Raw genomic sequence first — 72,089 nt, forward strand, 5'->3', positions numbered from 1 at the left:
CTAGCCCTTGGAAACAGATTGGCTAGTGGAGAGTTCCCAAAATCAAAAGGAGCCGAGAGAAAGAAGCCTTCAATCACCAAAGCCTTGTTCATTGGGTATGGAGAAATCTTGATTGCTCTTATCCAAGAAGCGATAAAGGAGGCACAGGATGGAGATGAACGAGCGAATGAAACACCTAACAGATCACCTCCCCATCATGATAGAGAACAATTGAGTGAGAGGATAGTTAGTGAAGAGGAGGGAGGAAAAGAAGCTCAATTCAACAAAAGGAAATCAAAGAAGTCTAAGAAGAAGATGACAAAGGAAAAGCAGGAGAAAGAAAGGAAGAAGAAAGAGAGAGAAGAGCGTGAGAGGTTAGAGGCAAAGTCAAAAAGAGGGGAAGAAGAGAGAAAGAGAAAGGCCCTTGAAAAGGAGGAGGAATTGAAGAGGAAGGAAGAGGAGGACATCGCGCTAGTTGTCCATCGAACAGCAAGGCACGCAAGACGAGTTGGGTGCCTTGAGCCCACAAAGAGATGAAGGCCCAAGCTCGAGTGCACGTGTGCCAGAAATGATGCCACTTGTAGTGATTGAATGCAAGTGCAAAGCCCCCATCGACCCCATTCCACCCCTCATGGTACCTACCCCCACAATAGTAGCGCCTACTTAGGGCACCCAGGCCATGGTAGATGCCAATAATCTTAGAGCTTGTGTGCAGTAATTTGTTAACAAGGAACTAGCTCAAGAAAAGTGTGTGGAAACCCCAACCATAGGGCAAAAGAGACTAGCAGCAAATGCCGAGTCAAGGCAAGACCCTAAGCGGCAAAAGGTGGGAACATGCACAACTCCCATCCCCACAACTATGACACCACCTACTAAATACGACGAGTATGTCGTAGAGCTACTCTCTCAGCTAGAGGAAGCCAAGGAGGAAAAGACAATAGCAATGGCTGAGTTGGAAGCCTAGAAAGAGTCAGTAGTAGCCTTCCAACTGGAAAAAACCCAGCAAGTGGCCATGTACCAAAAGGAAATTAGCGAGCTAAAATAAAAGCTCAGTACCAAAGGAAGAAAAGGAGAAAACCTGGAGAAAACAACTTGAACATGAGAAACAGGAGTTAGTTGGACTACAACGTCAATATAAGTTCTAAATAATGTAGCAGGAGGACCTGGAAGCTCAGTTGAAGAGAGTCCAACTGTGCATGGATAAGCTCATTGCAAGAGAAGAAAAAAGAGAGCATGAAGAGGAAGAGCATCACCGGGAAGCGGAAGACATGGCAGTAAGGGTGATGCTAGAGATAGATGAGCACGAGAGGTTGGAGAGAGAGATCGAGCACTTGGAAAAGGAGAAGGAGGGGATATAACTCAGAAGTGGAAAGATTAGGAATCGGCAATAACATCCTTAACATAGAGGCAGGGGGAGAGCTTTGAGGAGATGATAAAGAGAATAGAAGGGTGGACAACCCGCAATGAAAGGAGCATGAAAACCTTAGCGCGCCGTGATGGGACCTAAAATGGGCCGGCACTAGCTATAGCACTAGCCGGACTTCATGCATACGACAGAACAACCCCACCACACGGCCTCGCAAGCCAGGAGCGTCTAAAACTCACTTTGCACTAAATGCTTATGACAATTTTGCATTTATATCCAATATGTAGTCCAATGTTCACCCTCCCTTCTCCTCAGAGGGAGATCCCATAACATATAGGCATAATGCCTCATAATACATACATAGGGAAGCACCTCTTGGTTGATTGTCGCGGCTCCATTGTGACTCTCCTACACCTCGGGGATTGGCCCCAAGATGCATTGCTCCAACATATAACATTCATAAAAACTCCACTCTTTCATAATTCAGCATTCCAGGAGATTTTGATTTGCCTCACAAAACTTTCCCCCAATGGAAGCGCCCATCTAACCCACGACTTAGGTTTCCTGTCCTCTCAGCGTTGGTCAAAGTTTATCAATCAATTGCAATGCATTCCAAGAGATACCACGTGGCATGCTTGATGCAAGGTGTATGACGATTGTGCACAATCATTTTATGATAAAAAACTAGCCATGTGAGGTGCGAAAAATAGCCTTTTCATGAATTTTAACTAAGTGTTACGTGTGCTACGTTGCTTTAGGGACACCCGAACTTCCGTGCTACTAGTTGCCTATATTTAATTATGGAACGATCCCTAAATGCTATGCACAAAGAGAGGAATCAGAATTTGTATTTTTTCAGCAATTAGATCATCGCACAAACTTCCTCCCCCCGTCACCGTTTAGATGTTGTTGCGTTGCATAGGTGTAAATGGTTATCTTATGTCCTTTTTGTATGAAAAAAACAATGAACACATACTATAACACAAAGGACAAGGCCAAACTAAGGCTTGACCTCATGCTTTAACCTTGCCAAACATTCACGCACATAAATCTTATTTTTCCATATTTTTTTAGCGCGAAAATCTCAATTTTTTCTATTTTTACTATTTTTTCCTATTTATTATTCATGGAAAATAGGTATTTTCTGACTTATTTGTATTGTCTTATTCTTTTGACTGAAACTTAACATTTTCTTTGAGTTTATCCCATTTCCACTCCTTTCTTCCAACTCAAAATCGAAAAAACCACTAATTTCCATTGAAAAATGACATTTTACGGGTTTTAAAGAATTAATAACAGCTCTAAAACATTACGGGTTCTACATTTTTGTAGTTGTAGCCCTCAAACATGATGCAAACAAGATTCAAACAAATATTCATCACATATGAACAACATTTAGACCATGAAACAACAAAAACAAATAAATTTCTTTGTAAAATTGGAGCATACCGCGTGTCTTGCGTGTTGCGGGTTTTTTAATAATTATTATGGGCAGCCCACAAACCGATCAGCAACCATTCTTCAATGCTGAACCTCTTTTCTCAGCCTCCTCTTCATCTTGAAGCAATCCGATCATAGCCCGACAAGTATCCTTCAGCCCCTCTTCTTCTTGATTTCTTGCATGCAAACCACTGCTTAGAGGAGAGAGATGGAGGAGAGAGAAAGACGGGTTTTTTATCTCTTTGCTCAGTGCATCATTCCTTGATCCGTTTATGGCGATGGAGGGTGAAGGATAGAAGCATCTCAGGGCCAAGAGGATTCCTCCTGCCTCAAACCGATCATAAAATGATAAAATTTGGGGAAAAAATGGGTCGTAAAAAACTGACCCCCCCCCCCCCAACAGCGTTTCATTTCGTGAGCTTCTTTCAAGCTCTCAATTAGAGCTTAAGCTTAAAACCAAAATTATCTAGTGCATGACTTTTGCTTTCACACTTCTGGAAAGTGGTTTTTTCGCTTTTGGAGGGGCAAACGACATCAGATTCGAGATCCGTCTAGACATGTGGTTCCGTGGCATCAAAATCTGCAAAACTGAGCCCCGTCACCCTCTTCTCGACATCTAGATCCAGTAGCTACTTCACAACCCTGAACCTTGTGGGGATTAAATGGGGAACCAAACGACCTCGGAATTGAGATCTGAGACTTGCATTGGATTCGCAACGTCATTTTGCATCTAGGTAAACTCCATCTTGGCCATTCGCCATCATTTGATTTTCCATGAAGATTAGCACTAGCGCTTTAGGGACTTGCTACTTAAAATTGTACTAATTGCCACCGCCACCTTTAACAAAGTCTATTTTTTCCCTGATGTTTGTAATTTTTGGCTATTTTTAAGCACTTTTCGATATCAAAAATCATATGTCATTGGCGACCACGGGATAGGGCTTTTCAGCCCCTCGAATCCACGAATAGATCTACACAAAAACAACAAAAAGGAGCATCAAGCTAATACAAAAAATACACAACACAACACATCACAGCTCATAGCCTACCCCCAAACAAAGCCAAGGCATGAAATCCACGAGGAGTAGGCCCAGCATAATCGAATAGAAGGCCCGAAGCTAGTCACTAGCCAACTGCTCCAACACAACCAAGCTAAAAAGAACAATCAAAGAGGTCATCCTAAGTGGTGGTCTGAACTACCTTCCTGACTAAGGACAACTCAACCAGGAGCTCCTACTAGGCGAGGACTCCTATAGCCTGATCAAGAAATATTTTCTTTTAGCACAGTTTTTCTTCTTTTGGGCTTTTATTTTTCCATACTCAAGCATGTAAAAAGGAGGGAGTTGAGCATAGTGACCCACGGAGAACACGACATCGGCCTCAAATCCTGTCTCGGTACCCAAGAACCTACCAAGCCCTCCCAAGGTGACATTGAATCCTTTTCTAATGCTCACTTTTATTTTCGTTCCAACCTTCTTATATTCTTTATTTTTCTACTAGACGCCACCCCTAGGAAGACAAGGCATCGGCCCTAGATCTTGTCTCATCCCTAGGAACCTACCAGGCCTTCGCAAGGCGATAAACAACAACTCAAGGATTTTTCTTTCTTTCCTTTTCTATTGTTATAGGGGTTAAAACCCCTTTTTACACACCTCCGTATATTCATATATTGTCTTTGAAATCTTTAGGGTTTTATCTCTTTCCATCATTATTTTAGTAGGATTCTCTAGCTTCCTCACAACTAACAGGAACTCCTAGAACGGCTACCTAGCAGGTCAACAGAACAGGGTCACTAGAACTTCCATCTAAAATAGGTCTTTCAATGCTTGACAATGCCTTGCAGGAAGCAAGGACTACTCAGACTTCCCCCAAATATACAAAGCCTAAACCTGGGACTTCATGTCTCAAGTGCCGGTCCCCAACAAACAAAAGAAAGTAACCCTCACCCGCACATATATCATTAATTGTTTAGGGAAAAAAACTCGAAAAGGGGACGAAACCACCTGGAATGGCCACAAGAAGCTTCTTCGCGGCAAAGGCTCCCTCCAGTGACTTCGTCAACCTGTATGGTGCAATCACTAAAACAACAAAGTATTAAACGTACCTGCACCAAACAGAGATAGGGCCCTCTTGGCCTAAACGAATAGCACATTTCACTGCAAACTAACTGGCCCTCTTGGCCTAAAGAAATCGAACATTAACTACTTAAATCAACTGGCCCTCGTGGCCTATTGAAACAAACAAACTAGCTCATAGAGATCCCTCCTTGGAAAAAGGCAAATATGCGCAAATGCACTCCATTCCAAGGGGAAAAATAGGGCTCTCAGCCCTCCTTGGAAAAAGGCAAATATGCGCAAATACACTCCATTCCAAGGGGAAAAATAGGGCTCTCAGCCCTAAACTAAATGCATCAAATTATGACTCATACCTCCTGCATATATAGCAAGAGGCGTACACATAACATGTCGTTTGATCAACCTATGGATCCAAGATAACAACGGTAGATGGGTCTCGGCGGCTACTCTTTGCATTACCCATATCAACCATCACCTGCCATATAACGTGTGGTCTGATGACATTCCCCACAAGCGACCAGGTCCTGTCTCATTATCAATAGCAACGTCCGAACTAGGACCACAGTTGAAAAAGAGGTCCTCTTCATAAGCAAAATTAACTAAGGAATCTGTAAATTAATTCCAATAACGTGGAATCAGCTGAAGAGATATGCTCTCAAATTCATCAAGTAGGGTTATAGCAGTTCAATGATACATATGAAGGAGAGGATTTCGGACTGTATATGTCCCATTGAGTTTATTTAAGATCAGTTTTGGGAATCCCCTTTTATTAACAACCGCCACCTTTCTTGGCAATATTCAGTCCCATAATCAAGGCTTTTTACTCCGCCATGTTGTTAGTGAATCCTACCCTGAGGTAAGCAGCTAATTTCATTGTAACTCTACGTCGGGGATCGCGGATAACTACTCCAACACTTCCTTTTCTATTAGGGCCCCTAGACGCTCCATCAAAGTATAATGTATACGTCCATAATGGGTTTACACAGCCAGCCATCAAGAAGTCCCCCTATTCGTAATTAGGATAGTCAAAGTTCAACATATTTAGAGGGTGAACTGACGGCGGCTCCATCGCACCTTCTTCATTAAACTCAACAGGGATGCTTGTCAAGATTTGTAAGCAATGATGGCAAAAAACTTTAATTTCCCACACAAAGGTACCGTCTTCTTGCTCAATCACTTTATATCCCTTGCTTCACCAGATAAGCCTCCCCTAATGATATCTTTGCTCGAGATATGGGTGCTCCAAATAAGGGATTAACAGTCCCATCAACCAATTTAAGCTCTCCTACAGGTCTCCAATCAGCCCTAGCATGAACCTACAATGCATTTTCCTGCATTAGCATACTTTGAAATAATAAGGTTTAATCTTATTAAGATTAACCTTATTCTTAAGTTTCACCCCTTGTAGTTCAACTAATAGAAATGTGGACTTATTTTTACCTATCCGAACTATCTTCTAAGGGCCATCCAATCGAGGTTCCAACATTCCTAGAAATAGCTCCCTACGCGCATCGTAATATAGAACTAACTACCCATTTTTAAAAGTATATGTCTTCGCTTTCAAATCATGCAACCGTTTCATCCGACGTTTAGCTACTTCCTGGTGCAACAAACTCTGCAATTTGAGCTCGTCCAAGTGGGCTATAGTCGTAAACCACTCAAATAGGGCATCTTCATCACCCAAAGAATTATTAATTGTGAATCGAATGGTCGGCAACTCAATTTCTAAGGGCAAGACACACTCCTCTCCATAAACTAATTTGAATGGGGTGTGGCCACTGGCTCGTTTAAACATCATATTATACGCCCAAACCGCCACATATAATTTTGTATCCCAGTCCCGGTTCTTTTCGGAGACTATATTGGATAGGATACCCACAAGCTGCTTATTGGTACTTTCAACTTGTCCATTTGCTTGCGGATTATAGGGGGTCGTCTTGTTATGCTTGATTTGCCAAGCTTCAGTCAGACTTTTAATCACTTTATTTAAAAAGTGAGTTCCACAGTCCGATACTATTTCCTTTGGCGGACCAAATCGGTATTTGATTTGCTCAAGTAGGAAACTGGCAGTCCCTTTTGCATTGTCCTGCCTCGTCGCCCGTGCTTCTAACCACTTTGTAAAGTAATCAGTTGCTACTATAATATACCTCTTAGTAGACGACGGGGTGATAGGACCCACAAAGTCAATGCCCCACTTCTCAAATGGAAGGATAGCCATGATAGGCGTAAGTGGGCATTTCCTATTCTCTCTGTTGTCATGCCTTTGACAAGTATCACATCTCTTAACGTACTCAAAGGAATCTTGGAAGATGGATGGCCACCAATTACTAGCTCATAAATCCTTCTATGTCATTAACCGCCCAGCAAAGTGCCCTCCACAAGGGAAGTCATGACACTCTTCCAAAATAAAGGAAACCTCGTCAGGTATCACACATCGGTGATAGATATCATCAACACCCTGCCGATATAATGTGCCTGTGATCAAGGAAAATTTCAATGCCTGCTGTTTAATTCTCTTCTTCTCTAATTTTGATAAAGTAGCTCCAGTCTCTCCCGTAGAAAGATAGTGGTTATAGTAGCATACCAAGAGAGAATAGATGATGTATCAATCTTGAACAAAGTTTCCATGTCACTTCCTTCAACCACGACCTCTTTTGGCTCTCCAAAATCCACAACACACTCTACAATGCCTTGAAGCTTCAGTGGCTTGCTCTTAATCTCATAATCAAATTCCTACAAAGTGATTAACCACTTTGCTAAATGGTCATGCGGCTGTAACTTATTCAACAACAATCGAATCCCTTCCGCCTTCGTATAAAAAACCACCCTCTCATAAAGAATCTAGTGCCTGAACTTTTTGGTCACAAATACCATCGCAAGGCACAACTTCTCCATATAGATGTAGTTAATTTCCAATATGCCCAACTTTAGACTAGTAAAAGCAATCGGATGATACCACTTTTCCTCCCAAATTTGGGTCAAATAGCAGCTGATACTATACATGGTTGCTGCTAAAAATATATAGAACATTTCGCCCCTTTTTGGTGCTTTTAAAATAGGTGCTTTGGAAAGCTCCTGCTTCGCATCATCAAAAGACACTTTATAAGCATCACTCCATGTAAACTGACAGTTAAAGAACAATAGGTTTGTCAAAGGCAACGTTCTTTCTGCCAAGGCATTGATAAACCTCCGATAATACCCTAATGATGACAAAAAGCTATGCACTTCCTTTGGAGTACGTGGTGGACTCATGTCGATTATGACCTTGATCTTTTCAGGATCAATCGCAATCCCTACGTAACTAACCACATGGCCTAACAAGAGCCCATAAGGGACTCCGAAGACGCACTTCCGTGGGTTAAGAGCTATGCAAAATTGTCTACAATGCTCAAAACACTTGCACAAAATGATCAACTGTCTATCCCTTGCGGTGGCTGCCCCAGATTGTCAATGAATACTTTCAGCTCCTCTGGGGAAATGTCACCAAAGGTCTTGTCGGCTATTCTTTGCCACAAACCATGTGCATTACACAACCCAAATGCCATCACATGGTACGCAAAGGTACCAAAGATTGTAATACACATTGTTTTTAGCTTGTCTTGCTCAGTGATCGCTATTTGGTTATACCCTGGAAAGCAGTCCATAAAAGAATAGATTTCCCTATCTGCTAGTTGATCCAAAATTTGGTCAATAAATGAAAATGGGTAGTAATCTTTAACAGTTTGCTTATTTAGCTATCTAAAGTCTACACAAAGACGGATTTGATTATTATTATTCTTCTTAATCACAACTGGTGAGCACCATTCAATATGTTTAACAGGGAAGATCAAACCCGCTTTCCGCAACTTCTATAATTCCTCATACAACCCGTCCCTTAATTCAAAAGGCATACACCTTACTTTCTGATGTACAGGGTGCGGGTACCTTCCTTTACAAGAATAGTATACACAGCTAGACTAGGAGGAATACACTGAAGTTCGTCATAGCAATCAATTGCAGGAGATTCACGTCTGGTTTGACTTTGCAAAGAGAACTTGCTAGATCAAAGTCATGGTAATTAGCCAAAGTTCTCTTCTCGTGCCAAACCATTCTCTCTTTTGGTATTTCCATCAGCTTTGGTGCTTCTTTTTTAGCCTTTGCCTTTTTTCTTGGCAATCCTTTATCCTCCTCGAGATTGACTTTACTGCCAATAGGTCTTAATGGTCCACCTTCCATATCAGGATTCAGGACTCGCTTTTCCCTAGCATCTTGTTTAGGGCTTTCCTCAACAAGTTTTACAATTCCTTTGTCACCCTCTTTAATCTTTTGACCTCTTGTTACGGCTCGTAGATTAGAAGTTTTAGCATCATTGACATGTACAACCTCAATAAGGCTAACTCCACTGCCATGAGGTAACTCCTCTACAACAGCATTTCCTCTTTGCAGTATTTGCCTTGGTCCATTGTCTTGTTGGAGATTATTCCCTTGTGCGCGATGGTTAACTGGACACGGTTGTTTACTCCCTTGTTGGAGAGAACTGATCTTACTCCAACAAGTAGCAGCTAAATGGCCAGACTTTCTGCAAATATCACATTGGACATTCGGGTAATTCCTAGGGAAATGTTGGCCACCACACCACGTACAGTTGAATCTTGAGGGACCACCCTCTTCAGGGCATCGGCTCCCTATCAAATTCTGTTGCTTCTTAAGGAAATTGACATCCACAGCTATTTTTCAATATTGTTCAGAGATCATATCAGTATAGTGCTTCATCATGTCCTTAACTTCACTAAGGACATTAGAAGCACTCGACTCATAGCCGCAATCGTCAGTCTATTGTCCCATGGGCCTAACCACTTGATTAGGAATTGGTCGCTGACCAACTAGGACAACATTAGGATTCACTATTTGATTTCCACCACTATTTAGTGAGGCCACCTGACTAGCCATAGGCATAGTCATGCTAGGAGGAGCTGGTAACATAGGCAGATTCGACATAATACTCCCTCTGCCACTCATATTTAACATGGGGTCCCCTTGACTCCCATTGGTCAAGGCCAAATTATTACCATTCCAATTTATCCTTGCTGCATAAGCCGCTTGCAAACGCGACTCTACTCCTTCTGCTGCTTGGGTAATGGAAGTGTCAATATCGGCCAAAGAAACACTAGTCAGCTGCACCTGGATATTAAAATCCAATCCATGTAGGAAATATTGCAACTGTGCAGCCGCTGGAATGGAAATATAAGTGTTAATTTTGCGAAGAACTTGCTTTAGTTTCTTGGCATATGCCTAGACATTCTCATTTGGCTCTTGGCGTGTTACATTCAGAACACGCAACCAATATTCTCCACCCTTCTCGAGGGCAAACTCACCCTTCTTGAGGGCAAACTCCCTATGAAAAGTCGTAAAGAATTGGGCACTGCTAGTTATGGTTTTGGCTTCTAGACCGTGATACCACACTGTCGCTCTTCCTTTTAACATCATGTTGAAGAACATCATTAGGTGTCCTTCGTCTTGGATTCGATAGTTGAACATGAGCATTTGAAACTCCTTAATGTAGAGTTCTCCATCTTCTTCTACTAACCCATGGAAAATGGGCAACGGTACTCCTAATGTTAATAAATCCGGTGTACCTGCTGGAATTGCGATAGGTTGTGCCATGGCTACAACCGGATTGACAACAGAAGTTTGTGTAGGAAACACTACACCCCCACTTGTTGTGGGTTGATTAACTGGAAATAGGAAAGTACCAAGACTTCCACTTGCACTCCAAGAGCTACTCCTAACACCTAGGTTACTAGAACCACTACTACTTATGCGTAACAGGCTGCTCCTTTGAGGAGAATAGTGTCTTACAATCTCCAACCGTCGTGCATGTAGCCCTCTCAGAACATTTTGCTTTTTGTATTTCGACTTGACAATCCTTGTCAAAGGACATAAACCAACTATTTGTTCCCTAAAAACCCTAGATTCGAGAACCACCACTTGTTGGCGGCTCTCGGCAGACGCACCACTAATGGGACCTAAAATGGGCTGGCACTAGCTATAGCACTAGTCAGACCTCATGCATACGACAGACAACCCCACCACATAGCCTCGCGGGCCAAGAGCGTCTAAAACTCACTTTGCAATAAATGCTTATGATAATTTTATGTTTGTATCCAATATGCAATCCAACGTTCACCCTCCCTTCTCCTCAAAGGGAGATCCCATAACATATAGGTATAATGCCTCATAATACACAAATAGGGAAGCACCTCTCGGCTGATTGTCGCAGCTCCACTGCGACTCTCCTACACCTCGGGGATTGGCCCCAAGATGCATCACTCCAACATATAACATTCGCACAAACTCCACTCTTTCATAATTTAGCGTTCCAGGAGATTTTGATTTGCCTCACAAAACTTTTCCCCAATGGAAGCGCCCGTCTAACCCACGACTTAGATTTCCTGTCCTCTCAGTGTTGGTCAAAGTTTATCAATCAATTGCAATGCATTCCAAGAGATACGACATGGCATGCTTGAAGCAAGGTGTATGACGATTGTGCACAATCATTTTACGATAAAAAACCAGCCATGTGAGGTGTGGAAAACAGCCCTTTCATGAATTTTAACTAAGTGTTACATGTTGCGCTGCTTTAGGGACAACCATTTAATTATGAAACGATCCCTAAATGCTATGCACAAAGAGGAAAATCAGAATTTGTATCTTTTCAGCAATTAGATCGTCGCACAAACTTCCTCCCCCCCTCATCGTTTAGATGTTGCTGTGTTGCATAGGTGTAAATGGTTGTCTTGTGTCATTTTTGTATGAAAAAATAATGAACACGTACTATAACACAAAGGACGAGGCCAAACTGAGGCTTGACCTCATGCTTTAACCTCGCCAAACATTCATGCACATAAATCTTATTTTTCCATATTTTTTTAGCGCGAAAATCCCAATTTTTGCTATTTTTTCTATTTATTATTCATGGAAAATAAGTATTTTCTGACTTATTTGTGTTGGCTTATTATTTTGATTGAAACTTAACATTTTCTTTGAGTTTATCCCATTTCCGCTCCTTTCTCCCAACTCAAAATCGAAAAAACCACTAATTTCCATTGAAAAATGACATTTTACAAGTTTTAAAGAATTAATAACGGCTCTAAAACATTACGGGTTCTACATTTTTGTAGTTGCAGCCCTCAAACATAATGCAAACAAATATTCATCGCATATGAACAACATTTGGACCATGAAACAACAAAAACAATTAAATTTCTTTGTAAAATTGGAGCATACCGCGTTTCTTACGTGTTGTGGGTTTTTTAATAATTATTCTAGGCAGCCCACAGACCGACTAGCAACCATTCTTCAGTGCTAGACCTCTTTCCTTAGCCTCCTCTTCATCTTGAAGCAATCCTATCATAGCCGTACAAGTATCCTTCAGTCCCTCTTCTTCTTGATTTCTTGCATGCAAACCACCACTTAGAGGAGAGAGAAAGACAGGTTTTTTTATCTCTTTGCTCAATGCATCATTTCTTGATCCATTTATGGCAATAGAGGGCGAAGGATAGAAGCATCTCAGGGCCAAGAGGATTCCTCCTGCCTCAGACCGATCAGAAAATGATTAAAAATGGGAAAAAAAGGGTCGCCAAAAACTGACGCCCCCCCCCCCCCCCCCCCGGCCCCCAACAACGTTTCATTTCGTGAGCTTGTTTTAAGCTCTCAATTAGATCTTAAGCTTAAAACCCAAATTATCTAGTTCATGACTTTTTCTTTCACACTTCCAATAAACAACATCGGATTCGAGATCCGTCTGGACAGGTGGTTCCATGGCATCGAAATCTACAAAGCTAGGCCCTGTCACCCTCTTCTCGACTTCCAAATCCAATAGCCGCTTCACAACCTCGAACCTTGTGGGGATTAAATGGGGAATCAAACGACCTCAAAATTGAGATTTGAGACTTGCGTTGGATTCATGACATCGTTTTGCATCTAGGAAAACTACAGCTTGGCCATTCACCATCATTTGATTTTCCATGAAAATTAGCACTAGCGCTTTAAGGACTTGCTGCTTAAAATCGTACTGATTTCCAACTCCACCTTCGACGAAGTCTATTTTTCCCCTCATATTCGTAATTTTTGGCTCTTTTTAAGCACTTCTCGGCATCAAAAATCATCTGTCACAGCATCTGGCTCAAGTGGAGAAAGACAAAGTACTTGCTAAAAGCAGAGAAGAAGCTGCCCAAGTGGGCTTTTGAAACTCAGCAACGCACCTTCCTGAATACCCTACTGGATGTCACACAAGCAGAGGAAGGAGAATCCATCGAAGCCGTAAAGAAGCAGCTAGGGATTGTTTCAATGGATGGTGATGAGGCATTGATCTCATCACATGTTTTGACTCTTCTTCATTCTAAGAAGAGATAGATTGAGGGGTTTGCTAGTACCTCGCATGCTAGCGATGATGTGATAGATGTTTTGGCAAGCGTCTCCCCCTATGATTGTCAAGATTGTGGGAGAGAAGGAAGGAATCTCACTTGTAGCTTTCTTGCTTGCACAATGGGGGAATACACACATAGGTGGAGGCTGAAAACAGTTTTCCTCTTCTTAGTTGTGTAAGCCAAAAGAACTCAAGTACAGAGAAATAGAAGAACCCTATATATGGGTCTCAAACCAAACTCAACTAACTAAGGTGGCATACTAACTGAGCCATGAACTAGAGTAGATAAGGATAGCTGTCATCTAGCTATTATTCATGGGTGGTGTACCAACCGCATCTGCAGCTAACAAGTTGGTGACATAAATGCACAACAGTCACCCTGGCATATCACGAGTGGAGCTCGATATCTCAACACTCCCCCTCGAGCTCAACCCCAATTCTTGCACACCAAACAGGTCTCTGAACTTGCGCAGCTTCTCTACGCCCAATGCCTTCATTACTATGTCAACTACCTAATCCTCTGTGCTGACATAAACTAGATCAATAAGACCTAGTAAAACCCTCTCCCGCACATAGTGATAATGCACCTCAATGTGCTTTGTTCTAGCATGATAGACTCGGTTATTTTCCAAGTGTATAGTGCTCATGTTGTCACAATAAATGACAACTGGCCCATCTGTAGGCTGATGCATATCATAAAGTAGCTTATGCAACCAAGCTATCTCACATGCAGCCATTGCTCCACCCCTGTACTCAGCCTCTATGCTCGACAAGGCAGCTGTAGGCTGTTTCTTGCTGCTCCAAGTGACTACAGCACTCCCAAAAGAGAACACATATCCACTGGTAGATCGTCTATCAGAAATACTACCAGCTCAATCAGCATCAGTGTATCCATGCAACTGTATCTGAACCCCAGTCTCATAAAATAGTCCATACTGCAATGTGGACTTCACATACCTGAGTATGCGTCCAGCCACATCCAAATGCGGTTTCCTTGGAGCCTACATAAACTGACTTACCAATCCAACAGCATAGCTCAAATCTGGCCTGGTAATAGTCATATAAATCAAACTTCCTACTATGTGTCTGTACATAGTAGGATATTCGAGAAGCTCACCTGTATCTGCGCTCAGCTTCACATTCTGCTCCAAAGGAACTGAAATAGGCTTACAGCCTGTCATCCCATATTTGGACAGCATGTCCAATCCATACTGCCTCTGCAAGAGCCCTATCCCACTTAGTGATCTAATCACCTCAATGCCCAAGAAATAACGCAGCTCTCCCAAATCCTTCATCTCAAACTTTTTCTTCAATAGCATTTTCACATGAAGGATATCTTCATCACTATCACCTGTCATAATCAAATCATCAACATAAATGACAAGTAGCATAATACCTTTCTCTATTTTTCTCACATAAAGTGAGAAATCTGCCTTGGAAATCTAAAAGCCAATAGTGACAAGATATTGTTCTATCTTGTCAGACCATGCTCTAGGTGCTTGCTTCAAGCCATACAAGGCTTTCTTCAACCTGCAAACAAACTTAGGATGAACAGCATGCACATAACCTGGTGGCTGCTCCATATAGACCTCTTCTTGAAAATCACCATGCAAGAAGGCATTCTTTACATCCATCTGATGTAAAGACCATCCCTTTGATGCAGCCATAGCAATGACTACTCTTACGGTTGCCATCCTTGCAACCGGACTGAATGTTTTTTCATAATCAATGCCATGTGTTTGTGCATACCCCTTGACTACTAATCTTGCCTTGTATCTGTTCACAGAACCATATGCATTGTGCTTCACCTTATAAACCCACCTACAACCAATTTCATTCTTATGTTTAGGAAAAGGTACCAATTCCCATGTAGCATTTGCTTCCAAGGCATCCATTTCTTCATCCGCGATTTTCTTCCATTTTTCTTTTCCCATGGCTTGCTCAAAAGAAGTGGGTTCTGGTTCCAGTATCACTTTGACCATATAGCATAGTGAATGGCTGTAAATCCATCATATTTCAGCCTATCCACATGATACCTAGCTCTAGTAGACGTGCGCAAAGTAGGTTCACTCCCAGGTACTCTCAAAACATCCCTGGTCTTCCTTACTCCGGGTGTAATGATAGAAGGAATACCCAACTCATCATCAATGCTCTGTTCTGAGCCACTGGATTCACCATCCACATAAGAGTGACCTGCATTCACATCAAACATGGGCTGATCAACCTTCTCTTTTCCTTTTCGTGATACCTGCATACCACTATCTGCATTACTTTGAGAAGATTCTCCTGATCTCAATCTGCCTGTCCATGGCGAAGAATGTGAACCACTGCTAGAGGACGCTCCAGGTCCACTAATATTTTGTGACTGCTGCTATGAATTCTGTGCAGCATTACCATTTTGTGCATCTACATCATCAATCACATTTACTGGTTTATACCAGCTACTCATCTCATCAAAAACAACATCTCTGCTCACTGTAAACTTACGAGTAGAAGGGTTATAGCATCTTTCTGCTCTGCAAAGAGTAACCAATAAAGATGCACTTCTTAGCTTTTGGATCCAACTTGGATCCCAACTCATCTGGCACATGGACATAGGCAATGCAACCAAAAATTTTCAAATGAGAAATATCTGGTTTCCTACCAGTATACCTCTCCTCTGGAGTCATCCCATGTATTGCTGCAGTGGGAGTCCTTTTCATTATGTAGACTACTGTAGCAGCTGCCTCAGCCCAGTAAAAGTTTTGGCAAGTCTTTTTCGTTGAGCATGGCACGAGATACCTCTCCAATATGCCTATTTTTTCTTTCTACAATTCCATTTTGTTGTGGGGTATGACTGCATGAATATTGTTACTTTATGCCATGCTCTTGCAGGAACCTTGCAAACTCATTTGAGAGGTACTCTCCCCCTCCATCTGACCTTAGGCATTTTATTTCAGGCCTGTTTCTTTTTCAACCATAGCTTTTTGAAATGCCCAAACACTTCACTTTTCTTTTTCATAAAATACATCCAAACTTTTCTGCTATAGTCATCAATAAAAGTGACAAAATAATGACAACCTCCAATAGATGCAATTTTAGTAGTCCACACATCAGAGTGGATTAATTTCAATGGCTTCTTACTCTCTTGAACATGTCTAGGAAATGGTTTCCTTGCCTGTTTTCCAAATTGACAGGCTTCACATACCTTATGCATTTTTACAACCTTGAATTTAGGCAATCCTGCAACAATATTTTGGGCTTGCATTGATTTAAGTCGCTGTACATTAACATGGCCAATGCGTTTATGCCAGATATCAATATCTACAACTACACCAGTCCCATGTGCAAACATTGCTGCACTCAATTCAGGCATGTCTGCATCCAACGTAAACATTCTGCCTTTCTTCTTTCCTTTTGCTATCAAGTGACCTTTATTTTTCATATCCTCAACAAAGCATCCATGAGAATTAAATCTGACGTGCAAGCCCTACTCAACCATTTGACCAACAGAAACCAGGTTCTTGGTGATATTCGGGACATGAAATACATCCGACAGGTATTTCTTTTTCCCATCTTGCATAGACAAAGGAATTTTTCCAATTTGCATAATAGGATGTGCAGTATCATCGCCAGTCTCCACAAATCCTGGTTTTTCCATTTTCCTTGCATCCTGCATCCATTCTGCATGACTTATCATGTGGCTTGATGCACCTGAGTCAACATACCACACATCGTTGCTTTCTTCTGCACTTGTCACAGAATTGGTCATGTGCTGCACCATAAACAAATGCTCATTTCTGTCATCACCGTGTCTACTAGAAGATGCATAATTCCCTTGTTGCAATTTTCCATTCATGATGTCATTCTGCTTTTTATAGCAGTCTTTAGCCATATGACCCATTTTACCACAGTAGTAGCATTCAACATTGCTGTTTGCATTTTTCCCTCTTTGCCATCCACCACGACCTCTTTGGCTCCCCCTGCCTCTAGAGTTACCACGTCCTCCTCCATAGGACTGGTTTTCTTGAGTTTGCTGCATATTCTGATTTCTACCCACGGCCTCCAGATCGACCTCCTCTACCTCTACCTCTACCTCTTCCAGCATTTGAGTAGAAGACAGTTTCTTTTGAAGTTCCTCCTGAAGAAGATGCACCACCATTTCTTTGCTCCTCAGAAACTAGAAGAGCAATCAACTCCTCAAAATCATGAAATCTTTCACGGACGGGAATGGATGTTCGGAATTGTGCATAATCCTTTTCTAGACCATTCAAGGTCACAAAAACTAAATCATCATCTTCCACTAGTGACCCAATGGAAGAAAGTGCATCTACAATCTTCTTCACCTTCATGTGGTAGTCATTGATGCTCATACTTTCTCTTTGCACATTGTGCAATTCTTGCTTGAGCTACATTTTCCTGGCTTGCGTATTTGTGCTATACATTTTTGACAAAGTATCTCATGCCTCCTTTGGCATACTTGCATCCTGAATATGCACAATCATAGAGTCTGAAATACTGATAGATAGCCAGTACATAACTTTTCTGGCTCTCTCATGACATCCTTTAGATGCTTGCATTTGCTGTTGATTGGGAACATCAAGAAGAACTGGTTCTTCTTCATTTCCTGCAACGAATTCCCAATATCCTTTTCCCATAAGGAAATTCATCATTCTAAACTTCCATGCTTGGAAGTTGCTCTTGTCAAGGTTTTCAGTGACAATCTGTGAAAGAGAATCAGACGCCATTACAGAACACTGCAAAAAATTCTGTCACTGCAAAAAAACACAGCTTCAACCTCACAAGGGCAAATCTGTAAAACTGATGAAAGTGGTATTTGACCACACAGTCACTTCCTAGTGACGATTTTGCATCAACAGGCAACAAGGATGATTCTGTAACTCCCAATGTCTCTATGTTCAGGCATATGATGCAATTTCTATGGTAACTTTTCACTGACCTGTAGAACAGTGGTCGCACAACAAAAATAGGGCCTTTTCCTGAGTGCGTGCGAAAAACTTCCGCCTCCAAAACAGGCCCCAAAATGGCCTCGAATCAAAAAAACAGGGCAATTGGGGGCTAAAGCCCACACCCGCAGCATATACTGCCCTCTTGCTACACCGCCAAGGGCGTCTCAATCTGAGACACTTGCAGAGACTTGCTCCCAAACTCGAAAGATGAAAGCAACACTGGTCCTCTTACCAGAACACCACGAACTTGGTTTGCTTTCTTGAGCTCCTTACCACGAACCAGGCTCTGATACCATGTCAAGATTGTGGGAGAGAAGGAAGGAGTCTCACTTGTAGCTTTCTTGCTTGCACAATGGGGGAATACACACACACGTGGAGGCTAAAAACAGTTTTCCTCTTCTTAGTTGTGTAAGCCAAAAGAACTCAAGTACAGAGAAATAGAAGAACCCTATATATGGGTCTCAAACCAAACTCAACTAACTAAGGTGGCATACTAACTGAGCCACGAACTAGAATAGATAAGGATAGCTGTCATCTAGCTATTATTCATGGGCGATGTACCAACCGCATCTGCAGCTAACAAGTCGGTGACATAAATGCACAACGGTCACCCTCGCATATTACGAGTGGAGCTCAATATCTCAACAATGATGACTAGAGGACATCTAGCATATTATGATGTGTGGTTGTCATTCGCAAGGATATTTGGTTAGTTTTTGGATTTTATGGACTTGATAATTGTGTTATTTGATATATGTACTTATTTTGGCTTGCTTTGGAACAAATTTTTTGTGATATTCTCTTATGGTTTTAGACCATTTTTTGTGTGCCTATACTTGTCTTTGCTTGCTCTAGAACTAGTATCATTTTAGAGGCACAATGTGGAAATGTAGAAGATAAAGTATTTCTCTTGTGTATCACTTATGTTTTTTTTTTAGTATTTGGATCTATTTTGAAGGAGTAGATGCAATTATGAATTAGACTTGTTTGCTTCTAGGCTATTTGTTTGACATTGCATTAGTGCAAATGTGAATAACTTTCTACTGCATTTGTCTATAGTGTTTGGCCAGAGTGCGCAGAGGCTATAGTAAGAGATATGGCTCAAGATCCATGTACGACTAGCAAATAAAGGAGATTCCTCAGAGAATATGCATTTTCTTGGATGATGAGACCATAGAAGGCAATGATATTTGTCTAGATTGGTGTTGAAAATACCCATGACATTATACAAGGAAAAAAATAACTTTTGACATATTCTTATAAGCTAACTTCTTTGACTTCCTCTCCTTCTTCTCGCATGCCACTAGATCATTTTCTTAAACTTGTTTCGGTACTTTTGGTAGTCCTTTAGGCTTTTTGTTTATTCTTTGGTGCCATGAAATCGCTCCTTCTTCTCATTGGTCATTTCACCTTGCTCTTTGTTTGGGATATCTCTAAGGGGGAGAGGATGTATGATTGTCATTATCACTATCATGCTAATCAACCATAAATGGATCATCATCATGAACAACAGTACCACCAATGAACTAAAATGAATGAACCTTGTGATCATCCTTGACTGACTCCTTATCATCATCTTGGCTACAAAGAAGTACAGCTATCACCCTCTCTTCACTTCCACAAATACTGATGACGGAGCGGCCACCTTTCAATAATCACCATCGATGCCAAACAATAGGAGTAGGGAGAGTTTCAACAATTGTTGTCCACAAGGAGAGAAAAAGGAGGAGATGAATGGCAATTAGCCAATATGATAGGATATATAAGAAGCCTTTAGTTGAAGGTATCTAGAGAGAGATAGAGAAGCAAGGAAGAGAGAGAGAAATTGAGAGAAGCTAGAGGAGGGATTTAGAACCTCACAAAGGGGACAATGTGCATGCAAGGCTAACTCTTGCCACCACCGTTGCAAGGGGAAGAGAAGCCTCCCTAAAATGAATCTCCATCTTCATCAATCTTTGTGCTAGAAGATTATTGGAGCTACCAAGGCCACCCAAAATCTAATGTAAGGAGCACTCGAAGGGTGGAGATGCTAAGGAAAGGAGCATAAGATGGCACCCAAGAGGAGTGCTTCAAGCTTGGGGCATACAATTGCAAACCCTCCAACTACGCCAATCGACATCCCAAGCCCTCTAGGTTCTTCTAGTCCGTATATAAGCTCCTGTATTGAAATATTGTTATGATAGTTAGATGATGTAAGGAATTACCTAATATATCATAGGACCCAAAAGAAAAAAGCTTATTATATCGTTAAAGGAGCAACTTATCTTGACATAATAACCCACAAGTCAAACATTGGCATATAACTAGGACTAGTTTCCAAAAAAGGTCCCTAAGATTCATCCTTGGTAATGTCCTCTCTCAAAGATAACTCACTCAAGAACACACCTAGAGTATGTAAGAGTTCTTGGGCTAGTCACAAGGAATTAGAAATAAAGGTAAGGACCAAAAGTATATGTCTCATTGTAGACTAAAATGATAGTATACTAGAAGCTTGTAAAGTGCCAATGGATTATGATGTTGTGACTATTGATGTACAAAGGTTGCAACTATGAAGTATCAACTAATTTTCAACATGGTAGACACATTAGAAGTGGCTTATATGAACTCAAAGAAACCCATGGACTCCTAAGGACAAAAAGAGGGTTATAACCTCCATACCCAAAACCTAAGCATGAAAAGGAAACTCTCTAAAACTCAAGCAACTCATGCTTAGACTGACCTAAGTATTAAATTCCTAAAATTTGTTGCATTCTTATGTAGGGAATTATGGTGTGCAACATTTCTTTATGGAATGCATGGTTGGATTGTCATGAATGGCTTCTTGTCAAGTTGCACTCGGAATATGATGATAAACTAGTTATTCATTGTGGAATACTCAAAGGGACTGTTTGATTGTTATTGTCTTGAAGAGACATTATACTTGTCATGGAAAAAGATCACTTTCCTTAGTTCTAAAGATAGTCGATTTGCCTTACCTTTTATTGAATCTTGGAAATTTCCCAAGGGGGTAAGTTGATGAACCCTAAGTCTCTACCGGATTCCCCCACCAGGAATCAAGTTCCATCCTAGAAGTTATGACCAACTTCAATGATGAGAGGTCTCTCTACAGTGGTCAACTCTACTCTTAGGGAATGTGGGAACCAATGGAGCTCTAGTTCTAATTCCCATTACGTGCTTGAAAGTGGACTCAAATAGAGTAGAAATCCTACAAGCTCAAGAAGTTATTTTTAGATACAGGTCCTAGTGTAAGGGAGAAATCGCTGATGTGGCATTGCATCTTGGAGAAGGTGCGGAAATAATATATTTCTTGTAGTTGCTTTTTCAAAGACCGTTTGACATTGTCTTTATGTTTGTGCCTAAATTGCGTGAATGAACCTCATGTTAATGGGCCAATTAAGGAAGTTATTTTTAAATGTCAAATTAAATGTGCTAGGTAATTAGATAATCAAGCACTTTCATCATAAAAGAGAAGGGGGAGGGCAGATCCTCGACGAGTCCATCCTATGGTCAAGTGATGTTGGTGAGCCGAGAGTTTCCTTCAAATGCATAAGACTCAAGATGTTATAAGAAAAAGCTTGACGATAATAGTCCTAGGAAATACTATACAGTATGACCTTGTGTTGTTTCAGGGGGCTAGGGTAAGACTTTAGGCTTATGGGTAGAGGGGTTAACATGCTAGCTCCCCCTCGTTTCTCAATCTCTTTAAACCAAGTGCAACACAAGTCTGCTTCAATTTGGGCTGATTTGCATAAGCGATTGCAGGTAACTGATACTAGATAAATTGTTAGGTGACTTTGATATTATTTAGGAATCGTATTTTTAGGTTAATCCTCATGGGAATGGGGTGGAGCTTCTCCTACAAGGTAGACTCTAGCGATCCTAGGTAACAAAGTCTATGATAGTCCAAGGGAGTCAATCTTAAATGGTGTTGGCTAGGTCTAGGCTACCAAAATCCATCAAAGGAGCATTTGATAGGCTTGTTACACATGGCAAAGTGGTTATAAAAGTGAAATGTACCACCACTATGCTAAAAAGTGAGAAGGTATGAAGTGGAAAAGTGGGAGAGTATCCTGATGTAAAAAATCAGCTCAAAATATTCAATGCAATAAAAGATCAACAAAATCTACCACCACTATGTTAAAAAATGAGAAGGTATGAAGTGGAAAAGTGGGAGAGTATCTTGATGTAAAAAATCAGCTCAAAATATTTGACGCAATAAAAGATTGAATCAAGAAAGATCAAGAATAATTTTGAGACAAAGAAGCAGAGTTGGACCTAGATGGTCAAGCCGTGATAAGCGCATAGCATGATGCTCAACCTCACAAGCCCATGAGTTTTTGGGAGATCTATTTCCAACCCTATAAATGAAGAATAGTTTTCCATAATGTCCTCAAAAGGATAAAGTTGGATCAACTCGAAGCAAAGATTAATACATTTGAAAATGTGGGTCCTAGTATGATTGCATCAATAGCTTCCATACATGTATCACAGCCAATTAGAATTCTATTTAAATAGATTCCTCTCATATGGGGAGCCTTCAAGTCTTGGATAGAAGGTACTTTAGAACAAGCAAATATTACATTCCAACGGCTTATTCCTAGCACCTACATTCTAAATAGTACACCTAATAAAATACTAGGAGCCTTGGAAGTGAATGTCTATTGGAAAGGAGCTAAGAGGCATGCTACACTTCTAGTGCTCGCCTTAGGTGCCATGATGAAAAGAGGGATCGTAGACTTTGGGGTTATCGTGAGCATCATGAAATCGTTGGTACTCCAAACATGGGATGGTCCACTAATCAAGATCATACACTTCCACTTGGTTGTTGCAAAAAGAGGGAGACTTTGCAATAAGTATGCAAGGAGTTTAAGAAGTGCTTTCAACCACAAAGATTATAGCTGTGCAAGTTTGAGAGAGAGAGAGAGAGAGAGAGAGTTGGATTGAACTTTGGAATGGGCAAAGTAGGCAATGATGCTTTTATCTTCAATTCATGGTCATATTGGTCACATTAGAGGCTTATTGTTGTGTAGATGGCTTCTAGATTTCTAGGGTTGTCATTCATGATGTGGTTGCTCCATCGTAGAGATTATTCACATGACTTCAATCACTGCTTGTGCATGATGGTGCAAGATACTCTTATGTTAAAGGGCTTCAACAAGTTTTCTCTTTCTTGTTGTGACATTTTGATTCTTTTGGGTTTTGTTTTTCTTAATGGTGAATATGACTTTCGCATACCGGCCAAATGGCCTCTTGTGCATTTGATTGCTCTCTAATTCCAACGACCTTCAAGGAGAGAGAGTGAGAGAGTGAGAGAGAGGTGAATTTAGAAATCGGTAAGATTGAAAGAGGTATTGTTGTTGGTTCCAAACCTTCATGAAGGGTGGCTTGCGGCGAGGGGGGTGGGGCGGCATCACCTTATTTACCCCTTTACCCTAATGCACATAGTATCAACTGGGACATAGATGTACCGATTCATAGTAGGGTTAAAGGAGGCATTGCTTTTGGTTCAGAAGCTAATACACATGGTAAAGAGTGGTACTTCTGTGCACCTGATTCATACTGTAAACCTTGCCCTCTTCATCCTGAACTTGTTGATTCCAAAGCCCTCAAAAGGCCATTAGTGTTTGCTTCAGCTACTTACGCTTCATTAGTACATGGAGCCATGATTTCAAATCCTTATATCCTTAGTGTTTTTGCACATGTGGGTGGGCAATGTATTCATGACATGACAAATTCTTAAATCAGATATAACACAAATATCTATCTTCAATGAGTATTTTAGTATTATATTGTTAAATTGCATAAAGCAGTGTTGTTCCAACCTCAAAGTTAAGTTTCATGTCTTCCATCAATAGCATACATTTCATACATAGAACGGAGCACCATTGCAATTGGCAAGGACTAGAGATCCTAACCTACATTTGCACCAATGTGCATATTTGGTGAGAGAGCTTATTACATCTGGGTTCATGCGTCAGTTGTTTTGTTACGTGGGTAAGCGAGCTTATTACATGTGGGTTGATCCATCTGGGCATTTTTTGATTGCTTTGTTATGCTTTATATATGTAAATTGATTTTCGTTTGATTGGCCTGTCCTGAGCCAGTTTTTCGGCTTTAGGCAATGGTGCAGATAATAGGTAGAACTGCATCCCAGCATTCCAGATGTATTAGCAACTTACCCCTATGCAAATGGCACACTCATAACACCAGATGACCTTTGCTGTTTGTGAGATATTTGACGGCAGAGAATATCAATACCATGGTATAGTTTGCAACAGGTGCAGGCCTATTTATTGCGAACTGCTCTTTTGTACAGATAGCAATGATGTGCTTTATTGGTATGAGAAACAAAGAATAATTGAACTACCAGAGGATCTCTGTTCTAGGGACTGCAAAGCTTATGCATAACTTAGCTGAGAGATCCTGTAAACAATTGAGAAACTGGTCAGCTTCACCTAGCTTCTTCTAGGGGCTGGTCCTTTTCACATATACAGTCAGGGAAAGGATTGGCATAGAAGCTCTCTTCTAGCTTTGGGCTCTTGCCTCGATGTCGAACATGTGGAGAACCTGTCCTGTTAGCATGCAACCTTTTAACTGCAATTTGGAAATCCTTCCAAGAGATGTTATTAGACTTATAGTCATCAACCAGTCGAACCAGATTTTCTCTGAAATGGCAGATCAGATGTTAGCGCTCTCTCTCTCTCTCTCTCTCTCTCTCTCTCTCTCTCTCTCCCCATGTGAGTCTCCACACCCCCCCCCCCCAATCCTTGCATTCTGCATGCAGCCTTTGATTATTTATTATCAGTTCAACTAGGACATTGGGTGATCAGTTTTATTCATCTAGCAGTTGGAGTAGTTTATCATCTTGGGTGTCTTTAGTCAATCCGTGCCAATAAATATCATTATTAGTGCAGACATCCTCCACACTCTGCAAACACATCACAGGCATTTAGCACCTAATATTAGCATCCATGGGGGAAACAAATTCTACCTTTTAGGAGACACTAAGAGTCAATTAAGATCTTCCAAACAACTATTTTCAGCAGACTGTCCTGACTTGTATCCTTGGCATACTTCTTTTCATGGCAATTCCATCTTCGCTAGCAGTTCTGGTTTCGGGAACCCTCTTTGAAACTAATCGACATTCTCAGGCATAAGGTAGATCATCTGTGCACTCTTAATGACTGCAAGAGTCACTTATGGTATGTAATCGACCCCAAAATCCTAGGCATACAATCGAACTAGTCTTCCACCACATTCTGTGAATCCTTGTGATAGTCAAAACTGTTTCCTGCCAACAACCTTAACAAACTCTTAAGAAACCTTGGTCCTTCGCTTAACAATCACTTCAAAGTTGATACTTCGAAAATCAAGTACATTCTCAACTTAGCACCAAATAAACAATGTTATTGGAGTATACAATTCCAGTTCATATATTGAGTAGTTTCGTTGAGCCCTGTTCAACTTACTGGTCCATCACCTTGCTCAGTGAGATGACCCCCATAGCAACACAACCAGCATGCAGAGGGTTCATCAAGAGTTGTATCTATGGCTGTTCTTCTTTCTTACTTCAAGCTGATTACTTGTCCACAGGATATGTTGAAGCATACCTTTCCTTCAGAAAACCTTAGCTCCTTCAGGTATATTTAAAGAGCAGAGGATATATTTAAGACAGCTACGGCAGTCCATCCAACTTCAGGTTGACAAGTGAGGGGCTCCCCCCTCTGTTTGTAATGGAGATGGTTATACGTGGTGCTGGTCCACTGGCTGTGCTAAGTCCACCCATCTTGGGCTGCCTTGGACCCATCTCAGCCACCCTTGTGAACACAAACCATCTTACCACAAGTCCTTGGCTTAGTCTTAGCTTAGACTCAAGGATACATTTTAGGCAACACGCTGGACTAGTACAAGGGCTTACAACACTTGCTGTCATAGAGGAGACAATGCAGCCAGATGTAGTTCCACAAGTCAAGAACGAATTTATGGTTTTTTGATACACTGGTCACCCCAGCCCTCCCCCCTAACCTGATCTTCAGAGTGTGTATGTGGAAGAGGATGGAGAAGCATTGGTTTAATGATTACCAACATGACATACAGCAAACCATCAACACCACATAAGATCATGGGAGACAAGTACCCTTTGTTTGGCACTATGCTCTTCATAGTGGGTCACAGCAGAGGAGACACATGATGTTGGTTTTCGTAGTGTTACATGCAGAAGCTTGGCAGGCAATCCAGATCTCCCCAGTGAACCTAATTAGTTTTCTTCCATGCACCCTTTTAGAACAAATCAACTGAACAAAAGAGTGTAGGGTTTAGAAGGTAGTCAAAGTTCAAACACCACATGGGGTCCCAATAGCCACTCCAATACCAACTTACCCCCAACCCCACTGAACGAGTATTTGGAGAACTGGGCATGATGGCTAGAGCAGCCTGTCAACTGCAGTGTAACGAACCGCCTGAACACACAATCTTGATGTCAAGGAGCACTGAACACAATTTGAATTTGACTTTTGAGACTGAAATGAACAGACGAGTTGATAATGCAATCACACACAATGCAATGAAGGCTGGGCTGCTGCAAAATGCAGCAGTAGATAGCACTATGGGTGAGCTCTGGCAGAGAACCTGCATGGAATTAATATCACAACTGAAACAGTGCAGTACAGTACACTCAGGCTGTGAAAAGGCTAAAGCCATAGGAAGCTCTACAAAGAGATGATGGATAGCAACCTTCCCTGACTGTTCACAAAACAATATAGATATGCACACACAATAGGAAGCAAACTGACACAAAATATGACATGAACCAGCAAACTGCTAAATGCTGATCAAAACACAGCCAGATCAGCAGCTTGGCTGATCAAAATTTCTGTAAACTGATCAGCAATCAGGACAAGGCTGTGGCAATGCGAAGTACAGCACTCCAGGCTTCATATCTGGGTACAAACTGCAGCAATCAGCAACCACATAAACACAATGATGACAGCCACACACACTGCACTTGAGCACACTTGAGGCTGACACATGCACAATCAACACTCATTTCTAGCTTGACACAGGACACCATCTGTTTATAGGCTCACTTGTGTGACCTTTGTATACCTTTCTATAACTTTTCCACCAAAGCAGAGGACCATCCGGGGACCATTTTGATAAAGCCACGTAGACATGTTGAAAGCTGTCTCTATCCCCTACTACCAAACAATACACTCTAACTATCTAAGGACCTAGGCTATTATTTCCTAACATGATTGGACATTAGAGATGTGTTTAAAGATCCCTCTTATCATAACCCCATGCCAGATCTTTGAGGATAGTAAGAGAGCCAAGCTTAGTCACAAGATATAATTTTTCTAAGGAACTTGAAAACTCCATTTTGTACTAGTTGTCATTCATCATTACATTCCACGCCCAAATATCACCCAGAAATTTATTTCATCTAAGTTTGTTGGCTGATTTTCCCACAACCTTTGTCAAGTTATGTTTGCGTACTTCTCAAAGTTTTCCATTCCACATTTTGTTTAGTGCAGAAGTAGTGCAGAAGTTTGTGTTTAATGGTTTCCTAGACCTGTTTTTTCTAGTCTTAGGCTGTAGCTGTTCTAACAAGGTGCAATCGCTGTTTGTTGTGGTTGCCCTATGTATTAGCGAAGAGGTCTTCTACGCATAGGATAGTACTTTTTGGTTATTTTGTTTACGTATGATGAGATGTACCAGGGGTCATTTCTGCTCATCAATTTGGTGTCATAGGTCATGGCTTTTAGCAAACATTGACATCTCTTTTCATGCTGTTTTGTACCTGTCTTTGGGACTACCTCTCTGCACAGAGAGATTTTGACAGCAGAGCCCTCTTTCTCTCTCTCTCATAATAGGTTATTGTATTAATTGCAAAAAAAATACAAGATTACATGATCACAAGATGCAAGATGGTTCTAGGCCATCATGCGCAAACTTGCTTTACAGAAGAGCAGATCACTAAGAGAGTACAAAAGTCACAGCAAAGAAGCAGCAGAGACTGCCATATGCCAAGGGACCAAGTCCTCCCAGGAAGGAGATCAGTGTGCTGAATAAGGCCAAGCTGCCAATGTAGAAGGCCCCCTCTCTCTCTCTCTCTCTCTCTCTCTCTCTCTCTCTCTCTCTCTATGTAATAGGTAATTGTATTAATTACGAAAAAAAGGACGAGATTACAAGATTACAAGATGGAGGATGACTCTAGGCCATCATTATAGAAAAAGATACAAAGTCACGGCAATTGAATAGAGGAGATTGTCATATGCCAAGGAATCAAATCCTTTCGAGGGAGAAGATCAGCATACTAAATAACATCTAACTACCAATGCAGGAGACCGTTGATTCTGGCAATATGTCCTTGAACACCTGCATTTGAGTCAAATACGAAAGCATTTTAGGTAACCCAATTATGCCAACAACCCCAAAGTCTGAGAAAATGAAACATAAGATTCATACATTGTTGCAGCGGGGTGGGTATTTTGGCTGCGCAAAAACCCAGTCAAAGGGGCATGGACCAACCATAGTTCTCCAAATATATGACAAGAAAGTCCAAATTTTCCTAGCTAAAGGAAGGGAGATAAATCGATGACATCAGGACTCCACAGTGGTCATGCAAAAGAAGCAGTTGCCATTGAACACTGAGGCGAGAGGCAGTGCACCAATGATTACTCGCCAAAGAAAGACCTTGCATTTAAAGGGTGTCTTATTTGGCCAACCCTCCATCACAATCTTCCACCAAACCTTAGATTTATGCATACCTTAAGTTACATTGGCTTTATCAACCAGCCAATGATAATCCTTAATCATGAGATGATAAACTTGGTTAGCTGAAGCCTTTTGAAGGTCAAGACAACCAAGATCCCAGTCCTAACAGGAATGATCAAGAATGGGTACAAAAAAGGGTTGTAGAGGTTGCAACATCCTGTCTAGCTGACCCCACAACTCACGATATCCATGAGGAATTTGATAAAGACTCCTAGCTATTTGGAAGGACATAAACCCCCCACGGGCCACAGCTGACAAGATTGGCATCAACAATAGAAGTCAAACCCAGATGCACCATACGATTAAATTTGGGATGATCCTCCTGTTTCCCATCTCGGGAGAGCATGCACACACACACTCTCTCTCTCTCTCTCCCGTAATCAAGTGGCTACCCTAGTGGTAAGCCACCTGTTTTAGAATGGTCTGACAAGATCAAAGAGTATATGTCAATATTGGCTTTTATGTTTCTCATGCTATTCACTCACTTTATGTGAGAAAGGGAGATGCAGGTTTGGTCATCATAGTCATCTATATGGATGACTTGATTATTACAGGTAACAATGACAGTGAGATTGCTAAAGTTAAGGACTTTTTGAAAAAAAAAATTGAGATGAAGGATTTGGGTGAGCTAAGGTACTTTCTTGGTATTGAGGTGATCAGACGTGACGATGGTATATGGTTATCCCAAAGGCAATATGACTTGGATATGTTATCTAAGTATGGTATAACAACGTGTAAGCCTCTTTCAGTGCCATTGGAGCAAAATATGAAGTTAAATGCTAATATTGAGGATAAGATAGAAGACACTACTATGGTCAGGAGGATAGTAGGAAATTTGATTTACATTACTATCACAAGGCTAAACTTGAGCTATGTTGTTGGCCTTGTTAGTTAGTCTTTGCACATACCTAGAAAGCCTCGCTTGAACGCAGTTAGATTCATATTGAGGTATGTAAAATCCACTTTGCATTATGGACTTTTTTATGAGACAGGTAAGGATATACTAGTGTTTGGATACACAGATGCAAATTGAGCTGGTAGCATGTCTGATAGAAGATCTACCAGCAAATTCATGTTTTCCCTTGGTAGTGTAGCAACCAACATCCCCTTTGGGGAGAGATAACCCCCCACATGGTTAGCAAGCCCTTCTCTTCTCAAAGAAAGAGCCTTCCCAGACTCTTAGGTGTCATAAGAATAGTTATACCACGAATAGGACCAGACCTCTTACCGTAAGAGGTTAAAATTTTCACAGATGTCAGGATCATTTGAAACTAGCTATAAGGAAATGTCCACAAACTTGGATAATCCTACTTTAGCAACGACGTCCGAATCCAACACTGAGGAATAATCATGCAATACCAAAGGCACATACTGGATCAGGGGAGGGGTTCGAGGCACCATTTAGATGGTTTACACACACACACACCACACACATAGACAGTCACAATGAATACCGAGGAGGGGTGTATATGCAAGCATAATCTGAATGCACTATCAGTAATGAAGAGAATGCAACCACAATGTAATCCATCAAGAAAATCCAACGAGATGAAAAAGTTAGCTAATATTAATGAATTTGGATATGAATGTTGGATTAATATTTTTACCATTTAAAAAAATCAGCAATCTAGATTGAAAGTTAAGCACACGTCCAATAGATTTTTTAGAATTTTTCAGAATTTTTTTAAAAGCCATTTTCAGATTGGAAACATAAATTTTCAAAAAATTTACACATTAAATAAGGGTTTCTTAGACAATTAATTTTGATCATTTCAGCACATGCAAGTTAAAAATAAAAATAAAAGAAAGATGAGTATGATTTTTTGGAATTTTCTTGATTTTAAAAACTATTTTTCAAGTATTTTTGGATAATTTTGCATGAAATTAAAGGTTTTTAAATTATTTTCTAATTTTCTGTTGTCATTTTCAGTTGAGAAAAATTCTGAAATTTTTCAAAACGTATCAAATTGTTTTAGTAATTATGGTTTTTTAATGGGTTTTTGTAAGTTTTCATTTGTTTTTTAAAATGTTTGTCAATTTTCAAAGATTTAAAAATTCAGAAAAATGTACCCAAGTTGCGTGTGAACATCAGCTAGCGCGTCACTCCACGAAAAAAACCACACACACGTCCTCGCGTGTGAACAACCACAATCACGAACATGCATCACGAAATCTATCAAAGCCCGCACACGAACAAGGCCTAAGAAGGCACACACGCGCACGACACAGAGGAAAAGAGAGATCACATGCGGAAGAGGTAAAGGAACATGGGGGCCAACAAATGCAGGGGTAAGGTGAGGGAAAAGGGATGGTAGGGATTAGGAGTAGAGTGGTTTTGTGTTTTGTGTTTTTCTTCTTTTTTTGTTTTTCTTTTTTTATTCTCTTTTTTTTGTATATATACATATAGGAGGGGGGTGGAGGACTTTGTGGTGGGTTCATCCAGCCTTCATTGGGTTCTTAACATCATCAAATTGATGATATGCACGCAAATATATCAACACCCCTCAAAAGAGAGGCTGTGGGATTGCTGATCAAAAGAAGTGCTAGTGAATGTGGCTGTTGGAACCAATAAAATGAGGCAGGCCCTACAGCTTGCAGCCAAGTTGCAACAGTCAACAACACCAAGCCTCAAGAACACCACACCAGGTTACTATGGACATCAATTCAATGAGAGGATATAAATGCAGATCGGGAGGACAGGTAATTCATGACCACAAGGATCAATGAAAGTAAATCCAACATAATTTGGAAATCGGTGTCAAATTTTGTTTAGGATTCTTGCAATATTTGGTCAACAGGCCAACAGTTGAAGAAAAATCAATCCATTTTTCAGCACAAACGACTATAAGCATGATCACTCAGAAAGCTTAGTCACCAGATCCACAAACCTGTCAGGAATAATTGTTTTGCGATAGCCTTCAAAATACCGGTGACCCTGTACTGCCTTTGCCATATTTCCATCATAAGTATACACAAATACGTCACTTTCTACTGCCATAATGTAGTCCAGTCCAGCTAGCCTATTCTGATAACCTCTCAAAGAAGAGAGCTCTTTTTCAGATGCCAAAGTTTCATGTGAATAGGCATTTGGGAAAAAAAATTTGAGGGAGGCCAAACTGTCATTCCCAAAGAGGCTTCCAGCTACAATATAGATATTGGTAGATGATGGATAGCCCATAGCTCTCAAAAATAAGCCAGTCTCATGAGGTGTCAAAGGGCAGCCACCTGAAAGGCGCTTCTCTTCTCCATCAATCTCCTTCTCCTTCCAATGCTTAACTTGATATCGCATATCCTGCAGCTCTGAAGCTTCTTCAGCTGTAAGGCCATGTGAGCAACCAGTGAAAGCCAGCATGTCTTTCTCATACCTGAATAAACACACTGTTAAGAATCCAGCTCAAGCGATCTCACCTACAACCATAGAATTCGGGAAATCACCATACCTCAAGTGAAGGGCAACATAAGGAGCCTCACTCCGAAGTCGATTGACAAGAGTTCTGCCTAGCTCCTCAACAGGTTTTGCAAATCTCAATGCTTTATAATTTGCTGTACAGCGAAGGCGCTGGATTGAAAGAGGCAAGTCATTGTTGGCTAGGCGGGAGTCTACATGTGTAAAATACAAGACCTTCTTTCGTTTAAGAAGTTGAACCATCTCCCCCTTATAGTATGTAGACTGTGTCACGACAAACAGGAGTGTAAGTTGTTAAAATATTACATGCTAAGGAGGATCACTAATGAGCAAATAGATAATTATAATGAGGCATAAGCAATGACAAAGAAGAACAACTGATATTATCCAAGCATAATGCAACTACAACTGAATGAGAATGATAGATAAAATGAGTGTGGGGATGAGTGCCTTTTATAGGCTTACAGTAGGTGGTATTGGTAGGTTGAAAAATGTGGAAAGTGACCATGGTATTCACCAATTGTGGTTTTAATAAACCATGCATGCATGATCTAGTCTAAGTCTTTATTTGCAATGTGTTTCTTTGCCTTGTTGTTCCTTACAAAGAGGCCATAGAGAATGTGATTGCACATTTCTCAACACCTCCTCAATCATTACCAAGAAAGACACTTGAGTATACAGAGGCTATCATGAGTAGAACCTTGCTAAGTGTAGACATGGAAAGAACCAACCATACAAAGCTAGAGGCTATCACAAGGCCTCACTAGGTGTGTAGAGGTTGTAGTGTGCAAAGGTTACATGAGGAGTACAGGAGCTTATGGTAAGAACATTAGGCAAGTCCACATTTAAAACTTTAAAAAGTCTATCAGAAAATGAGCTACAAAAGAGGGACTAGTGAGTCCTATCCTTTTGTTCTTGGGTATCTTCTTCTTCTTCTTTTCCATTTTTGTCTTCATCTTCTTTGATTGTGGCAAGATATGCTCTTTGAGACCTTTTCTTAGCATGGCAAAATTTCTCAATATACTCAGTTTTCTTACAAAAGTCACGAACTATGCTCTTCTTCCCTTTCACATAGAGTTGTTGGTCTCCTCTTGGGATGCTTGTTTCTCCCTTGCTCTTGACCTTCTTTTTCTCTTCCAGGAGAAAGGCTTTGATATCCACAAGCTTCGGCTTTGGCATGTTGATTAATGTGGTAGACACATTATCAAACTCAAGTGGAAGACTCTTGAGAAGCACTCCAATGAAAATGTCTTCATCCATCTTCAAGTTGATTCCTGCAAGTTGTATCAACAAGCTTTCCATATAATTCAAATGAGTTGCAAGTGAGGTACTACTTTTCATGTCAAGCCTAAAAAATTCAATCAGTAAGCCATATTTGGAGGATTTTGAGTGAGCTCCAAATAGGTTTTCTAATAAATCTCATGTTGCTTGAGAGGTTTCACAATCATCAACATGATGAATATAGCTATCATCAAGTTCGAGCTTGATAATAGCTTGTATTGAGAAACCCTTCACCCACAGTTTGTGGTTTTGCATTTAGGGTTTACAGCCCCAAAAAGAGGCGCCATCCTAGACTAACTGTGCCTATTTATAGGCCACTCTCTCATTTATTCCTCACGGCTGATTTATTCAGTCCACCACCTCTTCTCTCCAACCTCTCCACTACCCTCACAACCCTTCAGGAGGACATTGCGGTTCGTGATTCGTGGTTCGTGGCTGTCTTTATCATCTTCCTTATGCTACGGCATCCTTATTCCCTTGTATCACATTCACTCCATGATTCAGAACATCATTCCATTCATCAGAGTTTCTTATCTCTTCTCTTCTCTTCTCCATGTTTGCCGAGTTCACTCCGTGTTCCTCTCCGCAAACCCTCCCTTTCTCGCTGGTATGTCATCTTTTGACATGGTATCAGAGCTGGATCTACTCAAACAGTGGCAAAGATCCTTCACTCCAATGAAGGCAAAGATTGGTGGCGAGTTCGGCATCCACTTCTCTTTTTCTTCTGCTGCATCAAAACCTCGTTTTTGCAAGTTTCAAGTGTTTTCAGCTTACTGCCCACACCCCTTTCGCGGAGGACATCATAGTCTCAGCTATCCCTTGTTGCTGTTATCTACAGTCTGGCACCTATTTCCAGCCTTCCACCCGCAGTTTGCAGCTATTTACAGCAAAACGATTGTTGCTGATCACTCTCCATTCAGAAAACAATCTCGTTTTTGCAGATTTCACGTATTTCAACTTGCTACCCATACCCCAAACACAGAGGACATCGCGGTCCAAGCTGGCCATTGCTGTCTACAACAATTTGGCACTTGTTTCCAGCCTATCACACACTGTTCGGAGCTGATTTCAGCATATTGACTGCTACTGCTGTTTTATCTTGCGTTTTTAGTCTTTCTCTATCCTGTAGGCTGTCCTGCCTGCGTTTTTAGTCTTTCTCTCTCCTCACCTGCATTTTTCTATTGGTTGCAACCTCTTGCTGCTGGTTGCATCCTCCTCCCACTGGCAGCTCACTTCCAGCCCTTCCATTGCCCTCCCACCCCTTGAGGCGAACATTGTGGTTCATACTTCACACTGTCCTCACATCCCTTAAGGCGGACATTGCAGTTCGTGGTTTATGGTGGTTGACCTCTTCCTTCTTCAGCAAGGCACATTGGTATCCATGGCTTCTTTACCAATAGATGACCAGACTATTGGGTACTCCTACTGTGGCATCACCAGATACACCACCAATGCTTGCCGACTTCAACCTTTGCTCCCCATCCCCCGGAGTATATGCGTCTTCCACCAGGCACTCCTTGTGCTACCTCTCCTTTCTGGGCCACAGAGATTGTTCTACATCAACTATCAGAGTACTATGCTCAAGGCAATAAGATGCATCCGTTGCGCACTAAGTTCTTTCGAGCACATAGAGGATCGATTGGCGCTACGACCTCCTGGAGATCGTCGCAATGCCAGCTGCAGTCTTCTCCCACTTATTTTTAGATACAGTGGCTTCCACGACCTACGGATCTGTAGTCCGCTCCATCGAGAGACAGTGATTGTTTGATACCGTCTCCTCATCAATTCACTCCTTCGAGAGACAGTGACTGCTTGACTCCTTCCTCTTCTTCGGCTACCCAGTTCGCTCCATTGAGAGACAGCGACTGTTGCCCACCTCTTGCTCCTTCTGAGCTCTACCCTTCCCCACCCTTGACTACTCAGGTTCAAGAGGCTACCTTTGGGAGCTCTTCGGCACGACCAGCAGTATTTCCTTTGTCATCAGACATTTTGGAGTCTGTGATCCATGAGTTTTTGGATTCCCTATCTACTTCAGAGGGGGATTCAGAGGGGGATGTTATTTCTTTGTCCTCGGAGAAGACATCTACTTCTTCTTCGACTTCAGCGAGTGCCCCTCCATCTCCCATCTCAGAGGGGGAACCTACTCCACATGAAGTTCTTCACCCATCCTCTACTTTCTTGGGGTGGCTGTCTTCGACCAGTCATCTCTTCTACTGATACCCAGGATCTTTAAGTACCACCTAGATTGGGACCTCGGAGGTTCAGTCGCGACTTGGTGAGGCCTTTGTATTCCTTCCAGCATGGATGCATGGAGTTAGTGGCTTCCCTCCGAAGGTTGAGTTTCGGGTTCTAGTTCACTCTGTCTACTATTATTTATTGCAGGTTCCCTTTCTGGTGGAAATCTTGGATCTTGGTGATCCTCTACCTCCTATGCATTACATGTTTTCATCGTCTTTGTACTAGGGCGCTTGGGCAAGTGAATAATCTCCCCATAAGGGACACTGTCCAAGTGGCATCTACTGCATGAGCATTCTTCAACATGTAGCATTGCATATCCACCTCACTCTTCTCTTGTTCCCCTTTTTGGGCTTGAGAGGGGGTATTGAGAAACCCTTCACCCTTTACCCGTAGTTTGCGGTTTTGCATTTAGGATTTGCAGCCCCAAAAATGGGCACCCTGGACTAACTGTGCCTATTTATAGGCCACTCTCTCATTCATTCCTCACGGCTGATTCATTCAGTCCGTCACCTCTTCTCTCTAGCCTCTCCACTACCCTCACACCCCTTCAGAAGGACATTGCGGTTAGTGATTCGTGGCTGTCTTCATCATCTTCCTTGTGCTATGGCAGTCTTATTCCCTTGTATCACATTCACTCCATGATTCAGAGCATCATTCCATTCATTAGAGTTTTTTCTCTCTTCTCTTCTCTTCTCCATGTTTGCCGAGTTTACTCCACGTTCCTCCCTGCAAACCCTACTGTCTCACTGGTACGTCATCTTTTGACAGGTTGAGCCTTATCATCATTTTTATCCCATATGGCTGAAAGTGCAGCTTCCTTTGGTTTCTTCTCTTAACCACTTGTGATTGACCACAAGCCTTTCTTCATCAGGATCAGTTTGATCCTAATGTACCATGTATGGAATCCGACACCGTTGAATCGAACTGTTAGTGAGTCCTTGCCCCTGTTGAGGTTGCAAGATCAGCAGCAAATCAGCTCCAAAAACTTTAGATTTCAGCAGCGGAAGAGTTGAGCACAAGTGCCAAGAAGCACTAGGTGATTAGTATCAAAAGATACTAGGTGACTAGTATGCCCTTTGAACTTGAAATCTTTAAAGAGATTTGAGGTCTTCAAGATCTTACAGGTCCGAGTCTTCCCCTCCTTGATTTGATGCTAGAGTAGCACAAAATACTCAGATTTGATCAGAGGCAAAGCTGATTGTGTCAGATGACACAGTGACAAGAGTCACTAGATCAGTGTCAAGAGACACTATGCTTGACTATGCTTCAATCTTGCAAAAAAAATCACCAAGATCTCCCCTCCTCAATAATTTGTTGTGAGAATGTATGCCAAATCTAATGATATTTGAGTGGTACCATTGTGGCTTGAGTGGTAGAGGAGAAAAATGAAGTGAAATAGAAGCTTGAAGTTGAAAGAGCTATGGCTTCTCTATTAGGGTTACAGCAGGCGACTGATTTTTTGCTGATTGCAGCATGTACAGGTGATTATATTGCAAGAGATTTGATGGGGAGGTAGATTAGATAGTAGGCTTCAAAAACCCCATGGAAATCGTCAGCAATGTTGCACACATGGACTGCACAGGCTGTACAAATGGACTGCAGGTGCAAACAGGTAGCGACTGGGAAACCACACAATGCTGGAGAGGAGAGCCACCAATGTCAGCCTGATTTGAGAGATTCAAGCCCTCCAATGAAGGTGGGTGGCTATGGAAGTAGGTGAGAGATTCATGGAAATGTGGAGGGAGCCAGAAATTCAAACTGGATTGACCCAATCAGTGGCCTAATGACTCATTAACTTGAAACTCGCTTTGATATCATGTTAAAATATTGAAGATACATACTAAGAAGGAACACCAATGAGCAAATAGATAATCATAATGAGGCATAAGCAATGACAAAGAAGAACAATTGATATTATCCAAGCATAATGCAAGTACAACTGAATGAGAATGATAGATAAAATGAGTGTGGGGATGAGTGCCTTTTATAGGCTTACAGTAGGTGGAAAAAGGTGGAAAGTAACCATGGTATTCACCAACTGTGGTTTTAATAAACCATGCATTCATGACCTAGTCTAAGTTTTTATTTGCAATGTGTTTCTTTGCCTTGTTGTTCCTTACAAAGAGGCTATAGTGGATGTGATTGCACATTTCTCAACATAAGTCAAAGAGCAAGGGCTACATAATAAGCACTTAATTACATATGCAAGAATGCTACAAGAACTACCTGAGACCAAGAAATCGGTGCCTTTTTAAAAGGATGAACCTTTCTCAAGGATGCCGGCAAAGACTCCACAATGTGCACGTCATCTTTCAAAGTACGAATGAAGTGCTGCACATCAAATATATCCTTGAATTCACTGCAGTCAGATATTATAGACTGTGTTGGAATTGAAAGACAGCGAAATTCTAGTAGACATTTATGAACTGGCAGCAGCAAAGTTTGATAACTTGAGAGAACGCAGAAACTTGAGGGAACCAATTGATACTTTAAATGTGCAAACCTTGTATCAGCCCAAAAAGATGTATGATCCAAGAATGGCACTACAAGAGTGGCATTCATTATCTTTGCTACAGCAACCATGTCACAGATCTGTCCACACAAAGAAAGTGCAAAAGTAGGTTCGTCTAACTGTGATCTTCTCTGACTGAAGATAGCCAACTCTTTATGATTCATATATTCAAGAAAAGTACTTACTCCTGTGCGCATCTGATTTAAGCCACCATTGGCATTTACCATAATGTAGCCATTTGTTTTGTTTCCTCGTGCTGAAAATCAGCAGTTTATGAATAAATTAATAAAAGGTTTCTTTCTAAGCACCACACCTAATGCAACAGATTTCAGTTCCTAATACCATGAGCGTAACTTGAAACAAGAGCCACACAAAAATCACTCACCTCTCTGATTCTGTGGAGAGTCTATGCATGGTTCAAAATTCTCACTATCAGGTTTTCGCCAAAGCCAATCCTTCAGCTCCAAAGCCTATCAATATTTGACAGATGATCAATTCAAGGGAGATTGCTATTGACTGTATCTCACAGAAGGCTAGTGAAAAGGCCTTCAATATCAAACTGACTCACCTGTAATGCAGTGGACAGAGAGGATGGTCTATCATAGGAATCCTCCGAAACTACATAATTTATTTGATAACGACTGCCACTTTTCATAGGGGCATCTTCGAGTATTACCTGCAGGGCAATGCAGGGTTTTCATCCAGCTCATTGGCTGGCGGCAACATGCAAATAGTTGAAACTCAAGCAAGCAAAAATGAGTGGTAGAGAGTTTCTATTAACACACAAGCTTTGCTGGTTTCTTTAATTACCTTCAGCAAAGCAATGGAATTTTCATAATCCTGTGTAAGACCAACAGCACTCTCTCTTATGCATACAGTTAGTCTGATGTACCAAACAGCCATGCAAACCGGGTTGACCACATAATTCCAGACAATTAGATGCTTCCCATGTATTGCCTGAACTTGCCAATACCCCATTCAACTTTCTGAATATTATGGAGTCCATGACAAGCATGCTGAAGTTGTTCCAACTTTCAAGAGCCAGGCAACCATGGCTGCCAGTGATACCAATGTGTCACAATCACAATTGAGGTGACCAATGTAAAATTCACAAATGTGGTGCATGAACAGTGGTACCTTGATTAGAGATGTTTCTTTGGGCTTGAAGCACACCGATGCCAAGGTGGCGATCTTGCCAATGAGCAAGGTTATAATTAACACGGCCATGAGGAGCAATGCCAAATGCCTGAATCCTAGCTTGAACGGGGATTTGCCACATGCGAGCTGAGGGTCGCAAGCAATGCCAGCGTCCTGTTCCAAGAAGTGGGGCTTCACCTCCGAGCCATCCACCATGATATGGGCTTTTCCAAACAATGCAAGCTGCTCCAACTCATTCTTCCTGGAGAATGATAGCGCACGCCTGCCCCCTGGGCTTTTGAGGCTGGATGCCCTGGGGCTCAGGATCACCTGGGTGAAATCTCGGCCATCCATGATCATGGACACCACCCTCTTTCTCCCCGTCACCCAATGATTGCCCATGTAGGTGTGCCTCTCTTCTCCAAAAGGGCAACGAGACAGGGGAGCTTGAACCCAGCTTGGGAGGAGGGGGCAGGCCCCAACGAAGAAGGGAGGCCTTGCGAAGACCTGGGATGGATCGTGGGAAGAACAAGAGAGAGAGAGGGAGGGAGAAGGGAGTTAAATGCAACACAGGTGCGGACTACTCAACCGGTGGGTCATATGATTGAGAGAGATGATTGGTAATGCAAGTAATTAAGGTCAAATGCTAACCCAACATACGTGTTTGTGGGACAGGAGAGACAGAGACAGGAAGAAAAGGAGACACACGCGCACATGAAAATTGGTCACATGCAAAAGGAACCAGGTAAATTTGCATCTACAGGGGGGGGCGGGGGGGGGGTGCCGCGGCCGAGAATCTGACCTGTCTCTCCTGCTGCTGCTGCTGATGCTCCTTCTTCTTCTACTGGTAAGAGAATTACTGCAGTCCCCATATTCTCTCAACATCGAAATTCTGCAATACCTACTGCATCACCATTTCTCCCAGCGGCTCTCATCATAAAATTTGAAGCTCCTCTAGACACACCCAAAAACAATTTAGCAAGGGAAGCATCATAATTTAAAAGCTCCTCTAAACACACCCAATTTTCCGCCTTGAAATAGGAAAACATGCTAATTGACTTTTGCTTCTTTCTCCTTTTGGCGTGTCACCCTGTCAACAGTGTGCAAAGCTGTAGCTGGAATTTGTGAGAATTCCAGCCACATTTTGGCCTGCTATTTCTTAATCAGTGAGAGGCTCTCTAATTTGTCTGAAAATCGAGCTGCAACATTGGGTTATCATCATAATCAGTGAGACGCTCTCTAATTTGTCTGAAAATCGAGCTGCAACATTGGGTTATCATCATAATCATCAACGCATTTCTTAATCATTGGAAAGCCCCTAAATCTGTCTGAAAATCAAGCTACAAATTGGCAATGGTTTGGAGAATCGACCCCTTCTTGTATTTGTCTGATTTTGATCGAACTTTCCTTGGACAAAATATCCATTTCAAAGAAAAGGAAACAATAAATTTCCTTGGACAAAACTTCAGACAGACAAATTGAGAAAAGGAAATAAGAAATTTTCTTGGACAAAAACTGAGACAAAAGAGAGGGACCCAATTTTCCCAAAGAATTTATAAAATGAAAAACACAGTCAACGGGCCCGGCGCCATCGCCATTGCCTGATTTTCAAAAACGCGCCCCACTACAAGGGGTTTGACCGAAGGGCTTTTTTTTAAATAAATAAATTTAATTAAATTTTAAAAATGTTTGGAAATTTTCCCTGCCATCCACGGATAGGGTTAATACAAGGCTTAATGAGCGTGAAATGCTCTTAGCATGCCCCTTAATTTGACACCATACCTGCCATTTTGATTGTAACAATCTGGCACATCTTCCTTTCTTACTGCTGTATTTAGTAGTTGCGTTAGTTTAATCGTTACTTTTGAAATTAAGAAATATAGGGAAAAACACATTTTACAGCATTAAGGAAATGCTACAATCTTGCACGTTGCCTTGAGCACCCCAAAAGGATGCGCCTTGTAAGCCTTCCTTTCTTTTTACAATGCAAATTTTTGGTGCCCTTTGATAATGTTTATCGATGGGTGTTACGATAATGTTTATCGATGGGTATAACACCCATCTTGTTCACCCCAAAGTAGAACACCCCTAAGGGTAAAAGGCTTCTTAACCTATTCATTTATTGATGCCTTTGGACAGTATTTATTGATGGGTATAATACCCATCTTTTTCACATGCAAGTAGAAGTCCCCTAAGGATAAGTCCTAAGGCTTCTTAACCTATGTCTGCGTTGGTAATTCTATTGTGCATCTAAGGATCTTCCTCGATGATTTCAAAATAGAACATTCCCTCCACATTCTTTCCCCATATCTTATGTGCTCGAGAATCATGTGCCTTCAAACTCTTTTTGTATACTTTGGTTCATTCATGATAGAAAGAGTATTTTTAAAGCATCTTTGGGTTTGCTTGGATGCCTAGCTTTCGTGGTAGCAACACCAAACCCCTTTTCTAGCATTTCATTGACTTTAATTTATCTATGCCATCAATTTTAACTATCAAAGTGTCACCAACCACCCACTTGCATTGAGACTCAACACCAAACAATTCTCTATTACTTGGTGCTTTCCATGATCATTCTCTATAAACTTATAAAGTCTTAATTAAAACATGTCTCTTTGTGAATGTTTGCAAAGCTAGCCATAATGACATCTTGTTTGAAGGTTTGTCTTTATTTGCATATATAGTAACATGCAATATCTTCTAAGAATTTTGCTTTGCGCCTAGATTCTCCCAATGCTTCACGCTAGTGTCAATAAAACAACTAGGATACTTCGTGTCCTAATGCATATTTCATGTACGTGTATACCATTGCCTCCATAAGAGAGAGAGAGAGAGGAGAGCCCGATCCAATGCTATATAAGACAAACTTGAGTTAGATATTAATAACTCATGTTTTGATATTAAAAATAAAGGATTTAATAGAATATGTTAATGATTAACAAAATATATATGTTATATATTTAATAATTCACTCTCTATCTCAAAATAGTGCTATAATACACGCACACACGTCTAGTGTCATAAAGCCTTTAATAGTACCCCTACCTCTATCTCTCAACAAAGCTTATCAAACAAGCTTTAATGGCACCTCTCTCTCTCTCTCTCTCTCTCTCTCTCTCTCTCTCTCTCTCTCTCTCTCTTTTATATGACCTTGGTCTTCTCTTAATTGATTTAATACCGAATATTCTTTAGTCTTATATGACCCCTGTGACCATTGGACATGTAGAGAGAGAGAGAGAGAGTGTGTGTGTGTGTGTGTGTGTGTGTAAAGGGAGCAATGCTTGGAGAAGATTAAGAGAGGGAAATAGAGAGGAAGAGAGCCATGCTAGGGGTGCCACATGGAACCCCCTAGAAGCTTTTGGGTAAGGGCAGAAATGCAACATGTGGTTTATTGAGATGGCAAGCTCAACATGCACGAACATTGACAATGGATCACCTGGTTAGATAGGTCTCCACCTCTACACTTAGCATGTCAGTGTTCATTACGATACTCACATGTCCATTGACTTATTACTTATTATATTTAGTTTGTTGCACCTACCTACAAACTGGCATAGTTATAGCACCATTCAATTTAGTATAGTCAGTTATACACTATTTGACTTAGTAGGCCACTTTCATTTATGATGTATATTGTATTGTGTGTGAAAGAAGAAGAAGAAACTAGCAAAAAAATGTGTTGGTCTCCATCTCTCTTCTTGTGCTCTTGAGTGAGCTTCCTTTTGTGTGTATGGTGTGTATTTGATGCAGCAGCTTAAGCAAGGCCTCCCCACCACACAGTTCTTGACATGGTATTAGAGCGTGCCACTAAGAGAGGCTATTTTTGAAGGTTGAAGTAAAGGAGAAGGAAGGATTTGAGCAAGCAAGTGTTGGGGATAAAGGCGCCTCTGCCTAGCCGCCCATCTATTACTACACTGACAGTCACTGCCACTGCACACTGTAGGTGGCGGGCGCCCGTCAATGTCACTTTATTCTTTATTCTTTTAGTGACAGTTTGAATAAAGGAAGGCCCGGTCACACATTGTGACTGTTGGAGTTCCCATTTCTAGTCTCTCCCTTTCTTGCTCTTGCTCTCCCGCCATAGCTCTCGAGTCCAACCTTCGATCTGTCGCTCCCTTTCAACTGGTATCAGAGCTTTGCTTTCCGACTCTTAAGCTTGGTTCGTGGCATTCTCAGCATCCCATCGACTCCCTACTTGCATTGGGTCTCCTTCCCGGCAGCCATATCCGACACCTTCAAGCTCCCATCACTCCCCAGCTTCCCAAGCACCTTCCCGGCATTGTGGGGCACCTTCAGGGCATTACATCAGAGGTATTTGATCATTTTCTTCAGGGTTTACTTCAGTTCTCAGGTCTCACAGGCTGTAAACAAGTTGTCGGCAGTCATAGCTCACACTTCTTGGAGCTTCCTTCACCTGGATCTTGCTTCCAGACTATCAAGGCTTGTTGAGGCTTGGTGTAGGCCTTCTTTAGCCCTCATTTGTGCCCCCTTTGGGCCCCATTGTTGACACATGGGACAGCAGACTCCCCCAGCCAGTCATGTTTTTTTTGCGCCTGTTTCAAAATCTGGCCCAAAAATCACTCTTTTTGTCATATCTCGGGCATTCGGAACCCGATTCATGCAAGGTAAGAGTCTAAGTTGGGGTTTTGGCACACTCCAGACGCGATGCTGTTGTCAAATTTGCCAAATTATGAATCTTCTGCAATAGATTTTAAGTCTCAAACAGCATGTATTTGTATGTCTATGCTTGTTTGGGCATGACTAGATAACCGGTTTGGTGCCTATTGCATCCCAATTGATTGGGGCATTGAAGTTACATGTAATGCTATGATTTTGGCTTGATTTTGGGGCTAGAAATACACAGTTTATAATAGTAAATTCATGTTGAATAGTCTTGGGCTGAAGCTATCTTTCATGCTTTGACACATGCCTATTGGTTCCGGATGTATGTCTTGGGTTATGCTATGATGTATTGATCATCGAGGGACGACTTTGTGCTTATCATTGAATCCGGATGCTTTTGGAAGCTTGAGCTTATTTCAGCCCGCACTTATTGACATTAGTATATGCTTTGACAGTGATGCTTCTTGGTGTTGAGAATCTGTCAATCACACCTTGTGTATGCCCCTTTGTATGGAACAGCTAGGTTAGGAAGATGCAGTTTATTCTAGGAAGAGAGACAGAATCCCATATGCACAGTGGATGAAATGTGCTACCAAGCAATCCTATATAATGATGTACTTGACTATCACTTTCATATGAAGATAATGCAATAGTACTTGTCTCTTTCTGTCAAGTCACTGTGTCATTGTCAGTCCTACACAAGATTGTGTTTATGAGTTCAAGTCTCAATCTTGAAACCTAATTCACTTGTGTAACAGTTGTCTTCTTTGTCAATGTCAACATGAGTAGTATCTTTATCTTCCATCCTCCATAGCTTCCGTCTTTGCCATGCTCTAGATCTCGCATTTCTAACACTTGGGTTTATGCATACCCGTTGCCTACGGCTTGATGCTCATGTCACACTTGATTACCCTATGCATACGTTGAGCTTTGAGTGCTCATTGAAGCTACACCTTGGATGCATTTTGGATTATCTAGAGTAGTCTTGGATGTTACTTGGCTTGTCAAAGTTTGGATTGGGATGTATTTGATGTCTTACATGCTTACGGATGCTACATACGGATGCTCTATCGCCTACATATTCGAGATGTACTATTGATGTATTGTCTTGGACTTATGTCATTGGCAGTGTGTCTTGCCTTGGCTTGAGCTCTTGAGCTCGTACATATGGCTTTTGTGCCAAGGGGAGCATTCTTGAATGCTTATTAGATATTGAGCAGGTGGTACTTTTATGCATTGAGCCGTTACATACTATTGAGTAGTTACAGGCACTTGAGACTTTGGGACTTCTTACCTTTTGGGATGATACATCATATGTCTTGGTTCACTGTATGCTTACGAGCTAAGTCTCAGTTTTGGATCCGTATCTTTGTGAACTGACACCTACTTGTGTCAAGTTTTGGTAGTGGCAGGAACACTTTGCCCCGTTGACTGGGGGTGTGCCTACTCACTGGCAGATGTTTGTATGACATACTTGGGTGTTGGTTTCATGCTTATCGACCGTCATATGCTTATGCTATGCCCGCATGATGTCGGCTTTGGTCTTGGCAGTATCTGATTGCCTTGGGATCTGATTTTTGCACTGTTAGATCTCTTTTACTGAAATCTAAAATTTATTACAACAAGTATATATGTTGGACTGACATGGATTTTTCATGTTGAAACACTGTCAAATGATGTACTTTCACTACTACTTGGTAGGCAGCAGCTTTGGTTCCACTTTCTTCGCCATTTTTCCTTGATTTTGGTGATTTTTTGGTCATTTTCTATAGTAAACAGCAAGCAGTTTTGAACTGTCTACAGTCTTCCAGCCTGCATTATGGCGAGTGTGTCCACTGATCATGCTATTTTCAACATCATAAGCTTGATGGTATGAATTACTCTTATTGGAAGAGCCAGATTTGGTAGGTGTTGGTGCAGAAATCGCATATCAAACCTTTGAGGTTAAGCGGGCATCCACCTACAACTATGCTAGATGAGGAATGGCTTGAGCTTGATGCGTTATGCAAGTCCACTATTGTATTGTCTCTCACATAACAGGTTTACTACAATGTCTCTGAGAAAGAACAGAGTGCATGGCAGTTGTGGGAAAAGATCAAAATTCTCTATGACAAGAAAAGTCCAGCGAGTCAGATGTATTGGCTAAAGCAGTTTATGGATCTGCGCATGAAGGAGAATGTGACTACGTCTACTCGCTTGAGCCAATTCCATGCTATATTGAAGAACTTGACTTTGTAGGACATCACTTTTGCAAAGGATGTCACTCCTCTTTTCTTGCTTGGTACTCTTAATGAGTCATGGGATGTATTCCGCACTGCATTATGTGCCTCTACTACTACCTTGAAATTATCTGATGTTGAGAGTGCTCTTCTGTAGGAAGAGGTTAACTGTAAGAATTTGGATGCCTCTTGTGTGTTTCATGCTATGACAGTTAGAGGCAGGAAGGATGGATATGGAAAGCATGGCAATGGTAGTGGCCGTGGACAAGATTCTCAGAAATCTCGGTTGAAGTCTCGTGGGAAGTCATGTAGCATATCCTGTGGCAGGAATGCAGATGTTACTTGTCACCATTGTGGGAAAAAGGGCCATATTAGGCCACAATGCCATGAATTGCGCAATGAAAGGCGCAAAGATAAGGGGAAAGACAAAGTGCAGGATAAGTCTTCTGATTGCAACATAGTACCTGCAAAGTCCAGTGTTAAAATTGAAGAGATCAATGTTATGCAGCCTGAGAATTTTGATGATGATGATTATATCCTAGCAGCTTTTTCTAGTGCTTCGCAGATGACAGAGATACACTCTATGTATGCACAGTGTTGGCTCTTGGACTTAGGTATGTCCTTTCATGTGACACCTTGCCGAGAGTGGTTTCATTCATATCGTACTGTTTTGGGTTTTTGTGCGCTTGAGTGATGATAGCTCTCTTGATATTGTGGGCATTGGTGATGTTAGGCTGCAATTTCCTTCTGGCATAGCAGTTTTGCTATGTAGGATGTACGCCATGTACCTACTTTGACACGCAGTCTCATGTCAGCTGGACAGCTTGATGACATAGGATATCATGTATGTTTTGGAGACTCTGCATGGAAGATCACTTGTGGCAGAGTTGTGATTCCGAGAGGTGCCAAGGCTAGAAGTCTCTATCCCTTGATTGTATCAGGTTCTTCCCTTGATCATGTTTTGTCTGTGGGTTCTATCCCACATGTATCTCTTTGGCATGCCCGTTTGGGCCATATGTCTTTGAAGAGAATGAAAATGCTTTCTGGTTTGGAGTACTTACCACCCCTTGATTATGCATGTTTTGATTCATGTGAGCATTGTCTTTATGGCAGGCAGACTAGGTCTACGCATAAGAAGTCTGGTAGGCCACGCATGAGTGAGCCCTTGGCATTCGGATATCTGTGGGCCCATGCATTGTCAGTCTATGGGTGGTGCAAAGTATTTTGTTACGTTCATAGATGATTTTTCATGGAAAGTTTGGGCTTATCCCATTAAGCTAAAATTCGATATCTTGGCTGTGTTTCAGAGATGGCTTGCATTGGTTGAGAACCAGTCTGGGTATAGGCTAAAATACCTAAGGACAGATAATGGGGGTGAGTATGTCTCATGTGCTTTTGAGGAGTTATGTGATAAGAGGGGTATTAAGCATCAATTGATCGCCCCCTACACCCCCCCCCCCCCCCCCAGAATGGTTTGGCTGAGTGGATGAATAGAACCATCCAGGAGCGTGTATGCAGTATGCTTACTCATGTAGGCCTACCACAAAGCTTTTGGGATGAGGCAGTTAGTACAGCTGTGCATGTCATAAACTGATCACCCTCTAGTGGTTTGGATTTCCAGGTTGTAGAGGAGGTATGGACTGGAAAACCTCCCTCTTATGTGCATCTCCGTGTCTTTGGATGTGAGGCATTTTGCCATGTGCCCAGGGACAAGAGAAGTAAGCTGGATCCCAAGAGTCTCAAATGCATTTTCCTTGGTTATGGGGATGCAGGCGAGATGGGTTACCATCTCTGGGATCCGCAGGCGCGGAAAGTCATCCGCAGTCATGATGTAGTTTTCCATAAAGACAAAATGCATAGGCTGCCTGAGAGAAATGTTGAGATCCGCAGGGTCATATTTCAGGAGGAGCCGAGAGCTCCCGCACAGCCAGTTGGATAGCCTACAGCTATAGTAGATGCTCATGGTCAAGGCATTGGACAGGCAACTGAGCAGGCAACAGAGCCTGCTGTGAGACGGTCTACTAGAGACAGATGTCCACCTGATAGATTTCAACCCTCGATGCATTATGTCTTGGTTACAGATGCAGGAGAGCCTTTCACCTATGATGAGGCTATGTGCAGGGGTGACAGTCACTCCTGGGAGAGGGCTATACAGTCTGAGATAGACTCCCTGCATAAGAATGACACTTGGGATTTGGTTTGCTTGTCTACGGACAAGAAGGCTTTGCCATGCAAGTGGGTGTATAAGCTAAAAAGTACCCCTGGACACCCCAAGCCAGCATACAAGGCTAGATTGGTAGCAAAGGGTTTTAAGCAAGAGCATGGTGGACTTTGATGAGGTCTTTTCTCCTGTGGTTAAGATGACCACCCTGCGCTTAGTCTTGGCTTTGGTTGCTCAGCTTGACTTGGATTTATACCAGATGGATGTCAAGACGGCTTTCTTACATGGGGACTTGCATGATGAGATTTATATGGAGTAGTCTAAGGGCTTTGCAGAACTTGACAGGGAGCACCTAGTGTGCAAATTGAAGAAAAGTCTTTATGGCTTGAAATAGGCACCTAGGGAGTGGTATCATAAGTTTGATGCCTTTATGTAGTCACAGGGTTACAGTCGGAGTGCTATGGATCCGTGTGACTCAGCTAGATACTCTTAAGGCTCAGCTCAAGAAGAGCTTTGAGATGAAAGATCTGGGACAGGCCACTCACATACTTGGTATGCGCATTAGATGTGACAGGCATCAGGGACTCCTCTACTTGTCATAAAGGGAGTACATTCATAAAGTCCTTGAGTGCTTCCTCATGTAGGACGTAAAACCTATTAGCTGTCCATTTCCTTCTTATGTGAAGTTATCACAGGCTGATTGTCCACAGACAGATGAGAAAAAGGTCGAGATGGCCAAGATTCCCTATGCATCCGCATTGGGCAGTCTTATCTATGTCATGATAGCCACTCGTCCAGATATTGCCTTTGTAGTTTTAGTGTTGTGGCACGCTATATGGCTACACCTGGCAAGAAACATTGGGATGCTGTGAAGGGTATCATGAGGTACTTGAAGGGCACTGCAGATATGTGCATATGCTATGGCAGCCAGGATGCAGGAGTCATGGGGTACACTGACTCTGATTATGCAGGACATGCAGATAGTAGGAAGTCCACTTCTAGCTATGTATTCACCTATGTTGGAGGTGCTGTTTCTTGGATGTCCAAGGTGGAGAAATGCACGAACCTTTCTACTACAGAGGCCGAGTATGTTGCAACCACTAAGGCTTGCAAGGAGGCCATTTGGTTGGGTCGTTTGGTTGCTAACCTTGGTATTGATGCTATCCCTACAGTGCATTCGGATTCTATGAGTGCTATTCAGTTAGCCAAGAATCCGGTCTTCCATGTGAAGACGAAACACATTGAGGTAAGGTATCACTTCATATGTGGGGTCGTTGAGGACAAGTCTGTTGATCTTGTCAAGATCTCAACTGACCAGAATCTTGCAGATCTACTCATGAAAAGACTCTCTACAGAGCGCTTTGCCTTCCTCAAGAGGTTGATGAGCGTGGGATGAGATGACGTCTTTCCTCATCCTGTTGTACATGCATACATGTTGTACTGTCTTTTTTCTTTTTCTTTTCACTCCTCACTGGGGCAGATTCGCCTTTAAGTGGGAGGTTGTTAGGGGTAAAGGCGCTTCTGCCTAGCCGCCCATGTATTACTACATTGACAGTCACTGCCATTGCACACTGTAGGTGGAGGGCGCCCGTCACCATCACTTTATTCTTTATTCTTTTAGTGACAGTTTGAATAAAGGAAGGCCTGGTCACACATTGTGACTGTTGGAGTTCCCATTCCCTTTCTTGCTCTTGCTCTCCCACCATAGCTCTCGAGTCCAACCTTCAATCCGTCGCTCCCTTTCAGCCAAGCAATGGGTAAGAAACACTCCCATTCTTCCACTCTCTCTTTGATAGAGCCTATGGAGGCGTCAGAAGCAGGGCATTACAAAAACTCAAATTGCTATGAGATTTGATATGTGAGCAAAGCACCATATATTTTGTAGATAAGCCCTTTAGGGTCTATTGCTGCTTTTTTGGCCATCTGAGGCCATTTCGAGCCCTATTTTAGACCCATAATATTATGGACAATAGTTTCAGGGTATATTACGATTTCGTTGTGTCGATCGAAAGTGAGTGCACATGTTACAGATTTCGAATATGTAAGTTCTAAGGTGTTGTCAATAAGCAAACACAAGTTTTATCTACTAACAAGTTGTAGATTACACGTACTATTGAGTAGTCAGTGAAAAAAGTTGCTTGGTGCATTGATGTGCACTTGTTGTGAAAGGTTGTAAAAGACTTGTTATTTTGTATCAATTTTGTGATAATGGTGAAGAACAGTGAAAACCCCATCATTGAGAGGCTAAACAAAAGCGATTATCCCTCATGGAAGTTCCATGTGATGAATTTTCTTATTGAAAATGACCTCTATGATTTTGTTTCAAGTGAAGAAAAGGAACCAACGTTGAGTGACTATGCAATTGAAAATAAATTAAAGGCATGGAAAAAATGGAGTATAAAAGAAAAAAAGGTGATGTGCTCGTTGACAACACTATGTTGGGACATATCAGAAATGCAAAAAATTTACATGTAGTTTGGACAATCTTTGAGAATATGTTTTTAGTAAATACAAAAAAGGCACGGAAGATTCAACTCAACCAAGAGTTGAATACTTTAAAGAAAAAAAGATGCCTATAAATGAGTATGTTTTGAAAGTGAAAAGCGTAGATGTCTTAGCAACTATTGATGCAATGCTTTGATGATGATGATTTGCTATCATCTACTTTGAGTGGTCTTAATAATGAAAAGGCTTAGAAATTATTATTAATTGTATATGTAAGGAAGCCATTTTGAGATTTCAATAAGTTGGTCTCTCTCATGATCATTGAAGAGATCAACATGCAAGGTGAGTCATATGAAAGAATTGGTGAACAAGTCAAAGCATTTTACTCAAGTTTAGGAAGGACATATGATAGATTCTCTTCAAGAAAGAGGCTGTGGTATAGGACGTGTTGGTGATAACCAACAAAATAGGTTAAATCAACACTTCGGTGAAATGCTAGTTTTAGGAGGCCATGGAAACTTTAAAGTTAGGGGGAAGCTCTAAAGGAAGAGGTAAATGGAAGAACAGAGGTTTTGGTAATTTTGGTATTGTTTTTCATTATTGTGGCAAAACAAGTCATATTGCAACCCATTGTTATGCTAAGAAGGTGTTGGGGGTAAAGGCGCCTCTGCCTAGCCGCCCGTGTATTACTACACTGATAGTCGCCACCACTGCACACTACAGGTGGTGGGCACCCGCCATCATCACTTTATTCTTTATTCTTTTAGTGAAAGTTTGAATAAAGGAAGGCCCAGTCACACATTGTGACTGTTGGAGTTCCCATTTCTAGTCTCTCCCTTTCTTGCTCTTGCTCTCCCGCCATAGCTCTCGAGTCTAACCTTCGATCCGTCGCTCCCTTTCAACTAGTATCAGAGCTTTGCTTTCCGACTCTTAAGCTTGGTTCGTGGCATTCTCAGCATCCCATTGACTCCCTACTTGCATTGGGTCTCATTCCCGATAGCCATAGCTCATTCTCTTGAGCTCCCGTCACTCCCCGGCTTCCTGAACTTCTTCCCATCCTATTGAAGCACCATCAGGGCATTGACATTGAGGTATTGCTTCATTATTTCAGAGTTTTACTTCAGTTCTCAAGTCTCACAAGCTGTAAACAAGTTGTGGGCAGCCATAGCTCACACCTCTTGGAGCTTCCTTCACCTGGATCTTGCTTCCAGCCTATCAAGGCTTGTTGAGGCTTGGTGTAGGCCTTCTTTGGCCCTCATTTGTGCCCCCTTTGGGCCCCATTTTTGACACGTGGGACAACATACCCCCCCAGCTAGCTTACGTTTTTTTTGCATCTGTTTCAAAGTTTGGCCCAAAAATCACTCTTTTTGTCATATCTCGGGCATTCGGAACCCGATTCATGCAAGGTAAGAGTCTAAGTTGGGATTTTGGCATGCTCCGGATGCGATGGTGATGTCGCATTTTCCAAATTCTGATGATAGAATCTTTTGCAATAGATTTCAGGTCTCAGACAGTATGTATCTGTATGCCTATGCTTGTTTGGGCATGACTAGATAACTGGTTTGATGCCTATTGCATCCCGATTGATTGGGGCATTGAAGCTACATATAATGCTATGATTTTAGCCTGATTTTGGGGGTAGAAATATAGAGTTTATAACATAAATGCATGTTGAATAGTCTTGGGCTGAAGCTATCTTTCATGCTTTGACACATGCCTATTGGTTTTGGATGTATGTCTTGGGTTATGCTATGATGTATTGATCATTGAGGGACGACTTTGAGCTTATCATTGAATCCGGATGCTTTTGGAAGCTTGAGCTTATTTCAGCCCGCACTTATTGACATTGGTATATGCTTTGACAGTGATGCTTCTTGGGTTTATGCATACCCGTTGCCTACGGCTTGATGCTCATGTCACACTTGATTACCCTATGCATACGTTGAGCTTGAGTGCTCATTGAAGCTCCACCTTGGATGCATTTTGGATTATCTGGAGTAGTCTTGGATGTTACTTGGCTTGTCAAAGTTTGGATTGGGATGTATTTGATGTCTTACATGCTTACGGATGCTACATACGGACGCTCTATTGCCTACATGTTCGAGATGTACTATTGATGTATTGTCTTGGACTTATGTCATTGGCAGTGTGTCTTGCCTTGGCTTGAGCTCTTGAGCTCGTACATATGGCTTTTGTGCCAAGGGGAGCATTCTTGAATGCTTATTAGATATTGAGCAGGTGGTACTTTTATGCATTGAGCCATTACATGCTATTGAGTAGTTACAGACACTTGAGATTTTGGGACTTCTTACCTTTTGGGATGATATATCATATGTCTTGGTTCACTGTATGCTTACGAGCTAAATCTCAGTTTTGGATCTATATCTTTGTGAACTGACACCTACTTGTGTCAAGTTTTGGTAGTGGCACGAACACTTTGCCCCGTTGACTGGGGGGTGTGCCTACTCACTGGCAGATATTTGTATGACATACTTGGGTGTTGGATTCATGCTTATCAACCGTCATATGCTTATGATATGCCGGTATGATGCTGGCTTTGGTCTTGGTAGTATCTGATTGCCTTGGGATCCGATTTTGGCACTGTTAGCTCTCTTTTACTTAAATCTGAAATTTATTACATCAAGCATATATGTATGGACTGACATGGATTTTTCATGCTAAAACACTGTGAAATGATGTACTTTCACTAGTACTTGGTGGGCAGTAGCTTTGATTCCAGTTTCTTTGCCATTTTTCCTTGATTTTGGTGATTTTTTGGTCATTTTCTACAGTAAACAGTTTTGAACTGTCTACAGTCTTCCATCCAACATTATGGCGAGTTCGTCCACTGATCATGCTATTTTCAACATCACTAAGCTTGATGGTACGAATTACTCTTATTGGAAGAGCCAGATTTGGCAGGTGTTGGTGCAGAAATCACAAATCAAACCTTTGAGGTTAAGCGGGCATCCGCCTGCAACTATGCCAGATTGGAATGGCTTGAGCTTGATGAGTTATGCAAGTCCACCATTGTATTGTCTCTCACAGAATAGGTTCACTACAATGTATTTGAGGAAGAACAGAGTGCATGGTAGTTGTGGGATAAAATCAAGAATCTCTATGACAAGAAAAGTCCAATGAGTCAAATGTATTGGGGATGAAGCAGCTTATCGATCTGTGCATGAAGAAGAATGTGACTATGTCTGCTCATTTGAGCCAGTTCCATGCTATACTCAAGAACTTGACTTCGCAGGGCATCACTTTTGCAGAGGATGTCACTCCTCTTTTCTTGCTTGGTACTCTTAATGAGTCATGGGATGTATTCCGCACTGCATTATGTGCCTCTACTGCTACCTTGAAATTATCTGATGTTGAGAGTGCTCTTCTGCAGGAAGAGGCTAACCGTTAGAATTTGGATGCCTCTCATGTGTCTCATGCTATGATAGTTAGATGCAGGAAGGATGGATATGGAAAGCATGGCAATGGTAGTGGCCGTGGACGAGATTCTCAGAAATCTTGGTCCAAGTCTCGTGGGAAGTCACGTAGCAAATCCTGTGGCAGGAATGCAGATGTTACTTGTCACCATTGTGGGAAAAAGGGCCATATTAGGCCACAATGCCATGAATTGCGTAATGAAAGGCACAAAGATAAGGGGAAAGACAAAGTGCAGGATAAGTCTTCTGATCGCAGCATAGTACCTGCACAATGCCATGAATTGCGCAATGAAAGGCACAAAGATAAGGGAAAAGACAAAGTGCAGGATAAGTCTTCTGATCGCAGGTCAGTACCTACAAAGTCCAGTGTTAAAATTGAAGAGATCAATGTTATGCAGCCTGAGAATGTTGATGATGATGATTATATCCTAGCAGTTTCTTCTAGTGCTTCACAGATGACAGAGATACACTCTATGTATGCACAGCTTTGGCTCTTGAACTCAGGTGCGTCCTTTCATGTGACACCTTGCCGAGAGTGGTTTCATTCATATTGTACTGTTTCGGGTTCTGTGCGCTTGGGTGATGACAGCTCTCTTGATATTGTGGGCATTCGTGATGTTAGAATACAGTTTCCTTTTGGCAGCAGTTTTATTGTGCAAGATGTACATCATGTACTTGCTTTGATACGTAGTCTCATGTCAGCTAGACAGCTTGATGACACAGGTTATCATGTATCTTTTGGAGACTCTGCATGGAAGATCACTTGTGGCAGACTTTTGATTGCGAGAGGTGCCAAGGCTGGTAGTCTCTACCCCTTGATTGTATCAGCTTCTTCCCTTGATCATGTTTTGTCTGTGGGTTCTATCCCACATATATCTCTTTGGCATGCCCGTTTGGGCCATATGTCTTTGAAGGGAATGAAAATGCTTTCTGTTTTGTAGTACTTACCACCCCTTGATTATGCATGTTTTGATTCATGTGAGCATTGTCTTTATGGCAAGTAGACTAAGTCTACGCGTAAGAAGTCTGGTAGGCCACGCATGAGTGAGCCTTTGGCATTGGCACATTCGGATGTCTGTGGGCCCATGCCTTGTCAGTCTATGGGTGGTGCAAAGTATTTTGTTACGTTCATAGATGATTTTTCATGGAAAGTTTGGGCTTATCCCATTAAGCTGAATCTAATGTCTTGGCTGTGTTTCAAAGATGGCTTGCATTGGTTGAGAACCAGTCTGGGTATAGGCTAAAATGCCTAAGGACAGATAATGGGGGTGAGTATGTCTCACGTGCTTTTGAGCAGTTATGTGATGAGAGGGGTATTAAGCGTCAATTGACCGCCCCCTACACCCCCCCAGAATGGTTTGGCCAAGCGGATTTATAGAACCATCCAAGAGCGTGTATGCAGTATGCTTAGTCATGCAGGCCTACCATAGAGCTTTTGGGCTGAGGTAGTTAGTACAGTTGTGCATGTCATAAACTGATCACCCTCTAGTGGTTTGGATTTCTAGGTTGCAGAAGAGGTATGACTGGAAAACCTCCCTCTTATGCGCATCTTTGTGTCTTTGGATGTGAGGCATTTTTCCATGTGCCTAGGGACAAGAGAAGAAAGCTGAATCCCAAGAGTGTCAAATGCATTTTCCTTGGTTATGGGGATGCAAGCAAGATGGGTTACCGTCTCTGGGATCCGCAAGCGCGAAAAGTCATCCGCAATCATGATGTAGTTTTCCATGAATACAAAATGCATAGGCAGCCTGAGAGGGTTGTTGAGATCCGCAGGGTCATATTTCAGCAGGACCGGAGAGCTTCCACACAACCAGTTTGACAACCTACAGCTACAATAGATGCTCATGATGTGAAAGATGCGGGATCTAGAGCATGGCAGAGGCGGAAGCTATGGAGGATGGAAGATGAAGATACTACTCATGTTGACATTGACAAAGAAGACAACTGTTACACAAGTGAATTAGGTTTCAAGATTGAGACTTGAACTCATAAACACAATCTTGTGTAGGACTGACAATGACACAGACACTTGATAGAAAGAGACAAGTACTATTGCATTATTATCATATGAAAGTGATAGTCAAGTACATCATTATATAGGATTGCTTGGTAGCACACTACATCCACTATGCCCATGGGATCTATCTCTCTTCCTAGAATGAACTGCATCTTCCTAGCCTAGCTGTTCCATACAAAGGGGCATACATAGGGTGTGATTGGCAGATTCTCAACACATGGTCAAGGCGTTGGATAGGTAGTTGGGTAGGTAGCAGAGCCTGCCGTGCAATGGTCTACTAGAGACAGGCGTCCACCTAATAGATTTCAGCCCTCGATGCATTATGTCTTGGTTACAGATGCAGGAGAGCCTTTCACCTATGATGAGGCTATGCGCAGGGGTGACAGTCACTCCTGGGAGAGGGCTATGCAGTTTGAGATAGACTCCCTGCATAAGAATGACACTTGGGATTTGGTTTGCTTGCCTACACGCAAGAAGGCTTTGCCATGCAAGTGGGTGTACAAGCTAAAAAGTACCCCTAGACACCCCACGCCGGCATACAAGGCTAGATTGGTAGCAAAGGGTTTTAAGTAGGAGCATGGTGTGGACTTTTATGAGGTCTTTTCTCCTGTGGTTAAGATGACCACCCTGCGCTTAGTCTTGGCTTTGGTTGCTCAGCTTGACTTGGATTTATACCAGATGGATGTCAAGACGACTTTCTTACATGGGGACTTGCATGATGAGATTTATATGGAGTAGCCTAAGGGCTTTGCGGAACCTGGCAGGGAGCACCTAGTGTGAAAATTGAAGAAAAGTCTTTATGGCTTGAAACAAGCACCTACGGAGTGGTATCATAAGTTTGATGTCTTTATGCAGATCACAGGGCTACAACTAGAGTGCTATGGATCTGTGCCTTTACACAAAGAAAGCTCGTGATGGTTCTTTATTGATTTTGGTACTCTATGTGGATGATATATTGATAGCAGGGAAAGCTCATGATGAGCTAGATGCTCTTAAGGCTCAGCTCAAGAAGAGCTTTGAGATGAAAGATCTGGGACAGGCGGCTGACATACTTGGTATGCGCATTAGACGCGATAGGCATCAGGGACTCCTCTACTTGTCATAGAGGGAGTACATTCATAAAGTCCTTGAGCGCTTCCCCGTGCAGGACGTAAAGCCTATTAGTTGTCCATTGCCTTCTTATGTGAAGGTATTGTCAAGATTGTGGGAGACAAGGAAGGAGTCTCACTTGTAGCTTTCTTGCTTGCACAATGGGGGAATACACACACAGGTGGAGGCTGAAAAACAGTTTTTCTCTTCTTAGTTGTGTAAGTCAAAAAGAACTCTAGTACAAAGAAATAGAAGAACCCTATATATGGGTCTCAAACCAAACTCAACTAACTAAGGTGGCATACTAACTGAGCCACGAACTAGAGTAGATAAGGATAGTTGTCATCTATTATTCATGGGCGGTGTACCAATCGCATCTGCAGTTAACAAGTCGGTGACATAAATGCACAACAGTCACCCTGGCATATCATGAGTGGAGCTCGATATCTCAACACTTCCCCTTGAGCTCAATCCCAATCCTTGCACATCAAGCTGGTCTCTGAACTTGCGCAGCTTCTTTGTGCCCAATGCCTTCGTAAATATATCAGCTACTTGATCCTCTGTGCTAACATAAACTAGATCAATAAGACCTAGTAAAACCCTCTCCCACACATAGTGATAATGCACCTGAATGTGCTTTATTCTAGCATGAGAGACTGGGTTATTTTCCAAGTGTATACTACTCATATTGTCATAATAAATGACAACTGGCCCATCTATAGGCTGATGTATATCATAAAGTAGCTTATGCAACCAAGCTACCTCACATGCAGCCATTGCTGCACCCCTGTACTCAACCTCTGTCCTCGACAAGGCAACTGTAGGCTATTTCTTGCTGCTCCAAGTGACTGCAGCACTCCCAAAAGAGAACACATATCCACTGGTAGATCCTCTATCAGAAATACTACCAGCCCAATCAGCATCAGTGTATCCATGCAACTATATCTGAACCCCAGTCTCATAAAATAGTCTATACTGCAATGTGGACTTTACATACATGAGTATGCGTCTAGCCGCATCCAAATGTGGTTTCCTTGGAGCCTGCATAAACTGACTTACCAATCCAACAACATAGCTCAAATCTGGCTTGGTAATAGTCATATAAATCAAACTTTCTACTATGAGTCTGTACATAGTAGGGTCTTCCAGAAGCTCACCTGCATCTGCACTCAGCTTCACATTCTGCTCCAAATGGACTGAAATAGGCTTACAGCTTGTCATCCCATATTTGGACAGCACGTCCAATCCATACTGCCTCTGCAAGAGCCATATCCCACTTGGTGATCTAATCACCTCAATGCCCAAGAAATAACACAGCTCTCCCAAATCCTTCATCTCAAACTTTTGCTTCAATAGTATTTTCACATGAAGGATATCTTCATCACTATCACCTGTGATAATCAAATCATCAACATACATGACAAGCAGCATAATGCCTTTCTCTGTTTTTTTCACATAAAGTGAGAAATTTTCCTTGGAAATCTGAAAGCCAATAGTGACAAGATACTGTCCTATCTTGTCAGACCATGCTCTAGGTGCTTGCTTCAAGCCATACAAGGCTTTCTTCAACCTACAAACAAACTCAGGATGAAGAGCGTGCACATAACCTAGAGGCTGCTCAATATAGACCTCTTCTTACAAATCACCATGCAAGAAGGCATTCTTTACATCCATCTGATGTAGAGACTATCCCTTTGATGCAGCCATAGCAATGACTGCTCTTACGGTTGCCATCCTTGCAACCGGACTGAATGTTTCTTCATAATCAATGCCATATGTTTGTGCATATCCCTTGACTACTAATCTTGCCTTGTATCTATTCATAGAACCATCCGCATTGTGTTTCACCTTATAAACCCACTTACAACCAATTGCATTCTTATCTTTAGGCAAAGGTATCAATTCCCATGTAGCATTTGCTTCCAAGGCATCCATTTCTTCATCCATGGCTTTCTCCCATTTTTCTTTTCCCATGGCTTGCTCAAAAGAAGCGGGGTTCTGGTTCCTGTATCACTTTGACTATATATGCATAGTGAATGGCTGTAAATCCATCATATTTCAGCCTATCCACAGGATACCTAGCTCTGATAGACCTACAAAAAGTAGGTTCACTCCCAGGTGCTCTCAAAACATCCCTGGTCTTCCTTACTCCAGGTGTAATAATAGAAGGAATACCCAACTCATCATCAATCCTCTGTTCTGAGCCACTGGATTCACCATCCACATAAGAGTGGCCTGCATTCACATCAAATATGGGCTGATCTACCTTCTCTTTTCCTTTTCGTGATACCTACATACCACTATCTGCATTGCTTTGAGAATATTCTCCTGATCTCAATCTGCTTGTCCATGGCGAAGAATGTGAACCACTGCTAGAGGACGCTCCAGGTTCACTGATATCTTGTGACTCCTGTTGTGAATTCTGTGCAGCATTACCATTTTGTGCATCTACATTATCAATAACATTTACTAGTTTATACCAGCTACTCATCTCATAAAGAACAACATCTCTGCTCACTGTAAACTTACGAGTAGAAGGGCTATAGCATCTATACCCTTTTTGCTGTAGAGAATAACCAATAAAGATGCACTTCTCAGCTTTTGGATCCAACTTGGATCTCAACTCATCTGGCACATGAACATAGGCAATGCAACCAAAAATCTTCAAATGAGAAATATCTGGTTTCCTACCAGTATACCTCTCCTCTGGAGTCATGCCATGTATTGCTGCAGTGGGAGTCCTGTTCATTATGTAGACTGTTGTAGCAACTGCCTCAGCCGAGTAAAAATATGGTAGGTCTTTTTCGTTAAGCATGGCACAAGATACCTCTCCAATATGCCTATTTTTTATTTCTGCAATTCCATTTTGCTGTGGGGTATGACTATATGAATATTGTTGCTTTATGCCATGCTCCTGCAATAACCTTGCAAACTCATTTGAGAGGTACTCTCCCCCTCCATCTGACCTTAGGCATTTTATTTGCATGCATGTTTTCTTTTTCAACCATAGCTTTAAGAGTTTTGAAATGCCCAAACACTTCACTTTTTTCTTTTTCATAAAATACACCCAAACTTTTCTGCTATAATGACAAAATAATGACAGCCTCTAAGAGATGCAGCTTTAGTAGTCCACACATCAGAGTGGATTAATTCCAATGGCTTCTTACTCTCTTGAACATGTCTAGGAAATGGTTTCCTTGCTTGTTTTCCAAATTGACAGGCTTCATATACCTTATGCATTCCTGCAACCTTGAATTTAGGCAATCCTACAACAATATTTTGGGCTTGCATTGATTTAAGTCATTGTACATTAACATGACCAATGCGTTTATGCCAGATATCAATATCTGCAAATACATCGGTCCCATGTGTAAACATTGCTACACTCAATTCAGGCATGTCTGCATCCAACGTAAACATTCTGCCCTTCTTCTTTCCTTTTGCTATCAAGCGACCTTTATTTTTCATATCCTCAACAAAGCATCCATGATAATTAAATCTGACCTACAAGCCCTGCTCAACCATTTGACCAATCGAAACCAGGTTCTTGGTGATATTCGGGACATGAAATACATCCGACAAGTATTTCTTTTTCCCATCCTACATAGACAAAGGAATTTTTCCAATCTGCACAATAGGATGTGCAGTATCATCACCAGTCTCCACAAATCCTAGTTTTTCCATTTTTCTTGCATCCTGCATCCATTCTGCATGACCTGTCATGTGGTTTGATGCACCTGAGTCAACATACCAGACATCGTTTCTTTCTTTTGCACTTGTCACAGAATTGGTCATGTGTTGCACCATAAACAAATGCTCATTTCTGTCATCACCCTGTCTACTAGAAGATGCATAATTCCTTTATTGCAATTTTCCATTCATAATGTCATTCTGCTTTTTATAGCAGTCTTTAGCCATATGACCCATTTTACCATAATAGTAGCATTCAACATTGTTGTTTGCATTTTTGCCTCTTTGCCATCCACCACGATCTCTTTGGCTCCCCCTGCCTCTAGATTTACCACATCCTCCTCCATAGGATTGGTTTTCTTGATTTTGCTGCATATTCTGATTTCTACCACGGCCTCCAGATCGACCTCCTCTACCTTTGCCTCTACCTCTTCCAGCATTTGAGTAGAAGACAGCTTCTTTTGAAGTTCCTCTTGAAGAAGATGCACCACCATTTCTCTGCTCCTCAGAAATTAGAAGAGCAATCAACTCCTCAAAATCATGAAATCTTTCATGGATGGAAATTGATGTTCGAAACTATGCATAATCCTTTCCTAGACCATTCAAGGTCACAGAAACTAAATCATCATCTTCCACTGGTGACCCAATGGAAGCAAGTGCATCTGCAATCTTCTTTACCTTCATGTGGTAGTCATTTATGCTCATACTTTCTCTTTGCACATTGTGTAACTCTTGCTTGAGCTGCATTTTCCTGGCTTACGTATTTGTGCTATACATTTTTGACAAAGTATCCCATGCCTCCTTTGGCGTACTTGCATCCTGAATATGCACAATCATAGAGTGCTGATAGATAGCCAGTACATCAAAGAGTAGAATGGCTAGAAAAAAAGCTAGGTGATAAACTACAAAAGTGGAAGGCCATACCGATGTCTTTTGGAGGCAAGATGGTCATAATTAAGGTGTTTTTGGCCTCCATGTTTGTTTTCTTATCAATGATTCTAGGCTTCAGTGCAAACTTTTGGAAAAGAATGGATAAGTGGCTAAGCATAATTTTGTGGGATAAGAATGAGGCTTGTTAACCTCATCTCATGAGAAAAAGCAAAAAAAGTGGAAAAGTGCAAGTCGCGAGCCGAAAGAGGTGTCCCAAAAGGAAATCAGACACAAAGGAAGAAGCAAGAAGGGAAATGACTGAAAGCACAAGGGTGGCCTCAAAAGCTAAGTCAAAGGCAAAATCACATTTTTAAATGCAAGGCACCCCTAAAACTTTTGTAAAAGAGCACTTGGCTCCCTCCAGCACAAATTGTAAATGTAGATGGGCATGGGCGAAGGCACAATGCAAATAGGAAGGGGATAGGAAAAGAGGACCTAGGCTAAGATGGCCCGCTTGTCATGTAAAAAGGGATGGGTGCCCAAAGGAAATTAGGGTTAGGGTTTTGTATAAAAGGTAAAAAGTGAATGAGAAAGCTCATTCTTTGGTGTGTGGAAAAAGTGATCTCTTCTTATTCTCTTATTCTATTCTTCTTGCTTTCTTGTGTGTGCTTGAGAGAGGGAGTGTGAGAGTGTGAGGGAGTGAGTGGTGAGGGTGAGGGATCGAGGAGAAGAAGCTCTCCATTGTCTCCTCTTTTCTTATTCTCTCTTCTCTTCTCTTGTCTTGCACGCGGCTATGGAGGATGGAGCTTGAAGGTGGAGGCTTGAGGTTGCTTGATCTCGCATCTAGAATCCTGGAGCTACCAAGTTCCTTGAGGGAGGAGGCCACTCGTTCAGGCATCAAGGTAAGCTCACTACACCCTTACAGATCGAAGGCGTGCCGGCTAGGTGAGAAATAGCCATTTGTGCTTGCTTGAAATGCTTAAAAGAATAAGTGGTTTGTGGGTCTTGGCGGTTGAGCATGAGCTCCCACTACATTTTGGTTCCGTTGGGTCGGGACCAACGGATTCAAGCTTGAGCACTTGCATGCCTCAAATCGAGTGACGAAGTAAGGGTTTCATCCCCAAACCTGAGCTTGAGATAGGTAGAAGATTTGGGCTTTTTAATCTTCAAAACAAGTAAGCATTTCATTTTTTGATGAATAGACAAGTAGGAGTATTCATTTCAGTATTTGTGTTGCATTTAGAGTAGGATAGGATTAAGAAATTGAAGCAAAAGCTTTAGGGTTTCTATTGTAAAAGAGACCAAAACAAGACAAAAAGGGAAAAAAAATAGGCTTGCAATCCGTTGACAAGGCATGAGCATTAACATGGTAGCACTTGGGCATTAGAACAAGGGCTTAAGACCCAAGGAAGGGGGTTGGAAGGCTCATTTTTAGTCCTATAGAAGAGAGAGAGAGAGCTTAAGAGTGAGAGTGAGACTTCAAGCTTCTGGCGAATCAATCGGCTTTCCCAGGAGTTTTTCACTTGGATCAGGTATGTAAAAACCTTCATGTGTATCTACCCTTGGATTTTGGAGATCCTTGCTTCCGAGTGTGGCCAAAATCGTTGCCGCAAATGGATTTTTTGTTGCCATTGTTTGCATGCCTGTGGAATCGAGCACGGTCTACAAGGGTCTGATTCCAAAAATCGAACACTTGGATGTTTGATTCTTAGAATTTAGATGATCGGACTGAAAAAAATTGGAAACTCTCAAATTATTCGAACGGCCACTCTAGGTCAAGCCCCAGAATCGGCCCTCGGCCATTTGGCCTAGTCACATTTGGACACCACTTGGACATTTGGCCCAACCGATTCAGATGATTGGCCATTCGGCCCACCTTGCCATGTGGCATTCGGATGGCCCTACATTTGACCCTTGAACACTCAGCCTCAAATTCGGCCCTGATATCATTCAGCCCTAGGCCACTCACATGGGCTGAATCTGACACTCAGACCTTGCAATTTGGACCAACTCAGCCAAATCTAGAATCTATCAAATTTGACATTTGTAGACCCTGACTGACCTGGACCATATCCGTACAAACCTGTGAGAGCGATATAGACAAACGAAACACCTTTTTGGCACAAGAAACAAGAGAACCAGCAAATTGCAGACCTAGAAGCAACGCCAGCCAATACTAGATATCCAGCCCGCTAAGAGCACCAAATTGAACCATAGACCTTGAGCTAGACCTTGATTGAGTGGAAAGATGCAACACAGACCCTAGAGACCTGCGAGAGTGGTCAACAATTGAGCTTAAAGACTTATTAGGCCGAGAACATAGACGAGAGTGCTGAAGCTACATTCACCATTTTGCATTCAAACCCACATTGTTTTTCGACACTTGAAATGCACTTGAAGAAAAGCTGAAAGCCTGACTTCCACAGTGCACAGAAAAGAGCACACACACACACACACACACACACACACACACACACACACACACACACACACACACACACACACACACACACACACACACACACACACACACACACACACACACACACACACACACACACACACACACACACACACACACACGGTTAATTGAGGACTGTTTGTAAATAACAAGGAACTCACTTAGACGTGAGAAACTGAACAAACCCACCAATAGGAGAAGAACTTGGAACTTAGATAGGTAACTAAGAACCCCAAGTGGTAGGACCAATAGGAGAAGAACCTGGAACTTAGACATGTAAAATAACTAAGAACCCCAAGTGGTAGGACCAAGAGGAAGACGTGAAACAGGAGCTAGATGAATCGAAGGTCCAACATCATTGTAGGAGTGAATCTACTCGATTTAATTAACCTCATCGACACCCTGGTGGAACAAGAGACTGCAGATATGGTAGAGACCAGTACGAACGGCAGATGCAACGAAGAGCTCAATCTGGGGGATTTTGAGGATGAAATCCAACAGATGGTGAGCAAGTATGACTTGCAAACACAGATGGACCACCACGAAAGGCCATTCGGGGATATCGTAGTGGACCTCGAAGAGGAGAGAAGACTAGCACGGGAAGCTTTGCAAGGCATAGTTGCCTACAATCAGGAAAAACAAGCTACAATCTTGCATGACAGAATGTAGAAATGCAGAAGATCCAGTGAGTGTTAGCCTTAACAAACAAAAATCGATCAGGACGACCTGATGCACAAAGAGAGAGAGAGAGAGAGAGAGAGAGAGAGAGAGAGAGAGAGAGAGAGAGAGAGAGAGAGAGAGAGAGAGAGAGAGAGAGAGAGAGAGAGAGAGAGAGAGAGAGAGAGAGAGAGAGAGAGAGAGAGAGAGAGAGAGAGAGCTAGAAGGAGACCTTATGCTAAGTGAGCTTCTTATGAAGCGACTATTAGACAATACATCCGCAAAAGCAAAGTGCAGCAACACTTGTGACCTCGTTGCTCATAGGGCTAGGAGTCAACAAGAGCTCGAAGATCCAATCAAACACCCCTATCATTACTAAGTAGTTAGACAAGTACAAATGACAATCCCTACAACTTTGTAGAGCAGTTGAGCAAGTCTGGGAGGCCAATGGCCTCATTGATCTCACCTAGCAGTTGTAAGCCTTCGGCCTATGCTTAGGCAATAAGGGAAGGAGTTGGTACACCAACTTAGATGCCATAGAATGTAACAACTTCAACCATCTCAAGAACCTCTTCATTAAGAGATTCTCAGCGGCCAAGTACTTGGACAATTTGATCATACGGCTTATGAACATGAAGCAGAGAGAAAAGGGAGATATTAGAGATTATGTGACCCATGTGAGGAGCCTCTTTAAGAGAATCTTGACAAATAAATGACCCACGGAAAGAGTAATGTCCACGGTCTTCATCAATGGAATACTAAGTGTGAGGAACTCCACAAGGCCTTGGCAGGCAACTCAAGCTTGCAGTGATATATATTAACTAGGGTCTTTGAAGAAACCATTCGAGTGGATGAATAGCTCAAGGAGAGGAGCTTTAGGATCTCAAACCGAGACGAGGCTAGCTATAGAACTTCAGAAAGGGTAATCATGTTCATCATTCCCAAGTAGCCAGGATAAGGGAAAGAGTACTAATCAGAATTGGGAGCTAGTGGAGATGAAGATGGAGATTGCAAGGCTACAAGAAATGGTGAGGAGACCAACATGCTCACACGTCCAATGTGTGTATTGTGGTGGAAACCACCTACTAGGCGAGTGTCATGATCCTAGGTCTTGACCTTGTGCCAATCGCGGTAGTTTTGATCATGATGCCATGCATCGCGGACTATCGAGACGACTCCCATGCTTGCAACCTTACAACTAGCCTTACCTAGGAAATAGGTTGCCAAATTTCTTCGGGAGGGGAGCCCCATTAGCTCTTTTGGCACCTATTGATGATAAACCAACCGTTCTTAGGATGGAGATAAATCCCACAGGCATACCTCGGCCACTTGGACCTTTCATAACCCATACATTGAGTGATGCTCCAATCCACTATGTGGAGGAGTTGAATGATGATGAGCCCTTACATCTCGTATGATGAAAACAACAATCCAATCCTCATGGATTATTGACCAGTACCGGTGATGGCACTAGGTCAAAGTAGAGGTAGGGCTTGGGGGGCAGACCAAAGGACCAATTTTTTTTTGGATTTGCGGTCACCCAAGACACATCTCCTCTCACTACCTAATGGAGCAAGCTAATCGATAAAAGGATGATCTTAGGTGCCTAAAGTGTGGAATCACTCACATGTTTGTGGAATGCCCTAGACAAAAGCCACCCTCTAGTGCAACGAACGGAGCATCAATACCATTAGGGATGTTTGGAGTTGAGACATTTGATGGAGAGGACACACGTATTTCATTACATGTCATGATTCAGACACACACGAAGTAGGCCGGGCATATCACTGCTACTTGGACCCAGCAATCTAGATGCATCCTCGATAGGGAAAAAGAACCGTAGGTGAAGGAGGATGGAGGCAAAAGTCACACTTAAAATGGAGAGTGCTATGATACTGCCCATAGGAAAGAAAGTCACTGACATAGAGGTAGAGACATCTACTCCAAGGACTACTAAGAAGGGGAGTGCTAGGGTGGGGGAGTATCCCAACCCAAAACGCCAACTTGAAGCCATAGAGAAGGTCAAGGAGTGGGTGAAAGAGGCCCAAGAGCACCTTAAGGATGCTAAGCCCATCTTGGAGGATGAGATTATTGATCTCTCAAGCATAAGCACACCAACTTCGCCTCCACGACCAAAGTCAAAAGACGCTTCTACACCACGAGCAATGCCGCTTAGATGGAGTTTTAATGCTACGGGCTAGAAAACCAATTGACAAGGCTATTGGCCAATGAATGCAGGATTAGAAAAAGAGCAAGCAATTGGCAATATTCTTACAATGCTAGTGACCACCCTAGTGACTCTAAGCTTAGGAGATCTGCTTAGACAACATCTGACATGCTATGGCAATAACTAAAGCAGTGGGTTGAAGGACCAATGGAGCAAGGGGCAGCTAACCTACACGATCATGACACGGTAACTCAGATACCTAGTCTGATGCTCTACTCAGTGCCTAAGTCCTTACATGTTAATGCTTTTTGGGAGGGAATAGAGAAGCATGCAGTCCTACCAATCCTAGCATTAGGGGATGCCACATGAAAAGGGAACGTGGACACTTGAGAAAGAGTCAGTGTGCTTAGCCATGTAGTACTCCAGGCTTGGGATAACCCACCTGTCAAGAATGCCAAGTTTAATGTTACACTGGCCAATGGAATGAAAGTTAGGCCATTCGGAGTGTTGAAGAATTGGCCATTGAAGATCATGGGTGTCCAATTATCTGTGGACTTTATTGTCATGAAGGGAGTGGATTATGACATCCTGTTAGGACAACCCTGGATGTGTAATGTATGAGTCATAGAAGACAGGGGTAATGTTTTGATCTTCCTAAGTAACCAAACGGAAGCAGGAAGGGTAGAGATGTATACTTAGAAGACTATGCTAGTCGACTTAGATGCCATCTTAGCCATGCTAAAGGGTGATGCACAAGTTAGTAAATCGTACGGGCCACTCACCAAGTATATCCCTTGTCTTGAGGATAAGTGAGATTGGATGTATGTGCTAGCCACAATCGATCTATCATTCTTAGATAGTGAGGAGTACGAGCAAGCCACTAAGGCAATTGTTAAGCCTAGTGACACGCCCTCGGTACCAGTCTGCATGATGACAAGGAGCTCGCATAGACAACCCAACCCTGCCAAGGTACGAGTGGCCACTATCACAGAAATTGAAGATGAAAATGGGGAAGCCATAGCTTCAACCTATCTGCGCATGAATGTCACTACCAAGCAAACACATGTGTTTGATGCATTGATTGATGAGGGTCTTGACTTTAATATCTTAACTCACGATCATTGGATCCAAATTGGCAGAGACCACAATTGCAATTGATGCTAGGATGCATATTCCACGGTGGATTTCGTAAAACTATATTTATTTGCCGGGGCTTGTACACAAGGTGGATTCCTTGTGAAGTAGAGCTTTTGCCTATATCACATAAGGGACTATAAGGTGGGAAAGTGTATCAAATCCATCCCTTTCCCTTACTTATATACGCCCAATACAAATGGGGTTTTTCTACCAAACTATATCATCTGAGTGCAATTTTGCTATGTGCATGTACTCCTTACATGTGTCATTCAAATCCTACTTATACTCAATTCACACTTGTCCCAAATGTGTGTTATGTATTTAGTAATGTGACATATCCAAAAGAGCTTAGAATAGAGGACCTTAGCCCCTACTACCTCATGGCCTTGAGATCCACAATTACTATCCCCAATATCCATAGGCCCTAATGGAGGTCAGCTTCCAATTATATGTACTCTCAATAGCAATTTCTTTTAAAGATAGTGGCACTAAAATGCCTTGTAGTAGGGCATGATATATGTAGCTATGGTACACTCATTTGATATGTTTATAGACCCTCCAAGATACTTACCTTTTGTGATTGTATCCCCTCTAAACTATTGAGTGTAGGAGCCCTCCATCGTCTCCTATAGCACCACACCCATGCACCTGTTTAGATAAACACCAGATTGTTGGCATTGTTAGATAGACACACGAGAGAGAGAGAGAGAGAGAGAGAGAGAGAGAGAGAGAGAGAGAGAGAGAGAGAGAGAGAGAGAGAGAGAGAGAGAGAGAGAGAGAGAGAGAGAGAGAGAGAGAGAGAGAGAGTGTGTGTGTGTGTGTGTGTGTGTGCTTGTGCTAACCTTGTAGGGGTTGTGTGAGAGAGAGACAAAGGTATAGAGAGCCCCCCACTCATGTTTTTGTACACACACACACACAAAGAGAGAAAGAGATGTAGGTCTCCTTGAGTGTTGGGAGAGAGATACATAGAGAGATACATAGAGAGAGAGAGAGAGAGAGAGAGAGAGAGAGAGAGAGAGAGAGAGAGAGAGAGAGAGAGAGAGAGAGAGAGAGAGAGAGAGAGAGAGAGAGAGAGAGAGAGAGAGAGAGAGAGAGAGAGAGAGAGAGAGAGAGAGAGGCACCGCTCAGAGAAACATGGCATCCCCTAGAAGCTTTTGGGGGAGGGGGTAGAAATATGACACGTGGGGCCTCCCCCACACATACTCTCTCCTTCTTTCTCCTTTTTAATTGAGTATAGGATATGGTCATGGAAAGGGGAAGGGGGTCTATGAAAAACTATATGCCGCTCTCTTCTCTCTCTCTCTCTCTCTCTCTCTCAAGAGAAAGAGATGAATTTCTTTTTTAATTAGACATATGAAATGATATGATATTTTAATGGTTGAACTTGTGCATGCAATGTGTAAATACTCTAAAAACATCAACAAGTGCATATACATAAAGAAAAGAGTTAACATTTTTGTTTAAATAAAATATTATGGGATGGGATAATAATTTTAATGGTCGAACATGTTCATGCAATATATACATACTCTAGAACCATACAAAAATGTATATAGATGATAAAAATACATGAACAATATATGCATGCATACACATGTACACATATTTACACATGTGCAAACATATACACACATCTATGCATATATGCAAAATTACTCATACACGTAAATATATATAAGTCAGAGAAAATTGGAGAGAGAACATGCGCTTACAAATATGCACATGCACATATGCAAACACACACACCTAGATGTATAAACATGTGCATACACATGTACACATGCACACAATTGAGGTGATGAAAGATGAGCTACTGTAGGAAGAAAAAGAAAGGAGAGAAAATAATAATGATGAAGGGAGAGAGCGGATACATATTTATGGTGATGAAAGATGAGCTACTGTAGGAAGAAAAAGAAAGGAGAGAAAATAATAATGATGAAGGGAGAGAGCGGATACATATTTATGAGACCACACAAATAGACACATGTATTAAACACACATATATATACATCTATACACACAAATACATATACACACATATATATGTGGGTATGCACGCACATACACACACATACATATACACACATATATATGTGGGTATGCACGCACATACACACACATACACATACAAAGCATATGAAAACAAGCATAGGCAAGAAAAAGAAAATGTGCGTGTGCATATTCATCATCCATACACACACACCCACACACACATACCGATTACGTACTCATCATTAACTATTAATTCTTATTATACAAATTATACTTAACCTGTAATCAATACATATATGTATAGTTAATATTGATATTACATATATAATAATCAATATATATTTATAATTATTATAATAATAAAAATATATAATAGTTATATATATAATTATAATTATATGTATTATGTATATAATATTACATTTAATATATGTAATAAATAAGAATAATGATATATATGATATAATTCTACATTAATAATGTATGTATTAATTATAGTTATTAATTCATTTACATAATTGATTATGTATTGAGAACCCTAATGTGATGCACTAAGAAAACATCGGCATCATGAAGCGCACACGCGTGCATGCACACGTGCACACACACAACATGCACACTTGAGAGAGAATGTGCACGTCGAAAAAAGAAAAAAGAAAAGGTAAGAAAAAAATGTCAATTTAAGGTTTTTTGAATTTAAAATAACTAATGGAAATATAAATAAAAATTCTTATTAGTTGTAGATGTAAGAATGTATGTTTTTCATAATCTAGCTTCAATTAATGATATCATTAGATACTAGCTTGCTTAGCCCACGTTGTCGTGGCAGGCCCACTAATTGTGTTTTGTATAATTAGCCCCATTGCAAATCTTGCAAGGCTATGCATTGCTCCATGTGCATTTTTGTGAGAAAAGTGAAGCGACCGTGCTATCATTGACTTTGTAATTAAAAAAAAAAGTAAAAGCGTGCTAAGCAAACATATATGTCTTTACCCACTTGAAGCTAAAAGAGCTTCCTATCACAGGGATGAGAGAGAGAGAGAGAGAGAGAGAGAGAGAGAGAGAGAGAGAGAGAGAGAGAGAGAGAGAGAGAGAGAGAGAGAGAGAGAGAGAGAGAGAGAGAGAGATATACACACACACACACACACACACACACACACACACACACACACACACACACACACACACACACACACACACACACACACACACACACACACACACACACACACACACACAATATATATATATATATATATACATATATATATATATATATACATATATATATATATATATACATATATATATATATATATACATATATATATATATATATACATATATATATATATATATATATATATATATATATTCCCTACAATACCATCACATCATGAAGCATTAATGTTTCTATCCTTTAACATACTCACCACACAAATATCAAGTTTCATACAATATCTTTAAAGTTCACATGTCTCCCTCTCTCATAGTAGATGTAATATCCTCGGCGACTCAAAATTTGTGTAACTATCAAGGGTTATGTGTGTGTTTATATTTG

The 72,089-nt window shown here is 41.7% G+C and overlaps 1 protein-coding gene across 4 annotated transcripts; it reads right to left on the bottom strand.

The window, feature by feature from the left end:
- Positions 1 to 23,994: 23,994 nt before the first annotated feature.
- On the bottom strand, positions 23,995 to 40,937 carry LOC148036953 (O-fucosyltransferase 19-like). Of its 4 annotated transcripts, none has more exons than XM_087675878.1 (10): positions 40,586 to 40,937; positions 40,369 to 40,458; positions 38,998 to 39,105; positions 38,815 to 38,899; positions 38,615 to 38,685; positions 38,421 to 38,509; positions 38,144 to 38,276; positions 32,433 to 32,662; positions 31,881 to 32,357; positions 23,995 to 24,881 (listed from the first exon to the last, which is right to left on the bottom strand). In XM_087675878.1, exons 3-10 carry the CDS (start codon positions 39,082 to 39,084, stop codon positions 24,668 to 24,670), a joined length of 1,386 nt encoding a protein of 461 aa, XP_087532004.1. In that variant the 5' UTR covers positions 39,085 to 39,105; positions 40,369 to 40,458; positions 40,586 to 40,937; the 3' UTR covers positions 23,995 to 24,667. The 4 variants fall into 4 exon arrangements, 3 of the variants coding, with proteins under 3 accessions (XP_087532004.1, XP_087532003.1, XP_087532002.1); XR_015690536.1 differs by lacking the exons at positions 40,369 to 40,458; positions 40,586 to 40,937 and adding exons at positions 28,413 to 28,593; positions 39,567 to 40,225 and having other exon boundaries at positions 24,753 to 24,881; XM_087675877.1 differs by having other exon boundaries at positions 40,369 to 40,937.
- Between the last annotated feature and the right edge of the window lie 31,152 nt (positions 40,938 to 72,089).

This window comes from Lygodium microphyllum, chromosome 4, assembly GCF_053477565.2.
Source record: "Lygodium microphyllum isolate KBCC chromosome 4, Lygodium_microphyllum_v1.1.10, whole genome shotgun sequence".
Taxonomy (NCBI): Eukaryota; Viridiplantae; Streptophyta; class Polypodiopsida; order Schizaeales; family Lygodiaceae; genus Lygodium; species Lygodium microphyllum.

Excerpts from the sequence above, each read along its gene's own strand:
- LOC148036953 (XM_087675876.1), bottom strand. The coding sequence starts at position 39,968 with ATGGGCAATCATTGGGTGACGGGGAGAAAGAGGGTGGTGTCCATGATC. Across the intron at positions 38,900-38,997 it reads CTCTGTCCACTGCATTACAG|GCTTTGGAGCTGAAGGATTG; the intron begins GTGAGTCAGTTT and ends AAATATTGATAG. Across the intron at positions 38,277-38,420 it reads TCTTTTTGGGCTGATACAAG|TGAATTCAAGGATATATTTG; the intron begins GTTTGCACATTT and ends ATCTGACTGCAG.